The sequence below is a fragment of the Adiantum capillus-veneris genome, chromosome 5 (assembly GCF_014529385.1).
Source record: "Adiantum capillus-veneris isolate H3 chromosome 5, ASM1452938v2, whole genome shotgun sequence".
NCBI lineage: Eukaryota > Viridiplantae > Streptophyta > Polypodiopsida > Polypodiales > Pteridaceae > Adiantum > Adiantum capillus-veneris.
This window is the reverse complement of record NC_140935.1, coordinates 163152454-163224542: the sequence shown is the minus strand read 5'-3', so window position 1 is coordinate 163224542 and position 72089 is coordinate 163152454. Positions and strand designations below refer to the sequence as shown.

Sequence of the window (72089 nt, the reverse complement as noted above, 5' to 3'; positions counted from 1 at the left end):
TGTTGCTATTGATAGGATTTGGACCTTCATGGAACCTTTCTCTCGTTCACACTTCAAATCAAGCGCGACCATCAACACAACAGGTGTTTCTTGTCCATTAGCATTGCCCTTATCTTTTTGCATCCATGTTTTGTCTGCTTTGATTGTGATTGGTAGCATAATATTCAGCGCATTTGCTTACTATCAAACATTTAATTCAATGTAATGTTTTGTCATAATCACTTGTCTAGGTTTAAAAATCAAGCAGTCCGACTAAGCTAGTTTGACCAAGCTAGGTATTAGAAATCTTCTCTTAATACCATGGGGAATGCCTTCCTAATAAGCAATGGTTACTTAGGTTCTTAATCCGATTTAGGCAGCATTGTATGAAATGTACTAGGGCTTTCTAGTGGGCTTAACCCTATTGACCTTTAGCTTAAGTATTATAAAGAGAGTTTACTAATGTGATGAGCCTGGGGAGGGTAACAGTGTTATATGACCCCCCAAAGTTACAAAATTAAAATGTTGAAAATGAACAAACAAAAAATCAAAGTGCCACAATGTAAAATTTTAAGCTGGAGGAGAAATCCCTGCTTAAATTGGTACTTCACTCACATGTATCGCCTATGGTACTAGAGCCCTAGAGGTTCCCAGTGTGGGCGCTTTTCCTTGAAAAGCAAAAAACCCAAGGCATACAAAATAAGCACACACATCATAATTGAATCAATGTGAAAAGACCTTGGGGGGTCAAAGAAAAGGTAATCAGTCAGGCGATGATTTCATGAGAAATTCCTTTTATCGTAGCTTAACTACAAGGTTTTCTAGGTATAGCCTCTAGTCAGCCCTCGAACATGAATACTTGGCTCTCGCGATTAAACAACTTAATTGACCACAGATAATTAAGAAGCTTACCCATGGTATTAATATTCGATCTCTAGTGCCTTTCGACCGTCAAATTAGCGACCCCAGACTTGTTTAATTTTCTACCTTTACATCTGTTTATGCATTTGATTACATTGCAATTTAATGTTCATTGCTAACAAATTGTTTGAAATTCTTTTACCAATCAATTTGTCTACCTAAAACTGCATATGCTTTTTAAGAGAATGCCATTACTGTGCCAATGTTGTTTGATTTTGGAGTGACTGAAGAAGGCTACGAACATTCATCTCAAATGCTCTTCCACCTCGACGAACCAGCTTCAACTCAATAGCTTCCGAGGACGGAATCTACATCAGGAAGGGAAGCATGTTAACCCTCACGGCTCACGGACACCCTATGATCTATAAACGTTGTATTATTTAGAGTCAGGCACCGGGCTTGTCGGTCCAATAGGAAAAGGGTAAGAGTGATCGCCGATGCCAGGCGCACTCTAACTGGGACATTCAAGGGATTAGTTGGCTAAGCATGGGCGCCCAAGTGTGAATGGGGTGAGCTCATATAAAAGCCAACTAAACCTAATTTTTACTCATTCTCTCATTTGTGCAATAGAAGAGTGCTCTTGCTCCATCTCCATCTCCATCTTCTTCTTCTTCACCTCCTTGTGTGTGTGTGTGTGTGTGTGTGTGTGTGTGTGTGTGTGTGTGTGTGTGAGAGAGAGAGAGAGGGAGAGTGTGTGTGCGATCGAGCATTATGAAGGCACGACGGCGGCGAAGCGGTTGAGCGCGGCACGACTGCAGCTTCTTCTTCATCGCGGCGAGGAATCCACCACGAAGGCGAGCGTAGAGCGGTGAGTGACACACCCTTTGCTTTCTTGAGCTTGCTAGTTTAGGCTTGTTGTGTGCTTGGAGCCGTCTGCGGCTCGCACACGGTGTATTGGCAAGTCCCTTGCTTCGACAGTGCGGCAAGGAGCGCACAGCATCGGTGGCCAAAAACTGCTTCATAATGGAAGCTCTTAAAGCTTTCCATGTTCGTGGAGCTTCACCGTTGGCTCGTAGGCTAGACCACCATTGCCTGGCGGACTTTTGAAAGTGCATAGCTACATGGCGTAGCTTAGAGGACTCCGTGAAGCCCTCATCTCCAAACGCCGCATCGAATTGTTGGATAAAGGCCAAGACTTTGTCCGTAGCACCAAAGGTGCCACCATAGGTAAGGAAAGAGATGCTCTTCCCTCCCTCTTTGAACTTCTTCAGCTTGGATGACCTCTTCCATGCGGCATAGGATTTCCTATGGCCTCTTCTTTTTGATGGTTCAAAGGTTGCAGCATCACTTTCTTCAGAAGGTGAAGAATTTGAAGAAGGTGGAGAAGAGGGTGACCTCTTTCTCGCCTTTTTCTTGTCTTGATCTTCGTCGTCTTTACCATCACTTTCATAAGAGGAAGAGGATGAAGAAGATGGAGAAGAGGGTGTCCTCTTTCTCACCTTTTTCTTCTCTTGCTTTTTATCATCCCTCTTTGAATTATGGCGTGGAGAAGAGTGTGATGGTCTTCTCCGCTTTGGTGGTGATGGAGAGCGTTTAGCCCGCCGTCTTCGTGGAGCCATCTCCGCCGAGGTGGCGGGAGACTCACTTCTTTCTCGTTCCTTCGGTGGAGGCTCTTGAGTTCTCCTTTGGGAAGGAGATGCATCATCGAGAAGTAAATTCTTGAGCCCTTCGTACGTATTCTCTTCTTCTTCCCGAATCAGAGAGAGACCTCTTTTGGGAGTCTCACAAGGAGGCTTCCTAGGTGTTCTCTCGTCATGGTGATGAGCTTGGAGAATCCCGTGAGCACGGAGCTGCCGTTGCACTTCGCTTTGGAGAGATGGATTGCCCATGGCTTGTTGAAGCCTAGAAACAAGATAGTTAACAAGCGTCGGAGCATCATTAGTAGCTTGCTCATTAGCAAAATCAAAGTTATCAACATTAATTTCACTCTCTTTACTATTGTCAGCCATTCTAACAACTTTTAGGTGTACTTTGGCACTTCAAGCCCTAGTTGCTACTGATCCTCTTTACCCCTTTAGAAAAAGCACTCAAGCTACTGTACCCGCGGCTCGAATACCATTAATTGCAAGGAATAGAAGAGAGGGTCTTTCAACACCAAAACAGCACCGGCTCCTGTTAAGCTTCTAATAACTCAATAGTGGTTAAGCCGTAGGCAAGCCCCGTAGGACTCCACTATTAAGACCATAGCTCTCGACGGTGATGCCCCGTTAATTGCACAAAGGCAGGCGCACTGCAAGGCTGAAAAATCCCTATTCTACTTACTCACAGGCAATTAATAATACCAACCATTTATAGCTAGCTTGAGGACCTCCCTTCTTGAGCAAGAAAAGAGAAACCTTGTGCTCTGATACCAATGTAACATTTAATGGCCTAATAACTTGTGTGAGCGAAAATTAGCATGAACATAGTGGGCATTTCATTAGAATAGATTCCTAATGAGAATTACAAGAGTGCTTGGGTGGAGAGAGCAGCAAAAAGCATAACACCTAGTTAGATAGCATCAACGATACTTTCAAAAGAGAGAGAAATTAAGCTATTGACAACAGTTGAGGACCGGATTTGCATGGAGCCGGTCCCCCCTCCAAAAGGCTTTGTATTATGGTTTCTCCCATCAAGAGAGACATTGTACAATACAATTCTTTGTGTTCCTTCAAGACTAGCTAGCGCAATGAAGATGAAAGCTTCATGCACTAAGCAAAACACTTAGCAAACACAACTTTAATTATCCCCGTTCTCAGACCCAAGACCTCACACACCTTCGAAGATGGTGAGAGCTAGCAGGGTATGAGAGTAGATTGAGAGGAAGAAGGAGTATCTTACGAGAAAGATGTACATCTCCTCACATAATCACTCATGTTAGCATAGCTTAGCTTAGTATTTAGCATGGTAGAGGAGATGAGCATGCATTGAAGCTTGGCTCTTGGTTAGATTTGCATCCACATGCCAAGAGTGTGTCGATGTAGGCTTCTATCTCACAAGCTTGGAGTAGGTGATGAGCTCTCCATTAAAGCTTGGGAAGAGATAGTCTTCTCTTTCTTCACACATGAGATTGTGTGAGTGTGTGTGTGATAATGCCTTGCAAAAATCAACCCCCTCTCTCTCTTGGGCGAGCCCTCTTGCTATTTGCTCTTGCTTTTCCCCCATTGGACCTCCCCAAGTCAAGCCAATGGCTATTAAGCAGCATAAGTGATAGCCTTCTGACATGTGTCCCCCTTTCCCCTTTTGTGAGAGCTTAATCAATTAAAATCATTTGATTTAAATAAATTAAATCCCCATTGGACCTTTCCCCATTCTGACCAATAGGAATTAAGTAGCCCATTAGGCTGCTCAATTCCTATTGGACCCCTTCACAGGCTGTCCAATAATCATCCAGGAGACTTAATTTTCATTGGTTCTTTTTATTAAGTGTTTTAAAATTATTTAGGCTAAATTTACTCTAGCCTAATTCTCATCGTTCCACTTCAAGGGTCATCCAATAGGAATTGAGCACACTTTGGGAGCAACTCGCTTAGGCATCTGACATGTGTCCTTCATTCCCTTTGTGTAAAGGGGGCTTGTGTGTGTGTGTGTGTGGCTTTCTCTCTCATCCTCTACTTGCTAGGCTCGCCCCCTCCTATGTAGGGATATGCAAGACTTTTTTGGTCACACACAAAGCATCCAATTCCTTAAGGTTGACCTTTGGACATGACCTTTGAATTTTGGAACCTTAGCATTTTGGAAGTCTTAATGGGTTGAACCTTAGGGTCTTTTTAGCCCATTGTTTCACATGGATCTTTTGCATATGGCCCCCCCTTTGGATCCCTATTTTTCCTCCTTTGGATCCCTACTGTGGCCGGTCTGCTAGTTTAACCAATATTCTAGCTTTTTCTCCCCTGGCACTTCCCCATATTAAATGATCAGTTTAACATGAGAAAATCATTTAGGAGAATTAGATATTGATTATTATGACACCCTTATTCTTCATATACATGAGAATAAGAAGCACCTCACTCTCACTTGCTAGAGTTGCTTCACCCACACCGTTCTTGTGCTCTTCCCCTTCGTCGCACACCGTACCGCACACGCACGCACACACGGGCACTCATAGAAGAGGGTCAAGAGGGTGAAGGTAGTGGCAAGAGAATCCATGACACTGGAAACTATTGGTGCCTTAAAAGGTAAAGGCACCTCTCCACCCCCTTCTTCACTGAAAGGAGGGACCTCTCTATCCCTCTCCACAACCCCTTTGAAGTGCTACTAGAAGAAAAGCCCCTAGACTCTGAAGAGCCACCGGATTCTCCTGGGTTTGGTACTATGGTGAATGGACATGGATGTTGAGGAGTTTGTCCCCCTTTCCCAATGATGGATACTCTTACTATCCATTCTTGGAACGTGGAGGGATTGAAGACACAAAAGAAGAGTGCCCTCTTCTAGGATGAAGTTAAGAAGGAGAAAGCAATCATTTGTTGGGCCATCTAGGAGCACCACCTGGATGCTCGTAGCAAGAGAAAGCATGCTTTAGGAAAAAAGCTCGTATTCTATGGAGAAGTATGTGTGGTGTTCTACTTATTGTAGACAGAGAATTGGAGCCAAAGATGGTTCTCAACCACCCCTCCGATAGAGTCCTTGGAGCTAGAATCAGGTGGCAAGATCAGGCCCTCACCATAGTGAATGTGTATGGCCCTTGCGATGCAAAGGATAGAGCTAAATTCTGTATGCATCTCAGGGATACTCCTATAGAAGGGGAGTGGCTGATGGTTTGGGATTTCAATATGGTAGAGAAGAGCAAGGACAGAACAAGTTCCATAGGTACGTTGGCTGGCACTGAAAAATCTAAATGGCTGAGCTTGTGAGAAGTGGGCTATGGTTGATTTGTGGGAGGTGGGCCCCTGGAATAACATGCTGGGTTCACCTACACAAGTCTCCACTGTGCCCGCACCACCTCTAGGCTTGACAGATGTTATTCCTCTCACGAGGTTGACTCGATCTCGTTGAACATAGAGATGAAGGTGATCTCAACAAAAAGTCTATCGAATCACATGCCCTGGTACATTCGATTCAAGAAAGCTAAAGGGGAGGGACATACCCCGAAAGGGGTGAAAAAGATTCTTATAACAAGGACACACCTATTCAAAGACCTTCTTTTTTAGAAGCCCCACCAAGAAAGCATTGGGTTAGCTCAAGAAAGATGTGGATCTCAATAAACCTAATACTTGGGATCTATTCACTCGAAGCAAAAAGTGATCAAAAGCTTAGGCCCTTGGATTAAAAAAGCCAGTGAGGTGCACCTCAAGCATCTCACAATGGAGGTGGCTCGCCTAACCTCAAGAATGGTTGTTGGGCTAGCTACCAAGGATGAGCACAAGCAGTGGCTCAAAGCTAAATCTACATGGCTAATGAACAGCTTGAGGAAATAAAGAAGGCGAGACTGCTCTCCAGGGAGACCCTCCTACAACCAGAAGCCTCTAATGAGGCACATCTTCTTAGGGCTTTGAAAGTCAAGAAGAGTCGCGGCTGCATCCACTCACTCTATGATGAGAATGGGAATGCATAACAGAACCAAGATGAGATGGATGGTCTAATGCTAAACTATTTAAGCCAAATCATTGGCCAACCAAAGACCCAATCCGAGGAAGTGGATGAAGCTACAGCGACTTTGCTTGAGAGTGTCAAGAAGAAGGTTCCCCAATAGAAAGCCAACTGCCTGGAAGTGGCATTCTCCGAAGACAAATGTTCACTAGCATTGCAAACTCTTGGCAAGGAGAAGTCCCGCGGTTGGGATGGGCTCGTGGGATGATCTCGAGGTCCCAGTCACGCGGTTGGCCAACCAAGCCATTACTGAAGGGTCACTGGATACAAGTGTAAAGAGAGGGTTTATAAAACCCATCCCCAAACAGGTCTGCTGCTCTCAACTAAAGCATTGGTGCCCTATTACTATGATGTCAATAGCCTACAATATTATTGCCAAGGTGTGTTGGGGTATAAAGCCCAATGTGGTCGCCCAGGTAAGTGGGCGAGCCTCCAGGTATGTACACATATTCTTTGTAAAAACCTAATAAGAACTCACTATGCTCTACACATTACAGTAAAGCGAGTTCACCATATTGTCGTGCTCTTCTTCTCGCACTCTCTCTCGTGTCACACTTTCGCTCGTACTCCTTCAACTGGTATCAGAGCTCAGATCGAGGCTCGGGGCAGCACTGCAGGAGGCTAGAGTCACCAGCTCATATTGGAGTGAAATTCGACAGGCGAAGACACGGCCCCAAATCTCGTGGGCAAGCCCGAAGGGCTTGGTGTTGTCAGAATTTCATTCTGAGGTCATCTCGGCCACCGTTCGGCTTCGACAAAGTTCTGCACAGGCCATTTTCGACTACGTGGTCTCAACGTGTGCAGATCCGACTCTGCAAATTTGGGGTTTTCGGCCTACGACTGTAGGTGCTGAGGATATCGACACTCCTAGAGTGTTGATTTGTGGCTGTCTACACATCGAAGGACGGCTCATAGTTCTTGGAGGCGTGTCACATACAACACGGGCGCATCTACACACAGACTGTAGGCGACATCCACTAGTTCATCAAGTAGCTTGTGTTTGCTGCTTGATATTCCAGATTTCATCCTGACATTGCAGGTACTTCCACATGGGATGTATTGTCAGAGATGATGTATGTCTGTTGAGGGTTTGTTGGCTGTGAGTTACGCAGCAAACAACCGCCGTAGCGGTTACAGCATACAGTGGGAAATTTGTGGATGTATGACTTTGTGGGAAGTCTATGTACTGTCAGATTTACTGCAGCCTTTGTTGAGGGTCGAGTGAGGTTTTATTGAGCTGGGGGATTCTCGAATGTTGAGATCCTTTCGGTGATACAGGTCTTGGAGCGATCCCTCGAGCACCCTTAGATAGGCAGCTAGGATGTATTGACTGTGAGTTAGACAGTTGGGATTGCATCTTTGCTTTACTACCGTTGAGGCATTGTCGCAGTCTATGCTTACAGGACAGTGACAGGACAGTCAGAGACAGTACAGGTGCAGGACAGGTTTACCCATAGCTTACAATGTTAGAGAGACAGTGGTTTTTTGAGCTGTTTTTTGGTCTATTTTTAGTACACCAGAGCCATTTTACAAAGGAGACTCTGCCAAAATTTCTGCAGAATCTGAAGCTTTCTTGGTTCATTTGACAGGTTGATATTGGTTTAGAGGTCAGTTTACAGGGGAAACTCTGCCGAATTTTTCCCAGGAAAGTAAACTACTGTGAAGCGTAGCTATGGCTGGATCACAGGACACTGCTCTTTACAATATCAAGAAGCTGGATGGAACCAATTTCCCATTGTGGAAGAAGCAGATTTGGCACGTGTTGGTACAAAAGAAGCAGATAAAACCTATAAAGCTCAAGGGGATAAAACCAGAAGATATGGACGAAGATGAATGGAGCGAAATGGATGAATTGGCACTTTCTACCATTATGCTGACTTTGGCAGAAAGCGTTTACTTCAATGTAGCAGACGAGATGTCGGCTTATCAAGCATGGACAAAGCTGAGTGATCTTTATGAGAAGCAGAGTGCAGCTTCATAGGTATACTGGCTTAAGAAGCTTGTTGACTTGAAGATGAAAGAAGGGACACCTATGTCCAATCATCTGAATGAATTCAACACAATCTATAGTCAGTTGTCAGCTCAAGGTGTCAAGTTTGATGAACCTATTAGAGCTATGTTCCTGTTGATCACATTGCCGAAAAGTTGGGACACTTTTCGCACAGCTTTGAGTAATTATGCACCTCCATATGGTTTGAACATAGCAGGTGTAGAAGGAAGTCTGCTTACTAAAGAAACCAATAGAAAGACAATGGACAAAGGCAAAGGAACAACCTTAGTTGTCAGGGGAAGGACCAAAGAAAAGTACAAAGGTGGAAAGAGGAATCAGTCTCGTAGCAAGTCCCGCAGTGCTAAAGGCAAGAGTGACATAGAATGCTACCATTGTGGCAAGAAGGGTCACATGAAAAGAGACTGCAGAGAATGGAAAGCAGAAAAAGGCAAAGAGAAAGCTGAAGACCATGGTGAGAAGAACAAGTCCTCAGTGAAGATTCAAGAAATAAATGTGACAAACACTGTTGCAGAAGATGACAGTCTAGTGTCAGGAGACATCTACTTCTTGAAGAATACAATGGACTCAGCTCTTCTTACAGCATCTGATGGAAATGCACTGAGCGACTGGATTATAGACTCAGGGGCATCACTTCATGTGTCTCCAAACAAGGAGTGGTTTACCTCTTATGTGACCACTAAAGATCATGTTCGGCTAGGCAATGGGCAGACATGTGAGATCTTAGGTGTTGGAGATGTTCAATTGAAGTTTCAGAATGGCTCTTCTTTCACACTGAAGAATGTGAGACATGTTCCCGCAATTACAAAGAGCTTGATCAGCACAGGTTTACTTGATGATGCTGGCTACGTCACCACTTTTGGACAGAACATGTGGAAGATATCCAAGGGTTCTATGACAGTAGCACATGGAGTAAAGTCTGGAGGACTTTACATGATTTATGTATCAAATGTCTCTAAAAATGTAATCAATGTAACCGAGCAGCCGAACGTTTCTTTGTGGCATAGCCCGTTAGGACATATGTCCAAGAAGGGAATGGAAATCTTGTCTCGTTCTGGTTATTTGCCTGGCTTTTCATTTAATGATTTTGAATTCTGTGAACATTGTATGTATGGTAAGCAAACACAGCAGCCACATAAGCATAGAAGCAGTAGAAGAGATACACAATTGGCACTTGTTCATAGTGATTTGTGTGGACCTATGCCTAACCTATCTCTAGGGGGAGCTTCTTACTTTATGACATTTATAGATGATTACTCGAGGAAAGTATGGGTTTACTTTCTCAAGCACAAGGATGAAGCGTTTAGTGTTTTCAAAACGTTTGTGACACTTGTGGAGAATCAGAGTGGCAAGAAGCTTAAATGCTTATGCACTGACAATGGTGGAGAGTATGTTTCAAAGGCCTTTCAGGACTTTTGTGAGTCAAAAGGTATAAAACGTGAACTTACTGCTCCTTACAATCCTCCTCAAAATGGTGTTGCTGAGAGGATGAATAGGACCATACAAGAGAAGGTCAGAAGTATGTTGTCTAATGCACAGCTGCCAAATGGGTTTTGGGCTGAAGCTGTATCAACAGGTGTTCATCTTGTAAATAGATCTCCTAGCAAGGTTTTGCAGAAGGATTCAGTGCCAGAGATGGTATGGTCAGGCAAAATGCCCTCATACAAGCATCTCAGAGTCTTTGGCTGTGAGGCATATACTCACGTTCCAAAGGAATTTAGGAACAAACTTGAGCCAAAGAGTAGAAAGTGCATCTTTCTAGGCTATGGTAATTCTGGTGAGATGGGGTACAGACTTTGGGATCCCGAATCCAGAAAGGTTATCCGCAGCAATGATGTTCACTTTAATGAATCCAAATATCATTCTAAACCAGAGAGGGTTGAGAAGATTAGAAGAGTTGTCTTCCAAGAAGATGGACCTGCACGTGCAAGAAAAAATGTCAGGGCTCAAGAGGAGCAAGGACAGGATAGAGTGGAACCACAGGTTGTGGCTGAGCCTGAGCCACCTATTGTGCGTAGATCTGGACGTATCACGCGACCTCCTGATAGGTTTGTTCCATCTATGAATTATGTCATGTTGACTGATTGCAATGAGCCTTCATGTTACAAGGAAGCAGTGCAAATGAAGGACTCCGGGAATTGGCAATTGGCCATGCAGTCAGAGATGATAGCTCTTCATAAAAACAAGACATGGAAGCTAGTTAAATTACCACAGGGAAAAAAGGCTCTACCATGTAAATGGGTTTACAGGTATAAGATCACCGCTCATAATAGTCAGCCAAAGTACAAAGCAAGGCTTGTTGCCAAGGGCTTTAAGCAAGAACAAGGCATTGACTTTGATGAAGTCTTCTCTCCGGTGGTCAAGATGACTACATTGAGATGCTTTCTTGCATTGGTTGCCATATTAGATTTGGTGTTGCACCAAATGGATGTCAAGACAGCGTTCTTGCATGATGATTTAGATGTGGAAATTTACATGCAGCAGCCAGAAGGGTTTGTTGAGAAAGGCAAGGAAGATTGGGTATGCCAGTTGTTAAAGAGTCTTTATGGCTTAAAACAATCACCGAGGGCATGGTACCATAAATTCCACAAGTTTATGCTTTCTCAAGGCTACAAACGTAGTGAGTTCGATCACTGTCTATATACAAAGAAGGCTAAGGATGGTAGTTGGCTGATCCTTATTTTGTATGTGGATGACATGTTGATTGCTGGCAAGCACTTGGAAGAAATTTCAGCTTTGAAGTCAAAGATGGCAAAATCGTTTGACATGAAAGACATGGGTGAGGCAAGTCATATACTTGGTATGCGCATTGAGAGAGACAAATCAAAGAATTTGATTTGGTTATCTCCAACAGAGTATATTGACAAGGTTTTGCAACGTTTCAATATGGAGAAGGGAAAGGCACTGAGTGTTCCAAGGCACTGAGTGTTCCATTGCCACCATATGTGAAACTTAGCAAACAAGATTGTCCTGTGTCTGAGGAAGAACATGCTGAAATGGATAAGATTCCATATGCGTCTGCAGTGGGTAGTTTGATGTATGCAATGATTGCTACTCGCCCAGACATTGCATTTGCAGTGGGAGTAGTAAGTCGATACATGTCAAACCCAGGCAAGAAACATTGGGAGACAGTGAAAGGAATATTGAGATACCTGAAAGCTACAAAGAGTATGCGTATATGCTATGGGAGTCAGGAGCTATGTGTAAAGGGTTTTACAGACTCAGATTATGCAGGTGACTTAGACAACCGAAGGTCTACGTCAGGGTATGTCTTTACATTGGCTGGTGGAGCAGTATCATGGCGTTCTAGATTACAAGATTGTGTTACTCAGTCTACTACAGAGGCTGAATATGTTGCAGCATCAGAGGCATGCAAAGAATCAATTTGGCTTAATCGACTAGTAACAGATTTGGGAATCAAAGAAGAGATGCCTGTGTTATATTGTGATAGTCAAAGTGCTATACAATTGGCTCGCAATCCAGTTTATCACTCAAAGACAAAGCATGTGGATGTGAAGTATCATTTCATCAGGGAAATGCTCGAGGATAAGCAACTTCAGCTTGTCAAAGTTTACACCACAGAAAATCCTGCTGATCTACTTACAAAAGGACTTCCCTCAGAGAGCTTTGCGCATTTTCGCAAGCAGTTAGGTGTAGGGTAGTACATCACTTCTCTACATCTCTTGTATATTAGCTTGTATAGTAGCTTCTCTCACACTTAAAGTACCACATTGGACTTTAAGTGGGAGGTTGTTGGGGTATAAAGCCCAATGTGGTCGCCCAGGTAAGTGGGCGAGCCTCCAGGTATGTACACATATTCTTTTGTAAAAACCTAATAAGAACTCACTATGCTCTACACATTACAGTAGAGCGAGTTCACCATATCGTCGTGCTCTTCTTCTCGCACTCTCTCTCGCATCGCACTTCCGCTCGTACTCCTTCAAGGTGGTCTCCCTCATACTAGTCCCCCTACTAAACAGGATCATCTCTCCCCATCAGCATGAGTTCATTAAAGGAAGATTCATTTATGACAACATCTTGGCAATAATGGTGGGCATCAATTACGCAACCTCCACCAAGCAAGAGTGAATTCTGCTATAGCTTGATCTTGGCAAAGATTATGACAGAATAACATGGTCATATATAGAAGACGTCATGGAAGCTATGGGCTTTGGGCCTCGCCTATGTCGCCTCATTCGCACTCTGGGCGCTAGCAGCCAGCTAGAGCTCCTGTTGAATGAAAGAATTGTGGACTCCTTCAAGGTCAAAAGGACTGTTAAGCAGGGATGCCCCATGGCCCCCTTGCTTTTCACCATTGGATCACATCCTCTCATCACGATGCTTGAAGCCAATGTTGCGTGAGGGAGATACAAGGCTTGACTTTACCGGGCAATGACCAGCTCCTAGCAATATTGTTCGCAGATGACTCGCTCCTCTTCTTAAAGGTGTGCCCTATTGAAAAACGACTCCTTTGGTTGGACAAGGGAGATTGTGTCATAATAATCAATATCTAATTCTCTTAAATGATTTTCTCATATTAAACTGATCATTTAATGTGGGGAAGTGCCAAAGGAGAAAAAGCTAGAATATTGGTTAAGCTAGCAGACCGGCCACAGTAGGGATCCAAAGGAGGGAAAATAGGGATCCAAAGGGGGGGCCATCTGCAAAAGAGCCATGTGAAACAATGGGCCAAAAAGACCTTAAGGTTCAGCCCATTAAGACTTCCAAAATGCTAAGGTTCCAAAATTCAAAGGTTGTGTCCAAAGGTCAACCCTAGGAAAAATTGGATGCTTTGTGTGTGCCCTAAAAGTCTTTGCACATCCCTACATGGGAGGGGGCGAGCCCCAAAGCTAGGGGATGAGAGAGAAAGCCACACACACACACACAGGCTCCCTTTACACAAAGGGAATGAGGGACACATGTCAGCTCCCTAGGCCAGATGCCCACAAGGTGTGCCCAGTTCCTATTGGAAGACCCTTGAAGTGGACCAATGAGAATTAAGCTAGAGTAAATCTAGTTTAATTAATTTAAAAACATTTAATAAAAGAAACCAATGAGAATTAAGTCTCATAGAAGATTATTGGGCAGTCTCCCAAGGGGTCCAATGAGCATTCAGGAGCCCCATGGCTTGCCTGATTCCTATTGGCCAGGAGGCAAAGGGGTCCAATGAGAGTTTAGTTTAATTATTTAATTACCTAAAGCTCTCACAAAAGGGGAAAGGGGGACACATGTCAGAAGGCTATCACTTATGCTGCTTAATTCCTATTGGCTTGACCTGGGGAGGTCCAATGAGGCAAAAGCCAGACTTAATTAGCAGCTAGGGCTCGCCCAAGAGAGAGGGGGGGCTGATTTTTGCTTGGCATTGACACACACACTCTCACACTTGACCATGTGTGAAGGGAAAATACTCTATCTCCTCCCAAGCTTTAATGGAGAGCTCATCACCTACTCCAAGCTTGTGAGATAGAAGCCTACATCAACACTCTCTTGGCATGTGGATGCAAATCCAACCAAGAGCCAAGCTTCAATGCATGCTCATCTTCTCTACCAAGCTAATTACTAAGCTAAGCTATGCTAATATGAGTGATTATGTGAGGAGATGTACATCTTTCTCGTAAGATACTTCTTTTTCTTCTCAATCTACTCTCATACCCTGCTAGCTCTCACCATCTTCGAAGGTGTGTCAGGTCTTGGGTCTGAGAACGGGGATAATTCAAGTTGTGTTTGATTAAGTGTTTTGCTTGGTGTATGAAGCTTCCATCTTCATTGCACTAGCTAGTCTTGAAGGAACACAAAGAATTGTATTGTACAATGTCTCTCTTGATGGGAGAAACCATAATACAAAGCCTTTTGGAGGGGGGACCGGCTCCATGCAAATCCGGTCCTCAACTGTTGTCAATAGCTTAATTTCTCTCTCTTTTGAAAGTATTGTCGATGCTATCTAACTAGGTGTTATGCTTTTTGTTGCTCTCTCTTCACCCAAGCACTCTTGTAATTCTCATTAGGAATCTATTCTAATGAAATGCCCACTATGTTCATGCTAATTTCCGCTACACATAAGATTATACGTCATTAAATGTTACATTGGTATCAGAGCTCAAGGTTTCTCTTTTCTTGCTCAAGAAGGGAGGTCCTCAAGCTAGCTACAAATGGTTGGTATTATTAATTGCCTGTGAGTAAGTAGAATAGGGATTTTTCAGCCTTGCAGTGCGCCTGCCTTTGTGCAGTTAACGGGGCATCACCGTCGAGAGCTATGGTCTTAATAGTGGAGTCCTACGGGGCTTGCCTACGGCTTAACCACTATTGAGCTATTAGAAGCTTGATAGGAGCCGGTGCTGTTTTGGTGTCGAAAGACCCTCTCTTCTATTCCTTGCAATTAATGGTATTCGAGCCGCGGGTACAGTAGCTTGAGTGCTTTTTCTAAAGGGGTAAAGAGGAGTAGCAACTAGGGCTTGAAGTGCCAAAGTACACCTAAAAAGTTTATACCTAAAAGTTGTTAGAATGGCTGACAATAGTAAAGAGAGTGAAATTAATGTTGATAACTTTGATTTTGCTCATGAGCAAGCTACTAATGATGCTTCAATGCTTGTTAACTATCTAGTTTCCAGGCTTCAACAAGCCATGGGCAATCCATCTCTCCAAAGTGAAGTGCAACGGCAGCTCCGTGCTCACGGGATTCTCCAAGCTCATCACCATGACGAGAGAACACCTAGGAAGCCTCCTTGTGAGACTACCAAAAGAGGTCTCTCTCCGATTCGGGAAGAAGAAGAGAATCCATATGAAGGGCTCAAGAACTTACTTCTTGATGATGCATCTCCTTCCCAAAGGAGAACTCAAGAGCCTCCACCGAAGGAACGAGAAAGAAGCGAGTCTCCCGTCACCTCGGCGGAGATGGCTCCACGAAGACGGCGGGCTAAACGCTCTCCATCACCACCAAAGCGGAGAAGACCATTACACTCTTCTCCACGCCATAATTCAAAGAGGGATGATAAAAAGCAAGAGAAGAAAAAGGCGAGAAAGAGGACACCCTCTTCTCCATCTTCTTCATCCTCTTCCTCTTATGAAAGCTATGGTGAAGACGACAAAGATCAAGACAAGAAAAAGGCGAGAAAGAGGTCACCCTCTTCTCCACCTTCTTCAAATTCTTCATCTTCTGAAGCAAGTGATGGTGCAACTTTTGAACCATCAAAAAGAAGAGGCCATAGGAAATCCTATGCCGCATGGAAGAGGTCGTCCAAGCTGAAGAAATTCAAAGAGGGAGGGAAGAGCATCTCTTTCCTTACCTATGATGGCACCTTTGGTGCTACAGACAAAGTTTTGGCCTTTATCAAGCAATTCGATGCGGCGTTTGGAGATGAGGGCTTCACGGAGTCCTCTAAGCTACGCCATGTAGCTATGCACTTTCAAAAGTCCGCCAGACAATGGTGGTCTAGTCTACGAGCCAACGGTGAAGCTCCACGAACATGGAAGGCTTTAAGAGCTTCCATTATGAAGCAGTTTTTGGCCACCGATGCCAAAGACAAAGTACTCACCGAATGGCGAAGCTTAAAGCTCTCTCCCAATGAATCCATCCACAAATATGTAGACAAGTTTTGGGACCTACAACTCAAAGCCACTGTCTTCAAAAAGTTGGATTTTGGAGAGCAAAAGCAACAATTTTGTGCGGGCTTAACCAAAGAAATGGCGGAGTATGTCAACTCCCAAAGGCCACGTACCATATCGGCGGTAATACACCATACTATGGTGGCCTCGCGAATCAATTTCCAAACGGGGGGTAAAAGAAATAATAAGCCCCCGGAAAACAAGGGTTCCAATGAGCCTAAGGGGAAGGACAATGTCCAAAAGTCTCCTAAGGGCAATTCCAACAAAGCTAAAGAGAAGGGAGTTTACAAAGGAAAGAATAAACTCTCTCCTGAAGAGCTTGAGCGTTATCGTAAAGATAACCGGTGTTTCAAGTGCGGCGAACAAGGGCATGCATACCGCGCTTGTCCCCAAAAGAACAACCGCCAAGATCCTCCTAGAGCTTCTTTGGTTGAAATCCAAGAGGAGGAGATTCACCAAACTCACCACAAAGGATCTTCTCTATGCCATGCTTGGGGAAAGGTAAGAGAACATGATGCTTTTATTCTCTTTGACCCTGGTTCTACTCACAATTTCATATCTATGGAGTTAGCCACCAAGCTAGGCATACAATCCTACGAGATGGGAGATATCCTACCCGCAGACAGTGCCTTCAAGGGGCAAGAAGCTTCAGTCACTCCCTTAATCGGGAAATTGAGGCTTCATGTCCAAGGCTATGTGGACAAAGAGGACTTCTTTATCTCTCCTCTCAAGCATGAGGATGTAATCCTAGGGGCACCATGGTTTGACCGCCTGGCTGCCGATGTTAAATTTCCTGAAAGGAGAATCTCCTTTAAGTTCAGGGAAAAGGACATGTATATAGATGCTAAGGAGATGGGTAACACCATCCCCATTGTACATACACCAGCTTTCAACAAGTCAATAAAGAGCTCTATTTCCGTGTACATGATTTTTGTTAAAGCTTCTCAAAATGAACCTAATGCTTTAACAAAAGAAAATAAAAGCAACCAAAAGGAATTAGAGTTATCTAATTTTCTCAAGGGGTTTCAAGATGTTTTTATTGACGACATCCCTTGTGAGCTACCTCCTAAACGAGGTAAAGACGACCATGCAATTGAACTTCTTCCAGGAAGTTCACCGCCTAACAAACCTCCTTATAGAGTTTCTCAAGCTCAACAAGAGGACATTATGCAGCAAGTGCATGAGTTAGTTGAGAAGGGCATGGTTAGGCCTAGCTCATCTCCATTTTGCTCACCTGTGCTATTAGTGCAAAAGAAAGACGGCACATATCGTATGTGTGTCGACTATAGAGCACTAAATAGGATCACTATCAAGAATAGGTTTCCCGTTCCAAGGGTAGAAGACCTATTTGATAAGCTACAAGGATCGACCTACTTCAGTAGGATTGACCTAAAAAGTGGCTATCATCAAATAAGGATAGTTGATCAAGACATTGTAAAGACCGCATTTCGTACTACGTTTGGTCTTGACGAATACATTGTCATGCCTTTTGGCTTGACCAATGCACCAGCCACATTCAACCGCTTGATGGAGAAGCTGTTCAGGCCTCATCGAACCTTCACTGGAGTGTTCTTTGATGATATTATCATCTACTCTAATTCATTGGAGGAACACAAGCAACACCTCCAGGTAATATTCCAAGTTTTAAGAGAGAATAAACTTTATGTTAATCGAAAGAAAAGTGAATTTTTCTTGCAAGAGATTCAATATTTAGGTCACATTATCTCTCAAGATGGAATCCAAATGGATCCATCCAAGTTAGAGGTAATAAAAGGATGGCCTAAACCAAGGAATCTTCATGAACTAAGAAGCTTTATAGGTATGTGTGCATACTATAGACGCTTCATAGAAAAGTTCTCACGAATTGTAGGACCATTACATGACCTAACAAAGAAAAATATTAGGTATATGTGGTCTGCTAAGGAGAACAATGCTTTCGAAAAGCTTAAAGAAAAGCTTATCTCTCAACCTGTGCTTACACTACTGGATCTCTCAAAACCATTTGAGGTCCAATGTGATGCTTGTGGTGATTGCCTTGGGGCTGTTCTGCTCCAAGAAGGGCACGCCATAGGCTATGAGAGTCGAAGGCTCGACCCTGTTGAGCAAGCTCTAGGCATATACGAAAAAGAACTCCTTGCAGTTCTACATGCCTTAGACTCATGGAAGCACTATTTATTGGGGACTCCTTTCATTCTGCGAACGGATCACCAAAGTCTTAAGTACTTCATGACGCAGACCAAGCTCTCCGACAAACAAATGAGGTGGGCCAATTTTCTTTCGCAATTTCATTTTCATATTGCTCACATTGCTGGCAAGCATAATCAAGTAGCCGATGCACTCTCAAGACGACCGAGAGTGAATGCGGTTTCCATAGCAACTCACAATGATCTATCTTCAATGATAGATGAGTATGCTATTGATCCCGATTTTAGAGATGTGATTTCAGCCCTTGCATTAGGGAAGAAAGAAGAACCATTTACTTTACAAGATGGTTATCTTCTCTATGGCAATAGACTATGCGTTACTAACTCACTACGTGAGAAAGTAATGTATGAATCTCATGCTCCCCCATATGCGGGGCATAGAGGGATTCAGTCTACCCTAAAGGGAATTTGTTACCATATACATGTGGTAGTGATGTGTGTGAACACACTAGGACCGCCGGGGCATTTTTTCCCTCTTTAGGAGGTTTTTTCCCCCGTGCATTGTATATACGCCCATCACTCTAGGGCTATCTATCTTTCCATTGCACACTAAGTAACATACTCTCTATTGTGTGCCTTGAGCTTCCTTCATCTTCTCCAAGCTGTGTGTGTTTCTCTGCAACCCTAATTCCAACAATTGGTATCAGAGCAGGTCACGTCCTCCCGGGCTTAGTCGCCAGCTGCTCCAGCACACGCCTGCTCACTTTCTCCGATTTCAGTGAGCTTTGGCAAGCGTTCGCAGGTCGACAAATATTTTGGGAACGCTCGAAGAGCTTGGTCTGCTCAGAATTTTGATTTGGGCTCATTTCGGCCTCCGTTTCCACTACGGGCAGTACTGCACAGCTTATTTCGTCATTTTGTGCAGATTTTCTGTCAGTGCCGTTTTCTGCATAACAGGTGCCTTATAGTCTTCTACGGTTTGTGCTATATAGCACAAGTTGTTCCCGCTCCATTTCTCCTATTTTCGGGCAGTTTTCACATCAGGTGTAGCATTTACCATGGCTGACAACAACAACACAGATGTGTTCAAGATGTTTGTTGCTGAGGACAGGTTGGATGGGGACAACTACCCTATGTGGGCTTATATGATGCAACACGTTCTTGTGTCAAAAGGTGTCTGGAACATTGTGCAGGGCATTGATGTACGTCCTGGTTCTGAAGATGTAGGCGATATTGAGGATGTTGCAGGTCTTGCTGCAAGGATTGCAGCTGTTAGAGTTGTTTTGCCTACAGCAGAACAAGCTCGTTGGGATGTTAAGGATGCGCAGGCTCATGCATTGATTGCGTTGTCTGTGAAGCGCACCATTATTCCTCACATCCGTTCAGCAAAATCTGCAAAACAGGCTTGGGATATTCTAGCAGGTCTTTATGCAAGCCGCAATGAGGCTAAAATTGCTTTGCTGCGTAAAGAGCTAGAGTCGAAGATTATGCATGAGGAAGATGATATGGACACTTTCCTTGCTAGTGTCAAGGATATCAATGAGCAACTCATTTCTGCAGGTGAAGTCATTTCTGACAGTTCCCTTGTGCAGACTGTTCTTGATGCCTTACCAGATTCCTACCAGACTTTTGCTAGTACTTGGAGACTGATGACCCAAGGAAATCCTGAAGTTGTCAAGTTTGATGCATTATGCACATTGCTGTTGCAAGAGTCACTTTCTAGAAAAAACAGGACTAGGCAGCGTGCAGTTGAACAGGCTTTTATTGCTTCTCAAAGAAAGGGTGGTAACAGTAATGCAGCCACTTCTTATGGTTCTGCTGCGAGTGGCAAAAATTCTGTTCCTAATGCTTCTGCTGGCAGCACTTCGTCTGGCAATTCTGGTGATAAGGGCAAAAAGAAGATGCGTTGCCATTATTGTAAAGCCAATGATCACTTGATCAAGTCGTGTCCTAAGTTGAAGGCCAAAGAGGCTAAGAAGAAAGAGGGTGGTTCCACTACAAATGCAGCCATTGTTGAGTCTTCTGTGAAAGGAGATTGTGATGCTGATGTTGATGCAGAATGGGCTTTTAGCGCAGAGTGCACTTACAATCCTGCTGTCCATGATGCATGCTTGTCAGTTGCTGCAGATTCACATGTGTGGTATTTCGACAGTGGTGCTACAAAGCACATTACCTCACATCGTGAATTGTTTACCTCTCTCGAGTCTGTCCCTCATGGGAATTCAGTCACTTGTGCCAACAACGCCTCTTATCCAGTTCAGGGAGTTGGAAAGATTGTGCTCACTGCTGCTAATGGCAGTTCCTTCACACTTGTTGATGCACTTTATGTACCTGGGATCAAGAAGAATCTATTGTCTGTATCCGCACTTGCTAGACTTGGACTTGTAGTCAAATTTGTGGATGACAGATGTACAGTTCATGATCTCAGTTTTGGTGATGAAATTGTTGCATCTGGGCTTTTGTGCCGTGGGCTGTATAAGCTCACTTTGTATGACAAGTGTGGACAAAATTTTGCAAATGCTGTTGCAGATTCAAGGGCTATTTCAGATGCAAAACTTTGGCATGCACGTTTTGGTCATCTGAATTTTGCCAGTTTGCTGCGTTTGCAGAAATCTGATATGGTTGCTTCTTTGCCGGCTCTTGAAGCACCTATCAAACATGTTTGTGAAGGCTGTATTCTGGGTAAAATGCAGCGTTCTAAGTTTCCAAAGGATGGTTCAGTTAGGGCCACATGCAGGTTGCAGCTTGTGCATAGTGATGTTTGTGGGCCCATGCAAACTCCGTCCTTGGGCAATTACCTGTACTTCGTGACTTTCATTGATGATTACTCCAGGCATGCATGGGTATTTCCGCTTAAAGCAAAGTCCGAAGTTTTTATGTGCTTCAAACAATTTTTGGCTATTTTTGACAATTTTTAAGTACATAAGTGGCACACATGATGGCCTCAAGCCAAAAAGAATGCGGCAAAGCTTGACTTTTGACCATACATCGTGCCATTTCCGTTAGTGACCTGTTTTTCCTCTCAGCAACACCATTTTGCTGAGGTGTATAAGGCATTGTACATTGGTGTTTTACCCCACGACTAGCCAGAAATGCATTAAATTCATGAGACATATACTCCCCCCCTCGATCGGAACGGAGGGTGCCCATAGTACGAAAGCTTTGCAGTCTATTACTCCATATGAAGCATGGCATGATAGAAAACCTTCTATTGAGCACATGCGTGTTTTTGGCTGTTTGGCATATGCTTTGGTGCCACAAGTGCAGTGCAGAAAATTGGATGATAAGGCTGTCAAATGTATTTTTGTTGGTTATAGTGCTGAAAGCAAAGGTTACAAGTTGTATCATCCGCAAACAAAACGTATTTTGGTTTCACGGGATGTAGTGTTTGTGGAAGATTCTGTTCAACCCTTGCTGTCATGTACTAGAGACAGTAATGTAAGCTCACAGAACATTTATGACACTTTGTTGCCTCTTTTCAGTGGTGGAAATACGAATGTAAGTTCCAATGAGGCAAATGTACAGCCTATGGGGGTTTCTGAAAATGTTTTAGAACAACCTATTACTGATGCAGATGTACATGATGTACTTGATGAGGAAAGGGCTGAAAATGAGCAGGCTAGAGGTATGCCAAAATGGCTGGTGCACACTTTGCGTGACAGTAAATTGGATGCACCTTTATCTAGTCGTACTCGTTCAGGCTCTCGCCATGCATCTTATGCATCAGATTGTTATGCTTTGGCTGTGTCTAGTTTACATGATGTTGAGGAGCCTCTGTCTTTTGATGAAGCACAGAATTCAGAAAATTGGATTGCTGCCATGAAATCAGAATATGATGCACTTATAGAGAATGACACATGGACTTTATGTGATTTGCCTCCTGGCAAAAAGGCCATTGGTACGAAGTGGGTTTACAAGTTGAAACGCAAACCGGATGGTGAGATCGATCGCCATAAGGCTCGACTTGTTGCAAAGGGTTATGCACAACAAAAAGGCATAGATTATGAAGAGACTTTTGCTCCCACTTGTCGTATGACTACTGTGCGTTTTCTATGTGCATTGGCAGCTCATTTTGGTTGGGATGTACATCAATCAGACATTGTTACTGCTTTCTTGAATGGTGACATATTTGAGGAAGTTTATGTAACGCAGCCTCGCGGTTTTGTCATAAAAGGACAAGAGGACAAAGTGTGCAAATGTAAGAAGGCTTTGTATGGGTTGAAGCAATCTCCTCGTGCTTGGTATGAGAAAGCTGACACTCATTTGGTTAAACGAGGCTTTCGTAACAGTCCAACAGAAAGCACATTGTATGTAAAGCGTGAGGATGATGTATTTCTCATTGTGGTTCTTTATGTTGATGATTTGCTGATCATTGGACCAAATGAGAGACATATTGCTGAATTTAAGGCTGATTTGAATGCTACTTTCAAGATGAAAGATTTGGGGCTGTTGCATCATTACTTGGGTATACAGTTTAAGCAGTGTGATGGTGGTATTGCCTTGTGTCAGAAAAGTTACATAGAGACATTGCTATGTAAGTTTGGACTTGAGGATTGCAAACCTATTGCCACTCCCATGGAAACAGGTTTGAAGTTGAGTCTACATGATGCTGGCGATCCTGCTGATGTCACTCTTTACCAAACTGCTGTTGGCTGCCTCATTTATGTATGCAACACGAGGCCAGATATTCAGTTTGCAGTCTCGCAGGTCAGCAGATTTATGCATAGCCCAGGGTCTAAGCATTGGCAGGCTGTAAAGAGGATTTTCCGCTACCTTAGTGGCACTTTACATCTTGGCTTGTTTTATCCCAAGGGGGGATCATTGCCGCCAGACTTACATGCTTTTTCGGACTCAGATTGGGCTGGTTGTTTTGACACGCGAGTGTCCACAAGTGGTTTTTGTTTCATGCTTGGCAGTTCATGTATATCATGGTTGAGCAAGAAGCAACCTACTGTGGCCACTTCGAGTTGTGAGGCTGAGTACAGGGCAGTCTTCACAGCTACGGTTGAGTGTGTATGGCTCAGACGCCTTATGGCTGACTTGGGTGTTGGACAGGACACTGCCAACACTATCTACACTGACAGTCAGAGCGCATTGGCAGTTGCGAGGAACCCAGTTTTTCATGCTCGCACAAAGCACATTGAGGTGCATTACCACTATGTCAGGGAGAGGCTCTCAGCAGGAGAGATCAACTTGGCTTATGTGCCAACACAGGACAACCTTGCAGATCTTTTCACAAAGGCATTGTCTCGTGAGAAGCTTGAAGCTTTCCGCAAAGCTTTGGGCTTAGTCCCCTTTGTGGACTGATCCTGTCCTCAGGGCATGGCACTTCCCTTTACTCATGTGCCAGCTCTCGTTCACCGCATCACTCCAGGGGGGATTTGTTACCATATACATGTGGTAGTGATGTGTGTGAACACACTAGGACCGCCGGGGCATTTTTTCCCTCTTTAGGAGGTTTTTTCCCCCGTGCATTGTATATACGCCCATCACTCTAGGGCTATCTATCTTTCCATTGCACACTAAGTAACATACTCTCTATTGTGTGCCTTGAGCTTCCTTCGTCTTCTCCAAGCTGTGTGTGTTTCTCTGCAACCCTAATTCCAACAGAATTGAAACATATTTCTATTGGCCTACCATGAAAGTGAACATACACGAGTATGTTTCCAAATGTGTGGTATGTCAAAAGACAAAATTTGATAGAGGGAAGCAACTTGGATTGCTTCAACCATTGCCAATCCCTAATTCACCTTGGGAGAGCATATCCATGGATTTTATCTTTGGATTGCCTAAGTCTATCCATGGGAATACGGGAATATGGACGATAGTAGACAGGTTCAGTAAACAAGCTCATTTTATACCTGTCAAAAAGACTATCAAAGCCCATCAAATGGCAACCCTCTTCATTTCACAAATTTTCAAGTACCATGGCTTGCCAATGTCCATAGTGTCGGATAGAGACCCTAGAATGACCAGTAATTTCTGGAAGGGTCTCTTTGAGAATTTAGGAACAAGGCTAAACTTCTCTTCGGCCTATCATCCACAAACTGATGGCCAAAGTGAAATAGCTAACCTAACCATTCTTGATCTACTAAAAGCCTATGTAACGGAAGTAGATCAAAGATCCCAATGGGAGAAGTACTTACCCTTAGTAGAGTATGCTTACAATAACACTGTACATACTTCCACAGGAAAAGCACCTTTCGAGGTAATTGAGGGAAGATCAAAAAGTCCCTTGCTACTTAAGGTACATGGGAAGATCTTCGCTGCAGATGAGTATAGCCGAGACCTACAAGAATCTTTCCAAAAGATTAAGGATGCTATCTCTATCTCACAGCAAAGGCAAAAGGCTGCTGCTGACAAGCACAGAAGAGCCCAAGCCTTTAAAGAAAACGATTGGGTCTTGTTAAAGTTTCCCAAGGCTCGATTAAGGCACACGACGGGCAAGAATCCTACGGGCCACCAAAAGTACTATGCTAAACTAGCAAAAAGGTATTATGGTCCCTTCCAGATTCTTAGGCCAATCAATGAGATGGCCTATCAACTTAAGTTGCCCAATCATTGGCTCATACACAATGCTTTTCATGTGAGCCTATTAAAGCCTTACAAAGGAGAGCCACCTCAAGAACCAACTATTGAAGACCCACCGGAGATCGAGGACCACGAGGAGGTGCTGCAGCCCGAGTCCATTCTCCGACATGAAGACAAGGTATTAAGAGGCGGTAAGACTATCCGACGATATCTTATTAAGTTTAAGAATTATCCTTTTGAAGATGCTAGATGGATGCAAGGCATACAATTAAAGGATAACCTAAACCTTGTCAATGCTTACAATGCTTCCCAAGAGTAAGCAAATGTACAAAATGTTAAAAATGAACAAAATTTTTGTCTTATAAGACTCTCTTTTTCTTTATTTGTGCACAAAAATGAAGTAGTATGCATGCTTAGATCAAGTTTGCGGAGACGACGTCTCCCAAACACCAAGTAGAGCTTGTCACTCTACTATGGAAGACTGATAGGACTAATGTGCAGACATGCTTGCGGCAGCCTCAGGCTCTCAAGCGCCAAATGGACTAGTCATCCATTATGGAATGATGTCGTAGGGTAACATAGGGATCCTCTACCCGCTAAGAAAAGGACTCATGCATATGCTTTATCTTCTCTACACCATAGTCGAGGACGACTATGATTTCAAGAGAGAGGTAATGTCATAATAATCAATATCTAATTCTCCTAAATGATTTTCTCATATTAAACTGATCATTTAATGTGGGGAAGTGCCAAAGGAGAAAAAGCTAGAATATTGGTTAAGCTAGCAGACCGGCCACAGTAGGGATCCAAAGGAGGGAAAATAGGGATCCAAAGGGGGGGCCATCTGCAAAAGAGCCATGTGAAACAATGGGCCAAAAAGACCTTAAGGTTCAACCCATTAAGACTTCCAAAATGCTAAGGTTCCAAAATTCAAAGGTTGTGTCCAAAGGTCAACCCTAGGAAAAATTGGATGCTTTGTGTGTGCCCTAAAAGTCTTTGCACATCCCTACATGGGAGGGGGCGAGCCCCAAAGCTAGGGGATGAGAGAGAAAGCCACACACACACACACAGGCTCCCTTTACACAAAGGGAATGAGGGACACATGTTAGCTCCCTAGGCCAGATGCCCACAAGGTGTGCCCAGTTCCTATTGGAAGACCCTTGAAGTGGACCAATGAGAATTAAGCTAGAGTAAATCTAGTTTAATTAATTTAAAAACATTTAATAAAAGAAACCAATGAGAATTAAGTCTCCTAGAAGATTATTGGGCAGTCTCCCAAGGGGTCCAATGAGCATTCAGGAGCCCCATGGCTTGCCTGATTCCTATTGGCCAGGAGGCAAAGGGGTCCAATGAGAGTTTAGTTTAATTATTTAATTACCTAAAGCTCTCACAAAAGGGGAAAGGGGGACACATGTCAGAAGGCTATCACTTATGCTGCTTAATTCCTATTGGCTTGACCTGGGGAGGTCCAATGAGGCAAAAGCCAGACTTAATTAGCAGCTAGGGCTCGCCCAAGAGAGAGGGGGGGCTGATTTTTGCTTGGCATTGACACACACACTCTCACACTTGACCATGTGTGAAGGGAAAATACTCTATCTCCTCCCAAGCTTTAATGGAGAGCTCATCACCTACTCCAAGCTTGTGAGATAGAAGACCACATCAACACTCTCTTGGCATGTGGATGCAAATCCAACCAAGAGCCAAGCTTCAATGCATGCTCATCTTCTCTACCAAGCTAATTACTAAGCTAAGCTATGCTAATATGAGTGATTATGTGAGGAGATGTACATCTTTCTCGTAAGATACTTCTTTTTCTTCTCAATCTACTCTCATACCCTGCTAGCTCTCACCATCTTCGAAGGTGTGTGAGGTCTTGGGTCTGAGAACGGGGATAATTCAAGTTGTGTTTGATTAAGTGTTTTGCTTGGTGTATGAAGCTTCCATCTTCATTGCACTAGCTAGTCTTGAAGGAACACAAAGAATCGTATTGTACAATGTCTCTCTTGATGGGAGAAACCATAATACAAAGCCTTTTGGAGGGGGGACCGGCTCCATGCAAATCCGGTCCTCAACTGTTGTCAATAGCTTAATTTCTCTCTCTTTTGAAAGTATTGTCGATGCTATCTAACTAGGTGTTATGCTTTTTGTTGCTCTCTCTTCACCCAAGCACTCTTGTAATTCTCATTAGGAATCTATTCTAATGAAATGCCCACTATGTTCATGCTAATTTCCGCTACACATAAGATTATAGGCCATTAAATGTTACAGATTGTCTCAAAAGGGAATATCTTCAAGCACCTCGGAGCCCCTTGGGGGGTGGATGTAACTCACAAACAAAGATTTCATTGGGTCCTTGAAAAAGTCAGGACAAAAATGAGAAGGTGGGAGTATGCTCTTCTCCCATTCCCTAGCCTGATTAAAGTTATAAATTCATTTATGCTCCCTTATATTGCCTTCACCAACCCACTTCTTAAGATGGCTAAGTGTCACTAGAAAGAATTCTTAAAACCACTAAGAATATTTTTATGAAAAAACAACACGAAAACCTCCAGATCATGGCAGTGGACCAAATGGGAGTCATTTGCTTGATCAGTAGACCAAGGAGGTCTTGACCTAGTTGCCAAATTTATGATCTCCCTGGCTAAATAGGACCAAGCTTGGGCTATCATGACCAAGGATATGTTAGATGCAACTAAACTTGGTTCGAAAGGTGGGAAGTGGAAAGGGGTAGAGGTTCACAACAAACTTTTAGCCCAACGTGTAGCCTAAGTCTAGGTGGCATCTCAAGGGAATTGGTGAGAAAGTGCAAAAACGTAACTAATGTATTGGAGTGGGGGGGAAGAAACCAGGTACTTCAATAACTCCATCTTGCAATGGTCCCCGTGGCTCGCTAAAGTTTTAGGACCACCACAAGGCCCCTATTGGATACAAACTGCCAGGTTAGTGAATAATAAGGGTCTGAATCGGCTTGTTCACTTCTAGGATGGTAACAGTAAGAGCTGGAAAACCATTGACTTACTGGCAACCCATTATCAACTAAATGGCTATGAGATATTGTTAGTCACACATGGATAAAAGAGCTGGACAAGGTTGTAATGCCAATCTGTGAATCCGGGTCCAAGTGGAACGCCTAGAGATGGCCCGAAAGTAGTCTTTTCTGGAAACCCCATTCTAAAGGCATCTATCATTCATTAATGCTCGAGAATAATTGGTCTAGCCCCCTCAACAAAATATGGAAGAGACAATGGCTAGAAGAACGGTGGGAGGAAGTCACGAAGAACATCTGGAAGCCAAAGTGGCCGCAATTTATGAATATATTTTTGTGGAAGGTGATGTGGAGTACTTTACCAAAAGGTGTAAAGATTCAGGAAAGAGGAATTGGGTACGATCGTTGCTTGGGGTGCATGATAGCTAGCGAAGATCTGGCCCACGGTTTCATGGGGTGCTAGGCGATCGGAGGCGTGGCATGGAAAATATGCAAGTGGATCCAAAGGACATGGTAGATCAGGTTCTTCAAGATTGATATGTTCCATGGTGGCAAGAAGATGGGAAGCCTTGCTCTTCTTATCAGCACTCAAACTGTCAGGTACTTCTTCTTTCACCATATATGGCAGCAGGCGAGGAACTGTCGTATGTTTGAGGGAGACCTTGATGTAGCAAGCTTCTCAAAGATTATACAAGAGAGCAGAGTGATGATCTATACGCTCGGAAGCAAGCAAGACTCAGAAGAGTGGTCTAGGGCTACCCATGCCATGTTGCCAACATGCAAGAAGTAAAAGCCTAGAAGTATAGTTCATCGGTTATGATTAGCCTTCGTGAGAGACGGTAGACATCCATTTTGTAATCTTTAGCACCTAAAGGCTCGGGCTGAGCTTGAGGCTGTTTTGTAAATTTTATGATGTGCTTAATACAATCCACTCACAAATTGTGAGTTTTGAAAAAAAAAAACATTAAGAAGAGACTCACATATTCAAAAAAAGATTAGGGAGAAAATTTGTTTATTCTTCTCCCCTCTCCCCATCGGCCAACACCTACAATTCCCCTTTATGATCCCCTCTCTCATGCCACACTCTGCTCTTGCTCGGACCAGCATCGCCAAGCACACAACTTTCTCAAACAACCATGCCTCATGAATTCTCTGATCCATGTCAACATCTTATATAAGGCCAAAGGCGAAGGCATATGTGATTGCATCTAGAAAGAGGCCTTCTCTTTGCATCAAGTAAAAGTAGAGTGAATCGATGACGGATTGGCATGCACCTACAACGTGCGCGCGCACACACACACACAGAGTCTCCATTCAACCTACAACAAATGTGGCCCACAACTCAGGGAAGAGAAAGAGAGATACTGGGATGTGAAACAAGAGGGGAGAGAAGAGAATATGCCGAGATTCTCTTTTTTTTTAGCATTAGCCAAAGGGGTGAGGCCTTAGTGATGCCTTCCCTTTTAGCTAATAGCAAGTACAGGTGAGGGTGCAGCTAGTGGTAGGACTGAGTCCTCGGGGGGTTCACCTCTTAGACATGTAAGTTACCACGTGAGTTCAAATGAATGGGTTTTTTAATTACTAGAATTTATTTTTAACACGATCATATTAACAAAAGGGGTATAGTACACCATGGGTGAAGGTTGTTCAATTTTTGTTGCTTGCCAAGTGTCCCAAGGAGTCCTAAAAGTCTTGTGAGTGAAAGAAATCATGGTCTTTTAGATGCTATTTTCTAAGATTGCATTCACCTTTTTGGATTAAAAAGTGTATTCATAAGAGTTTGATTCCATGATGTAAAATATTGGTAAAGAGTCCTTTGATTTAAGGACTTCATAAATATTTATTTCATTAAAATTTTTGATTATTTTTTATGTTTATTAAATTTGTCTTTTTTGATGAAAAAATTAATAAAGTAATTTTTTGTTTTAATTTTTTATTTACTTTCTTCTTATTTTATTTTGCTTCAAAATGTAGATGTGCAATGTGCACCTTTCATATTATTTTAGTGGAGCCCTTTGTAATATACAAACCATTTGTGATTATATATGTATAATAGATAATATAATTTTATATTAAAACACAATAAAAATTTAATGTGATTGTATTTTTTTTTTTTGAGAGTACAAGAACTTGGAAACACATGCACACACTCTATTTACAACGGCCTCACAGATAGGGAGAGAGGCATCCCATCACATGTACACACCCGCATATGAGAACAGTCCCTAAGGACTTGGAACTTGTCTTCAGGTTGCCAAGGGGGTATTGAACCCAAGACCTTAGGCACATAGACCTTGATTGTAAATTCTTTGCCTCCTCACCTTGTTTTGAAAACGTTTCCATATCATTTTGGCGGGCCGCGGCTTTTCTCCCTATGGCGGGCAGTAGAGAGAAAGGAAAACGCATTGGCAGCATCGACTGCTTCCTCGACTATATCGCTTCCTCCCGTGTTCAGAAACCTTCGTAGGTGAGTTTAATTATTTCTTTGTCTGACAACTCAATTGTTTCCTTACCCTCCTTTGCTGTTTTCGGTGGTGTTAGCGCCTTCTTTCTTTGATTCGATATGATGTGCAGCAGTCAAGAATTTGGAGCTATCTTGGCAGACGAGGCACAACTCTCTGTTTCATCTCCTTCTACCCGAAAGCTTCACGTTGCTGGAAGTTTCTTCCATGGCTATCTCACCTATCCACATTCCAATGTAAGTGAAGCTCCGAATCAGAGTCTAGATAGGGTCGAGAATGCAGATTGCTATGGCTTATATGTGGATTCATCCCCATACGGCCGCTCACCCCCGACCGCCACACATGCCTACAATAGGTGGTGGAATAACTCATCAGCATTATCTTTTGGACCCTTTGCATTCAGCCCATCAGTGGATAGCTATGGTTGGCGGTCACCTACAGCCTCCCGCTTCATCACTGCAAGGGATTATTATCATGAAGCAAATCAAGAAGATGATGTTTCTACGGATCCCAAGCTGGATGCCTACAAGTCATCCACGCACCCAGACAACTATCCTAGGGAGAATTCATACTCTGCAAGTACCCCTCTCAAGAACAAAGTCAGCTTCAAGGGTTATGTGAGTAGATACCTGAATGCCTATGGTTCACCGGCCTGTGCAAGCGAAAGGAGCCCAGCATCATCATGTGAACTGCATAACTATCCAGCTTCAAATTCTATCGAAAGTTATGTCAATGATGGTGACTATCCTCGATCGTCGCTTGGTAGTTTGCCTGGCACAGTGAGGTTTATGGAGTCCATACTAGAACACCCAAGCAAAGAAAGGCTACTGGATGATCATGAGTCTCTTGATGCTTTTTTGGGTTATGATGGAATGACATCTACACATATTCCTCACCTCCAAGACACTCAGACTGACAAGATGCAAGAGGATGAGCATAATCAAGCCCTTCATTCTAACCATATAACTAACAAGACAATGATTACTTTTGAGACATCTAATAGTCTTGATCATGCAAACTTTGAACATAAGCCAGGAACGAAGGAGACCCTGTTCGGGCGTGAAGAAAATTTGGGCACGACACAAAAGAGCTTTGTGAGCATTTTCACTCTGTTCAAGTACGCAGACAAATGGGATAGGGTAATAATGGCCCTGGGTACTGTTGGTGCTGTAATTAATGGTGCCTCTCTTCCCATCTTCTCCTTGCTTTTTGGGGAGATGGTGGAAAGATGGGGTGCAAATCAAAGCGTCCCCGAGTCACAGGAGGTTCTCTCCCTAACACACGATTAAACCATATGTGTGCATAGATGCAATTGCTAAATAGACGTGCTTCAAATTTCAAAATCTCACTGTTCAAAACGTTTCCCATAGCACATTGGATGACATGTCATTAGTATGAGTGCCTGAACCTGTAATACATATTTGGATTGCTCATTGTGCACACAAGCGGCCTCATATCTTTTATAGCATCTTGTGGCAAATAGGCACGATACCTTTATTCAAGTGGGATCCAGTTTTAAGAAGTTTATTGTATGTATGTAGTTGTCCATGTATTAGTTATTGTTTAATCACACATTTTATCATCATACGTTTTGTGGTGTCGAAAGCAGGTATGCATGTGGATGGGGATCTTGGCTGTTGTCACTTTGTTAAGCTCTTACATTGGTGAGTGCAGGATTACCGATTTTCTTAGCATTAATACAATTAAGGATTACTTTGTGGGAGCAAATAAGACACACACATTGCTTGCAATTGAACTACCCCATGGCTTTACGATGTCACTGTATATTGCAAATGCAGAGGTTTCTGCCTGGGCTTTTGCAGCAGAGAGGCAAGCTTTGAGGATCAAGACATCCTTTCTGAGATCAGTCCTGAGACAAAACGTGGATTTCCATGCAGAGACAGGGCAGGACTGGTGGTATAGAACCTCAGCCAATGTTGACTGCATCCGGGATCTTGTTGGCCACAAGGTTGGTCAGACTGAAAGTATCAACCTCTTTATTGTTTTTGTGATTGAATTTAGAGCACATGAGTCAGAAATTAAGGTGCAAACCTAAGAATCAAGATATTGAAGCAGTCGTGATTTTATAGACCAAACTAGATTGCTCTCTTGCATTCTTCCTAGACCCATGATTATGAACAAAGATGATTGTACTTATTTCGATACTTCTCAATGGACATCACCATTATTGTGTGGCAAAGCGTAAGCGATCGTTTATGATTATTTATCAGTGTGCAAAGTGAAAGCACGTTTGAATTTAGAAAGCACGGTTTTTACCACCTTCCTTATGCTAAGTGAGTCCTGAGGGGTATATTAAAGAAGTACATGGCTGACATGTCTTGTATTCTAGACAGCTGGTTTTCTCCATCATTGTACGACCTTCCTTGTTGGATATATTGTGGGCTTCACAAAGTCATGGCAGATCTCTCTCATAGTGCTGTTCAGCAGTCTCTTCCTGATTGCCATCGGAGTCTTCCAACGGGACGCTTTAGCTAAACTTGGAGCAGAGGAAGAGGTAATGTCCCTCTGTAATTATGGCTTTCGTTGAAAATTTGGAACCTTATGTAAGCACTGCGCACACCTGCAGGAGTTGTCCTCAGGTTGCTCTGAACGGTCAGGAGGAATTGCATTGGTGTCTACATCCACCTTACCTTCTTCCTTCACTAGGGATTGGCCCATCTTGCAACTCCTTTGCATGCTCACTCAAACCCATTGCATGCTTATCCAACACCTTGGCAGCAAGACCCTTTGCATGCTTTCCCAAGACCCCTACATGCTCACCCTCTGCATGCCATGGTACTAAGAGACTAAACTTGGGGTGTATGATTGACTACTTTAAGATACTTTTTAGTGTCATCTCTCTACTTTGTCCTGATGACCTTACAATGACTAGTTGCATGGTAGGTTGGGGCAATTTCAAAAGTTCTTATGAGTTCAGCGAGCAAACATGCTTATTTTTTCTGATGATTTGGAGGGCTTGTTCACTTATATGTCTTTTACTTAGTATTGTTTTGAATTTAAAAAACCTATCTTGTCAACATGTTGTGTATCTTGCTACAGGAAACTTACGCTGAGGCTAACACATTTGTGCATCAAACACTGACTTATATAAGAACTGTGCTTGCTTATGGTGCCGAGGAGCGAATGAGCATGAAATACAAGGGCTTACTGAACAAATGTACACCTGTAGCAACCAAGGTGGGATTTGTTAAAGGTGCAGGCATGGCAATCTTGTATTTGTTGAGCTGTCTTCTATGGGCCTTGATTATCTGGTATGGCTCTGCCCTTGTTGCTGGTAACAAGATCAAGGGCGGGAGTGCTGTGGCTTGCTTCTTGGCTACTCTCATTGGTGGAAGGCAAGCTTCCTCTGCACTTACTTATACCTTTTATGCATCTTCTTATCTTTTCGAGAGTCTTTTATGCATCATGCCACCTTTGGTTTGCAGATGTGCTGGCTAATAAATGATTTGTAACTTTCTATTATGTAACCTCTTTCTGATTGATTGTATCTTGTGGTTGTATGGGTGTTTTTCGCCATGATATCAGTGTTTCTGTAGGGGATTTTCCATATTTCTTGTATATTGACCTATGGGCGAATTTTCTGTAATGCTAAGGGTAAAATCCCCACTTTTTTTTGGGAGAGAAATGAAATAATATATTAACGTCTTCAAAAGGCCAAAATGACCTATGAGACCAAGCTGTTACAACAGTGAATCTAATACCATGTCTGGAATAAAAAACAACTGAAACAAAAAATACAACTACTACAAGCTTGGACTGTATGGATGTGCCAGCTAATACAAAAGGTGCCCAATACAATGTGTAGTACAATGAGAGAAGTGGGGGGGGGGGGGGGGGGGGGGGAGATATGGTAGAGATCCATCCTCATCTGCACTCAGGACATCGAAAAAGTATGGCTCGAATCCTTTGCTGTAGTCTCCATCGATACTGTGTAGCTCCTCTTCTCAATCGCGGTCGTCTAGATCTCCCTAGCTCCAGTGCTCGGTCTATGAGAATGCTAGTAGTGGAAGTATGAGTGCGGGTAGAGCTCTGCAATGATGGCTGCTCCTCTGGGTGTCCAATATCTAGTGTAAAGAAATCTCTAATCTGTCTCTCTCCAGCTCTCCTCAGTAAAGTGTCTCTATGCCTGTGTAACTCAAGTAGATACAGTCCAAGACATCTCTGATCCTCATAACTCATGACTCTAGATAGAGGCCCAAAACCCTCTCTGAAGAGACAATGAAAACGGCCTCGTATCTCATAGTACACTGTGCAATGACATATGTAATGTAACTCTGTCTCTGGCTCTAGATGACATCAGCGGCATATCATGCTATCTGCTGGTATCCCTTCGAATCTGCCAGTCTCAATCTCGAGCTGATGTGAGGATGTGCGTATCTGGCCAATGGCACAATGCAAACCATGAGAAAGATGTGTCCATATAGCTAGGTTGAATCACAAACCCATCCCATGTGCGGTGGAGAAGATGCTCTCTATAGAAAGCCATCTTCGTGCCCAACTCCTGTACTGGCTCTATCCATGTCCTCCTCGTGTCCAGCTAGATCAGATCCTGACGAATGAGTCTAGTAATCTCCACCTGCGTCAGAGACATCAAGGGTGCCTGTAGAGAGTACTGAAAGGAGGCAGCCTGTCCATGCTGAAGCCATGTGTCTGAAACCATGATGTCATCTGTGCATACCAGCATGATGTATCCCCCTATAGAGCTAACTGGCTAGAGGCCTCTTAACTTTTAAGGCCAACCTGGCATATCTATCTCTGGTAGTATCCCATAGGCTGTGTACAAAGGAGACTGGTCTGGTAAGCACCTCAATCTCCATAGGGGGGGCAGCTAACTCCGCTCGAATGATATCATGCGGTACGGAGGCCTTGGCTCTAATCAGCCCAGAGATCATAGATATCAAGGGCCTCTCCATACATCTCCAACCATCCTGGCCTATAGAAAATACACATGGACGCGGCCAAAATTGAGACTTTGCGATTGGCCTGACCTAAAGAATGTTCATGAAGTTCGAAGCTTTTTGGGCTTGTGCTCTTAATAGATGGATGGTAATAAGGAAAAAGGTGCAAGTGGTGGTGGGGATGGTGACGTGGTAAAGTAGTAGGAACTGCAGAAGTTGAAGGAAGATAGAGAGAAGGGTTTTCATTAGCCCTAGTGTCAAAGAAGACTGTGGAGAAGGATCCATAATAGTAGAAACTGGGGGAAGAAATTTTTTTGGGTCAGGAACTGAATAGAAGGACATATGAGAGGGCAAAGGTACCATAGTTGTTGATGGAAGAGAGGAAATAGTAGAAGTCGTAGTAACTGGAGGTTGAGATTGATAGATAGGTAGCGACTGAGGTAGAGTACATCTCAAAATCTCATAAAGATACTGAAGCTCTTCGCCTTCTACTTAAGGTGCATACTATTCTGAAGTGACAGTCGTCTGCAATTCTCAAACAAGCTCCACCAAATATTCTCAATCTAATGCAATTGTCATGGGGAGCTTTTGAAACAAGGGGATCCTTTGAAATCGGAGGATTCTGTGAGGTAGAGTATACTGAGAAACATGAGGATCCTGTAAAATTTCATTAGTCGCCTTTGCCAAAGCTGGAGGTGCAATTGAATTTATCTCCACCGGATCGGATTGCCCTCCTGTGAGAACAGGATGACGATTGGGCTTTGATACCATTGTATTCATCCACATAATGGATGACTCACGACATACTTAAATCTGCGATTGAAAGACTTGAAAAAATTGAAAAGATCACACTTGTACTTATCAAATGACATTAAGCGAGTTCTTCTCAAAGAGTATAGGCCCTCAAATCAAGGCCCTTGGCGATATCTCCTGTGAGATCATGCACTCCTAGAAACTGGCTTTACAACTGAGGCGTAGCCTCTCTTATCCTAAAAAAGAAAACATAAAAATAGTAGTTCTCCCAAAGCAATAGAAGTCAACTCTGTCTAATAACTGGCATCCCAAAAAGCTGGTAAAAAATCTGCCTGCCACGTCAGCAAGCAGCCACGTTGTCAATCCCAAAATTTGCGCCGGTAAAAGCGGTGGAATTCACGGGTTGTTCCAATTTGCTTTTGGTCCTTTGTGTCCAGAAGTTGGCTGCCCTTGCTTTTCTCTCATGCCATGTCATCAAGTTGTCACAGAGAAATTGGAGTTGGTGGCTATCTAGGCACCTATAGAGTAGAGCCTGTGCATAGCCATGCCATCTTGTGGGTCCTCAACGGTGTGGGTGGAAGTCGGCGCCATGCCATGGCTGAATCGTGGCTTATGAATAGGTGTTACAGCATTAGCTCGTGGAGAGAGAGAGCATGCAATGGCCTATATTCTGATAAAATTTGGTCTAGAGAGAGAAAATTTGCTGGTTTTATAGAGCAAAAATCTGCTCAAAATCTTGTGTCACAAATTGCTGACGTGTCAACCCAGTGAAGAACAGAGCTGACTTGCAGATCCTGGCCGAGGGGCCTTAACCCTAGAAGAAGCAGAAGAAGAAGAAGAAGTAGCGGAAGAAGTCTTTACCAATATATGGGACCCCGTCCGGTGGGTGTAAAGCTGGCACACATACACTCAAACTCCCCCTAGTAGGTTACAACTTGAAATTTTTGGACATTTTGTAGTAGGTGTCTCTTCTTGAGCTTATAACCTTGGAGGCCCAGTGTGATTGCTATGTCTTGGGACGACCGTCACCACTATAGGAACACTGTGTGTCGAGGTGTGTTTCGACTATTCGAGAGCTTATGGACCATGCTTCAGTCGGCTACAACCTTGTGGAAGAAATCTAACCCTAATTTTGGTGCAGGTTTCAAGATGGAAAGCTAGACGTCTTTTCAAGCTCGACGGATGTCGAGAATGCTTTTTCACTTTGAATTAGCAGTTTTCTGAATTCTGTTTGACGAACTTGGTTGGTGATCCTGTTTTGGAATTTGTTTGAAATGGATGGTATCTGTTTTGAACCGGTCTTGGTGCCGATTTGAATTGTTTGACTCTGGTTTTAATACTGGTTTCAATGATTGGTGATTTACTCCCGGGTGGAGTAGTGAGAAATGATGTTTGAGAATGCTTGCACATACTCATGGCCCGGAACCCTTGTGGTTATTTGTGGGCGGGGGTATTGAATGTTTGAAAAGTGATGTTTTTACTCATGGCCCGGACCCTTGTGGTTATTTGCGGAGGGAGTATTAACTTTTAAGAAGTCTGAGCAGTGGTTACTCTCAGCACCTCCAAACGGCGCAGGTTGCAGTCTGGGGGGCGTTTGGTTGTAAACGGCCTCTATATCTCATGGCTCAGACCTTTTTAGGTTATTTGCAGGAGGAGTGATGAGAGAGTCGTTGAACAACTCATGGCTCGGACCAAGATGGTTATTTAGGAGGGGAGTGTTCATTGACGGCTTTATGTTTCTATGTCTTATAACATGCATATGTGAACATTTGTGTTGCATTGTGATGTGCCAACCTTTGAATACTCCTTATTGGATGAGATTTTTCTAATAAACCAACGGCATAGGATATCAAGAGCTCCAATTTGGAATGAGACCCCTTATTGGATGAGATTTTTTTGGGGAGCCAACAACCCGAGATATCAAGAGCTCCAATATGGAATGAGAAAACTGATTGTTCTTCGGAATGTTCCTCGGAATGTCCCTCGGAATGAACCACGGAAATTTTTGAGCTAACTTGAGTTGTTTTGTAGATATACAATAATTGCGGACGATTTTTTTTTCAAGAAGGGGGGATGTCACAAACTGTTGACGTGTCAAGCCATTGAAGAATAGAGCTGACTTGCAGATCCTGACCGAGGGGCCTAAACCCTAGAAGAAGCAAAAGCAGAAGCAATAGAAGAAGAAGAAGCAACGAAAGAAGTCTTTACTAACTTATGGGACCCCGTCTGATCGGGGCCCAAGTCACTAGAAGTCATAGTCACCACCCGAAACAAAAACGGCAGAAACAAAAATGGAAAAACCAGTGTTTTTGAGTTTCGCCCCAGGCAAAAACGACACTTTTTTTTTCAATTTGTAAACAATGTATTTCATAAAACAAGTAGCCTAGGAGGGGCCATAGGTGTATTCAGAATTGAAAAATGACAAGTCTTAATTCAAAAGTTTCAAACTTAATGCTTAAAAAAGAATCCCTCATGATTTTGCCCCAAATTGAACCTTCTAAAAGTTGCAAGCCGAAACGCCGTCTCGGCTGGTCCAAAACGGGAGAGAAACTCTGTTTCTGTCCCCCCCCCCCCCCGCGAAACGCTGTTTCGTGTGATTATGCTAGAAGTAAAGCTGGCACACATACACTCAAACTCCCCTAGGTTAAAAGATGATGATGTGGCAACTATACGGACGTCCCACAATTTGCACTGGCATGCTGATGTAGCATTGTACGGACGCCCACAATTTGTGTTGACATGCTGATGTGGTAGTTGTATGGATTTTCGCAAAACAAGTTGGAAGCTTTTGGTGCTAGTGATTTTGGGACCAGATGCTTTTGAGCTTGAACCCTTTTCATGTAAATACTTTTCATAGGCCAAGAGCCTTCAAATATGAGCTAAGGGCTCATTCTCTGGCACGCTTCCGCGTAAAGGTGCAGAGGATGGAGTACCGGCGTTGTACCTTGTTCAAGCAATATAAAGAAATACCGAAAGGGGTGCCAATGTTTGGGGTCAGTGCTCTCTTGGGGTGGAACTCCGCCATTCCCTCTTTTAGTTTAGTTGTTATTTGAAGTGCTTAAAGTTGTTCAATTTGTTCTTTTCCGTTGGCATGTGGTGCCCGTCCCCGTGATATCTAGAGAGAGAAAAATTGCAGATTTTAAAGAGAGAATCTAGTAATAGTCCTGACTGTTAGTGCCTTTTTTTAAGAGAGCAAACTGTTTTAGAGAGAAAAATGAAATGAATTGAAATGTTATATTAACGTCTTCAAAAGGCCAAAACGACCTATGAGACCAATCTGTTACAAAATAGTGAATCTAATACCATGTCTGGGTATAAAAGAACTAGAACAAAGATACTACTACTAGAATCCATCCTCATCTGCACTGGAGGTTGAGAGAGTATGGCTCGAATCCTTTGCTGTAGTCTTCGTTGATGCTGTGTAGCCCCTCTTCTCAATCGTGGCCGTTTGGATCTCCGCAGCTCCAGTGCTCGGTCGATGAGAGTGCCGGTAGTGGTCGAATGAGTGTGGGCCGAGCTCTCCAGTGATGGCTGCTCCTCTGGCTGTCCCATATCTAGTGAAAAGAAATCTGTAATGTCTCTGGGACTGTCTCTCTCTATCTCTCCCCAGTAAAGTGTCTCTATATCTGTATAACTCAAGTAGATATAGCCCAGGACATCTTTGATCCTCATAACTTATGACCCTAGAGAAAGGACCGAAACCCTCTTTGAATAAGTAGTGGAAACGGCCCCGTATCTCATAGTACACTTTGCAATGACATGTAATGTAGCTATGTCTCTGGCTCTAGCTGGCATAACCGGCATATCCTGCTGTTTGCTGGTATCCCTTTGAATCTACCAGACTACCAGTTTCAATCTCAAGCTGATGTGAGGATGTGCGTATCTGACCAATGGCACACTACAATCCATGAGACATATGCGTGTCCATGTAGCTGGGTTGAATCACAAACCCATCTCCTATGAGGTGGAGAAGATGCTCCTATAGAAATCCGTCTTCGTGCCCAACTTTTGTGGTGGCTCTATCCATCTCCTCCTGGTATCCAGTTGGATTAGGTTCTGACGAATGAGTCTAGTAATCTCCACTCGTGTACGAGACATCGAGGGTGCCTGAAGAGAGTACTGGAAAGGGGGCAGCCTGTCCATGGTGAAGCCATGCGTCTGAAACCATGATGTCATCTGTGCATACCAGCATGAAGTGTCCCCCTGAAGAGCTAACTGTCTAGAAGACTCAAGGGCGAGTCTAGCATATCTGTCTCTAATAGTATCCCACAAGTTTTGCACAAAGGAGATTGATCTGGTAAGCGCCTCAATCTCCATAGGAGGGGCAACTAGCTCTGCTCAAATGATAACGTGGGGTACGGAGACCTTGGCTCTGATGAGTCGAGAGATCATAGATACCAAGGGCCTTTCCATACGTCTCCAATCATCTTGGCCTACGGAAGGTACCCATATTTGTACCCCCAACATAGCTGAGGCTACGAAAGTATCAAAGAGCCATAACTTTGTCCAATGTTCCTGGAACTGAACCTGCGAACACATCCTCTTTAAGCTTCCCAAGGCCGCAAAAGCTCTAGTCAGTCTAGTCGCTGCTGCTCTCCCCAAAGAAAACCTTGGCCCAGTGAAGACAACCCCAAAGTAAGTGTATGCATCTTTATACTCTACCATCTCTTGACCATATGTGAAAGTCGGTGTTGATCTCCTGATCCACTATGGTGTGGTGTTAAACACCATAACCTTGGTTTTACCAAGGTTTACAAACAATCCACTATCCTCTACAAAACTTTTTAATGCATCCAACTGTCGTTGCATACCCTCTGGTGAGTGAGAGATCAACACAATATCATCAGCATAGAACAACAATGGGATCCACGTCCCTGCCAGCTGGGCACCTCTATCACCCTCTTTGTCAATGTAATCAGACACCTCATCAACATACATACCAAATAGAGTAGGAGACAATGGGCAACCCTGTTTCACCACAATGGTGGAGTGAACTAAATCAACATACATACCTCTATCACCCTCTCTGTCAATGTAATCAGACACCTCATCAACATACATACCAAATAGAGTAGGAGACAATGGGCAACCCTGTTTCACCCCAATGGTGGAGTGAACTAAATCATATATCCCCTTCGGAGTGCGTACATGTCCCCTCTTGAAATTGGCGTGGCTCTTTGCTCGTACACCCTCACCCTCTGCCCAATTACTCAACTGCTGCTCAAGAATGGATGCATACAACCGTGCCAATGTGTGTCCAACCATAATAGTGCGGTAATTCCCAGGCTCTGTAGGATCACCTGCTTTGAAGATAGGCACAATAGTATACAACCTCCAAGTCTTAGGTAACCCCTTACACATAGCACGATTGAACAACACTGCAAGAACCTCTACCAACATATCTCTAGCATGTATAAAGTGCTCTGCTACTAAACCATCATGATCATATGCCCTGCTGGTCCTCATCCTGTCAATGGCTCTCTTTACCATCTTAGTGGTAAAGAAGGTGTTGGTAGGTGGGCATGGCTCTGTAGGATCTAGAAGGGGGTCCGTCCAAGAACCATATATACCGATGACGCATACTGGCCCCACACATCAAGAGAAGTATAGAGAAAGGTGACTGTCCTTTGGATGCAACATATATTGACGTACTGGGGGGGGGGGGGGGGGGGGGGGGGGGGGAGTAACATATGGCACTGTATAGAAATCGGTCTGTGTCAGCTCTTAGCCTCACCCACATGTATCTAGCATGATCATCTCTCCGTACAATATGTAGTATTGGTTGTAACTCCTCCCTAAATAGCACTGCTACTCCTCTTGAACCTCTACTCCCATGCTCAGATCTCGCGACTGTCCTGTGGGCCGTCTCCCATCTGTATCCCACCACATGTGGCATAAGCTGTCCAGGGACCCGATGAGTCTCTGAGAAGAAAACAATGTCCCTGTCTCTGAAATTGTCCTCAAAGGCACCAACGTCCACTCATAGATCCATTACAATTCCAAGTAGCCATCTTCAATATGGTCCCATAGGTCTCACATTGTTATGTAGAGCGCTGCTCTATAATCACCACCCGACCATCTCTGTAAAAGGCAATCTTTCTTTTCTCCCTTGCCGCCGTAATCTCTGGCATTACCTCTCTCATATGCGCAAGCTGTGTGTCACAAGACGGGCACCACGTGCCAATAGAAAAGAACAGACTGAACAAACTTTTAGCACTTTAATAACAACTGAACTGAAAGAGAGAGACGACACGCGACACGGAGTGGTGGAATTCCACCCTAGAGAGTATTGGCTCCAAACCTTGGCGCCCCTTTAGGTATTTCTTTATATTCCATCAACACAGTACAAGCCGGTACTCGAGACTTTGCACCTTCTCTTGGAAGCATGCCAGAGAATGAGCCCTAACCTCATATTAAAGGCACTTGGCCTAAAAAGCAATTACAGTGAAATCCTTCAAACTCAAAAGCATCTGGTCCAAAAGCAAAGCCAAAAAGCTGCCAGCGCAATTTACGGAAATCTGTACAGCCTGCCACGTCATCATGCCAGCGCAATTTTCAATAATCTCAGTTTTTGCGTGTGTGCGGGTCTTGCTTTATTTTAATCCTTTATGTCACTTGGGGCTCCATCGAACGGGGTCCCCATAAGTTGGTAGGACTTCTTCTTTTGTTACTTGTTCTTCTTAGGGTTTAGGCCCCTCGGTCTACATCTGCAAGTTGGCTCCATTCTTTAGGCTTTGACACGTCAGCAGTTTGTTACACTGTGAGATAGTGAGATCATCATTGAGGAAAATACTTGTCTTCTTGAGAGTAGGCCTCTTTCTCAAGAATTCCTTCTTCTCTTCCAAGGCAGCGTAGTATGAGAGCTCTCCCTTTTGAAAATTCTCCCGGGCCATCACTCTTCTTGCCCACTCTCCATGCCTTTGTGTGTGAAGGCTTGTCCACCCCCATCATGGATGTGAGGCACCTCTTTATCCAAATTGTTTGTCCTTGAGGCTGGTTACCCTCACATGTAGAGCCCGCATCCTCCTCCTTTGTTCTTCTTTGAGGGTCATGCTAATAAGAGTGGGTGTACAAGGAGATTCCTTACCTTTCCTTTCTTGGCAACCTCAATTCATTTTTCGGCCTCCTCTAGTTTCTTTTGTGTTGCGGAGATGACCGCGCCTCATGACTTCTTCTCCTCATCTTCCTTGATAATCCGTATTTCTTCTCTCATGGTATTCAATCCTTCCATCATGGATGGTTGAATTTGCCTTCTTCGAGCAGCCCACTTTTTGCTTGTAGATTTTGGATGATGGAATCTTGGATTGCCACTTTCTCCTCGAGCGAAGCGATCCTCCTACGCATGCCATCTCTTTCTTCGGTCCATCTTTGAAGAATAGTGCTCCTCTCCTTCCTCCACTCTTCCACTTCGTTTCTCCATTCTCTCATTTCCTTCTCTATTGTTGACACCCTCTTCCCTGTCCGCATAAAAGAGGCTTTGTTGGCGGCCGGAGAGGGAGCGTCTTCTTACACGTGGGGGAAGCCATTGGCACTTCTCCAAATGCTTCCCATGTGAGAGAGAGAGAGAGAGAGAGAGAGAGAGAGAGAGAGAGAGAGAGAGAGAGAGAGAGAGAGAGAGAGAGAGAGAGAGAGAGAGAAATGAAATGAAATGAATTGAAATGTTATATTAATGTCTTCAAAAGGCCATAGTGACCTATGAGACCCGAAAGTTACAAAGTGGTGGATGTGATACAAAGTCAGAGTAACAAAATAACCTAACAACAGTACAAAACAAAGATATATACTATGGGATCCTAAATTGGTCGATGTGAGCCAAGCAAAAAACTAAGCAAAAAATGGGCGGCTTGTTGGGATAGTTGAATCACAAGAGATCTAGCATCGGTCGTTGGCGAATCTCATCAATTTCCTCCATGGTTAGTAGTCTGATCGGGTGTCGTGCATGCTTGGCCAGCGTGCTCCGAATTTTCTGTCATAGCCTCCGTCGATGTTGTGTAGTTCTTTGCAGTCGTGGGCGCGTGGATTTCCCCAATTCAATCGCTCGGTCAATCAGTGTGCCTCTGGTGTGAGACTAGGGGGAGCTTTGTTGTGGGAGTGGCTCTTGCGGCTGTCTCGTGTTTGCTCTGAAGAAGTCTATGATCCGTCTTTGAGACTGGCCCTCGCCATTCATTAGGCTATCTCTGTGTCTGCGCAACTCGAGCAAGAACAAACCCAAACATCTCTGATCTTCGTATCCCATGACTCTTGAGAGTGGTCCAAAACCCTCTTTGAACAAGCAATGGAAGCGGCCTCGTATCTCGTAGTAGACGGGGCAGTGGCATGTATAATGTAGCTCTGTCTCAGGTTCCATGTTACCAAGGGGCATGTCCTGTCCTTTGCGTACTCCGCTGTATCTCCCAGTCTCAATGCGCAACTGGTGAGAAGATTTGCGTAATTGGCCAATAGCACATCGTATCCCATGAGACAAGTGGGTATCTATGTATCTGGGTCTCGTCACAAAACCATCTTCCGTAAGCTGGAGAAGGTGGTCTCTGTAGAAAGCCATTTTCGTGCCCAATTCCTGTGCTGGTTGTATCCATGTCCTCCTGGTGTCTAGCTGGGTGAGGTCTTGGTGGATGAGCTTGGTGATCTCTGACTGTGTAAGAGTGAGAGATGGTGCATCCAATGAGTAAAGGAATGGTGGCAGCCTGTCTATGCTGAACCCATGTGCCTGAAACCATGATGTCATCTCCCCATACCAGCATGTTGTATCTCCTTGTATCGCTAACTGTCGAGAGGATTCAAGTGCTATGTGAGCATATCTGTCTCTAGGAAGTTCCTATGTGCGGTTTATGAAGGAGACTGATCTGGTGAGTGCCTCCACCACTAGTGGGGGGGCCGCTAGCTCTGCTTAGATAATGGCCCGTGGTACTGATGCCTTGGCTCTGATGAGCCGCGAGATCATAGAGACGAGAGGTTTTTCCATGTTCCCCCATCCGTCTGTGCGACCCGGCCTCCCGTGGTGATCCAATGAAGGTCTCTATATCTCGGTTCCATAGAGCAATGCTGAAGCCACCAAGGTGTCAAAGAGCCAGAGCTTCGTCCGGGGCTCCTGAAATTGAACCTGTGAACACATCCTCTCCAATCTACCCAATGGTGCGTGGGCTCTAGTAAGTCTGGTCTCTGCTGCTCTTCTGAGTGAGAATGCAGGTCCGCTAAAAACCACTCCAAGGTAAGTGTAAGCGTCTTTGTACTCCACAGTCTCCTGGCCGTATGTGAATGTAGGTGTTGACCTCCTGATCCACTGTGGGGTGGTATTAAACACCATAACCTTGGTTTTACCCAGGTTGACAGACAAACCACTTTCGTGGGCAAACGTATGCAAAGCATCCAATTGACGTTGCATTCCCTCTGGGGATTCGGAGATCAACACTATGTCATCAGCATATAACAAAAGTGGAATCCATGTCCTTGCCAACTGTGCACCTTTATCCCCATCGCTGTCAATGTAGTCAGAAACCTCATCCACATACATACCGAAAAGAGTAGGAGAGAGCGGGCAGCCCCGCTTCACCCCAATAGTGGAGTGGACCGGTGTAGAAAGTCTCTCCGGGGTGCGTACATGCCCTACTACTGATCTGTACAATGCCATGATCCCCCAAATGAGCTCTGTGGGTACTCCCATTTCGTGTAATCTGCGCATCAGTCTAGCTCTGGGTACTGTGTCGAAAGCTTTGCGGAAGTCCACAAAGCTACAATAGATCCGTCTCCCATGAGATCTGCCTTCCTCGATGATGGCCCTGAGTGTCAGGATATGGTCAAGAGTAGAGAAGCCTCTCCTGAATCCTGCCTGCCCAGTTGCACGTATTCCTTCCCGCTCTGCCCATCTACTCAGCTGTTGCTCAAGAATGGATGCATACAACCGTGCCAGTGTGTGCCCAATCATAATAGTGCGATAATTCCCAGGCTCCATGGGGTCTCCTGACTTGAAGATAGGTACGATCGTAGATAGGCTCCAAGTGTCCGGTAGGCCCTCACACATGGCACGGTTAAACATAACTGCTAGAAGCTCTGCTAGTAGGTCTTTGGCATGCATGAAATGCTCAGCGACTAGGCCATCATGATCATATGCTCTCCCAGTCTTCATCCTGTCAATAGCTTTCTTCACCATCTCAGCAGTGAAAAAAACACATGCGTGTGGGCATGGATCGGGGGGGTTGGGGAGGGGCGGCTGTCCAGGTACTGTGTACAAAGATGATGCGTATTGACCCCAGGTCTCTGTGGAGAAAATAGCAAGGGGGGGGGGGGGGGGGGGGACTGCTCATGAAAGAGCCGTCACACCTCACGTGAGTCCTGACTTAAGAATAGCTGATATAGATCTTGCTCGAGTCGAGCCAAAAAAGCCCTCTTCTTCCGCCGCACCAGGCGTCGGAAGTCAATCTGTGACTGTCTGTGAGTGACATCCCCCAACAACACCTCCCTCTGAAGTCTGGCTCATACTGGCGGCACTCCTCATCGTACCAGCTGTTCTGAGGCATGCTCCCTGATCGGCGGCTCTGCTCAGGCTGGGTGTGTGGGTATGCTTTTGCTGCTGCCTCATGTAATGTCTGTGTCAGTATAGTAGTTAGCTCCTCCAGAGGTCGCCTCGGGTCCTCAGTGCATAGGCGTCTGTAGATCCCGTCCATGTATACAGAATCCGTCTCCCGTGTGAATGTGTAGCGAGTAGGGGTTGCTACCCGTGGCCTGTGTGCTACACTGAACTGGAAGGAGATGGTCATCGACACCAGAGCATGATCCACTGCCACCCCGACTGGTCTAGGCCCAACTGTGAGATCCTGGATACTAGAGATGAGATTCGGCTATGCCATGACATAGTCCACTGTGCTGGCTCCATGTCTGTGTGGAAAGCATGTAAAACCTCCCGCAGCAGGAAATCTCTGTAGGCCGTTCAAGATGGCCAATCCATGTGCAATGCCCATGTCTATCAGGTGTCGCCCATACTCAGTATATTCCACATCGTGTGATAGTCTGGAAAGGCCCGTCTCTACAACATATAGCTCCCTTAGCATCTCCTCTGAAGTATCATAAAACACTGCCTAGTGATGGGCAGTCCTAGCATTGAAGTCCCCAGGATGATAATGTCACCATCCCTAGAGAACTCCCATATGTCATCATCCAAAATAGAGAAAGGGGACTGTCCTCTGGGTGATGCATAAACTGATGTACTCGGGGGAAAGTAGCAAATAGCTAGATAGAGGTATCTGCCTGTCTCTGCTTTCAATCTCAATCTCACCCACATGTACCTACCCTGCTCGTCCCTGCGGGCTATATGTATCAGTGGTTGCAGATTCTCTCTAAATAACACTGCGACTCCCCCCGAGCCCTGCCCTCTGTGCTCTGAGCGTGTCTCCTGTCTGTAGGCTGTCTCCCACCTGTATCCACTGATGTGAGGCATGGATTGCCTAGGGGCTTGGTGTGTCTCAGAGTAAAAGATGATGTCTCTTCCAGTAAAGCTATCCTCAAAAGCACCCACATCAAGACGCATAGATCCATTACAGTTCTAGGCAGCCACTTTGAGTGTGGTCCCATAAGTCTCGCACCGTCATGTGGAGCGTCGCTCTAGTATTACCACTTTTCCATCTCGGTAAAAAGCGATCTTGCCTTTTCCCCTTGCCGCTCTAATCTCCGGCATTACTTCTTGCATATGAGCGATCTGCGAGAGGGTGAGATCATCCCCGAGAAAGATGCCAGTCTCTTTAAGAGTTGGTCTTTTCTTCAAGAAGGACTTTTTCGCTTCCATGGAGGGAAAACGGAGGATGAGTGCTCTTTCTTTTGAGATTTCTCCACCGCTTCCATTTTTCTTTATGTTGCCCACTCTCCATGCCCTTGTGTGCGTCGGCTCATGAATCCCCATCAAGGCTGTGAGTTCTTTTACTTCTTCGTCCACATTGCCTTTGTCTTTAAGACCGCAAATTCTCACATGTAAAGCGCGCACCCGTCTCCTCTGCTCCTCCTCTAGTGTTTGATTAATGATGTTGTTTGGTGTGGACGTGGGCGTTATCTCCTTGCCTTTTCCTTTCTTGGCCACCTTGATCCATTTCTCGGCTTCATCCGCCTTTTGTTGAGTTTTGGTAAGAACATCCACCCAAGAAGTCGTCATTTCTTTGTGTTGCTCTTCTCCCTCTTTGATGGCCCGTACTTGCTCCTTGATCGTGTTGATTTCTTCGATTACTGAGGGTTGCAGTTCGCCCTCTTCCAGTGTGTTTCTTGATCGTGCTTCGGCGAGATCTTTCTTGAGTGACGCGATCTCTTCCTCTCGGGCCGTCACTCGGTCTTCCAACGTACTTATCTTGCTCTCTTGGATCAGCACGCGTCCTTCGAGCATGTTTATTGTGCCCAAGAGATTGCGGTTCATCTTGGTAATGATCTCCGTCATTTCCTCTTTGCACTTTTGAATGGCATCCTCTAGGGGGTCGGCTTTATCGTTCAGCTTCCTCATGCTTGATCGTCGTCCGCAAGGGAGTTACTAGATGTACGTGTGCACCCACACTAGCAGCGGGCGCGGCAGCTGGGCGAGTGGGGGAGCCGTTCGCAAGGGAGTCACTAGAAGTACGTGTGCATCCACACTAACGGCGGGCGCGGCAACTGGGCGAGTGGGGGAGCGTGAGGCGGTATGGCTAGGGAGGGACAGCGATAGTTACAGACGGGAGAGAGAGGGGGGGAGGGGGAGTACAGTATGGTAGAGAGAATGGGAGCGGGGGGGTACAGTATGGTAAAAAAAATAATAAAAAAATATATTTAAAATGACTTCCTACGCGTAGAAGAGTGGGGGGGGGGGGGGGGGGGGGGGGGGCGAAGGGGGGGCTGGGCAGCACAGGGGGAGAGAGCGGGAGCGGGAGCACAGCAGGGCGCGAGGAGAGCGGGAGCAGAACAGAGCAAGCGCGGGGGTGCAGCGCGCGAGCAGGCGTGGGGGGGGGGGGGGGGTAAGGACAGCAAGCAGCGGGCGAGCGCAGGGGTGCAGAGCAGGCAGCGCGAGGGTGCACACAGAGAGAGAGAGAGAGAGAGAGAGAGAGAGAGAGAGAGAGAGAGAGAGAGAGAGAGAGAGAGAGAGAGAGAGAGAGAGAGAGAGAGAGTCTAAAACAGCCAAAAAATACATGAAACCCTACAAAACAGCAAGAACGCTTGTGAAACCTTAAAAAACAGCATTACACAGATTTGAAACCGTTAAAACAGTGGCAAAACGCTGAAAAATAGCAAATCCTAAAAAACAGTCAAAAACCTTAGAAACAACAAGAAAACAATGACGAAACCTTAAAAACAGCCAAAAACCAATTTCGAAACCCCAAAAACAGCAAAGAAGAAACAACAAAACCCTAAAAACAGTGAGAGACTCATGAGAGAGAACAATAAAATCAGTTTTATAGAGAGAAAACCAGCACATTCTAGAAATGAAATGAAATGTTATATTAAACATCTTCAAAAGGCCAAAACGTCCTTTGAGACCAAACCGACATAATCTTGGTGGATCTAATGCAACATTTGGGTACAAAATAAAATGAAGTAAAATAAAAGCTAAAATGAACATCACTGTCTGAGGACGCCTAGAGGGAAGGGAGAGTCTAGAGAAAAGAAAGTCAGTGTGCGACTAGGGGGATGACTTGAAGATTGGCATGGACCACCTTTTCAGGGCAAGTAGAGCTTGTGGTTGGCCAGACAAATGTGCGTGCATGTGTGGTCTACTGTCTAGCTGTTGGAACCCTAACCCTCTATGCCTGTCTCGCAGAATATTGTTGCTATTAAGAGCCTGAATAGTGGTCCTTGGCTGTAGCTCCTTGAACATATGGAAGAGGTCTTTGTTAATCCTTTCTGCTTTGCTGATCCATGTAGACACCAAAGCATAGTCATCATTTGGCAATTGCTGTATAGGGCATTGTATAGAGCTCAAAACTGGATGTAAACCTCCTTTCTCTCTGCAAATGAGATCACCGTGCAGTAGCTGTTTTGTTTTAGCCTCCCTTACAGTTTGTAAGTTAAACCGTTTCTGACCAATTGTAAATGAATGAGAAAATACCCTTTGAGATAGGGCTTGCACAGTGAGTTGCTAGCCCCATGAATTTTCTTGATGATGGGAAAGGTTTCAACCACAACCTGAGCATTTCATGCTAACTGGAAGCTTCAGAGGAGTCGTCCTCTTGGCTTGTCACACTATACTGTGAATGTTATGTTCTCTTCTGTGGATCATTCTTGGGCACATGTGTGTTTATGCTGCTCTCTTTGTTGTGCATTATAATAAGAAAGTTTGACACAGTTTTGGCCACTTTTTTGAATGTTGCAGGTGTCTTGTTTTAGCTTTGCAATACTGGAGAAGTTTCACTGACAGTTTTGCAGCTGCTTTTAGAGTCTCCCAAGAACTGGGCATAGTTCCTTCAAGTTATATTCACGATTTGGGTGGGATTGTCCTTGGAAACATGAGCGGAAAAATTGAGTTTAAAGATGTGACCTTTTCATATCCAGCAAGACCAACATTGACCGTACTTTGTGGATTGCAACTCACTGTAGAATCTGGATCTACTATTGCGTTTGTTGGACCAAATGGAGGGGGGAAATCTTCCATCTTTTCCCTAATGCAAAGATTTTATGAGCCACAGAAAGGTAAATAACAAAGTCTTTGTTTAAATAGGACAACTTTTCATAAGGGCTTGCTTTGTTTAAATAGGACAACTTTTCATAAGGGCGTTTGGTATATTGTAGGCACAATACACATAGATGGTGTGAATATCCAGGACCTTAAACTCGGATGGCTTCGTCAGCAAATTGGTGTGATTGAACAGCATTCGGTATTATTTCCAACGAGTGTGAGAGAAAATATTTTGTTTGGGAGGCAAGATGCCACTTCGGAAGAAGTTGAAGCTGCAGCTAAACTAGCTAATGCTCATCAGTTCATCACATCACTGCAGCATGGCTATGACACAGAGGTCTCTCTCTCTCTCTCTCTCTCTCTCTCTCTCTCTCTCTTTTGCAGGCGCTCATGCATGAGGAGGATGTCTTAAGACTGTTTTGTAGTACACAAGCAAATTCCAAGGCCGGTAGGCATTACACAATCGGAACTGACAGTGAAACCCCTGAAATATAACAACACACCAAAGCGGGAAAGATACCAATGATACAGAGTTACCAACGATGGATAATTCACAAAAGGCTGGGACAAGGGAGTGAAGGACGACTGTAGAAGAGAGTTGAAGCAAAAAGGCCTGTCAGACTTCGACGAGGATGCCGAACATATCTCTGGCATGTATGGAGTGCTCGTCCATCATGATCATAAGCCCTCCTGGTCCTCATCCTGTCATGGACATCTTTACCATCTCAGTGGTAAAGAAGGTACTCATAGACGGGCATGGCTCAGGAGGATCTAGAAGGGGTGTCTATCCAGGGACCATATATAAGGATGTTGAATACTGACCCCATATATCGGGAGAAGTAATCACTGGAGGAGGGGAGTGCTCATGAAAGAAACGCCATGTCTCTCCTGAGTCTCTAGTCAAGAACAATTGGTATAAGTCTCGCTCCGTGTGAGCTAGGAATGCTCACTTCTTCCGTTGCACAAGGCGCCAGAAGGCTATCCGAGACTGTCTGTGATTGATGACCCCTAGGAGAAGATCCCCCTGAAGGTGTGCCCTTGTCTCTCTATGTTAGGGTGTGGGTTTTGTAGCACCTAATGTGTGTGAAGCCTTCTTACATGTGGATGTCTAGTCAACTATATGACATGTGATAGACCATGTAATAAATCTTAATGTGCAACCTACTTGGCAATCCCTGTGACATCATCATCTGTGTGTGCAAATATGCCTAGCTCAAGGCTATAAATTGAGCTTGTGTATACACTCAAAATCAAACCTAATAATCAATTGTGTTTTGTGCCAAGCTTATGCTACTTTGCATTAAGTAATTAGTGCGTAATTAGTTTCTCTAATTACTTTACTTATGTGCTCACCACGAATGCTTCACTAATTTATCCACCCTAACCTTTCAATTGGTATCAGAGCTACTACAACAATCAGTATCTCCTAATTTCCATCGATCTATATTTTAATAATCACACTAATCGTTGCTTGATTACCAAGGATTGCGCATGTCTTTGGACTCGATTCCTTGAGCCACTACCTTTCTTGGCCAATTGACAATGATTAGTATGTGTGTAATTGTTGTATTTGTGCCCATCAATCATCACACAATCATAATAGTCCCTCTAGTGCTCATTTGCTTTTGTAGTTTGCGTGTGCGTGTAGTGCTTCTTGAGATCTTTCGATAGAGCTATTGGACATTGCGATTGTTTGTGATTTGATCCTCAAATTGCATGCTTAAAAGTCCTTTTTTCCAGCTTTCAGTAAATCCTCTAATCTCTAAGATTGTGCTCAATTGTGAAAGCGTGCCAATGCCACTAAGTCTTCCACCTCGTTAAGTCACCCACGTGGCCCCATCAAGTCAACCTGCTGGCATACGCGTATCTATCCTGTCCTGCCTGTGCTCAACCCTTGGAGTCAAGACGAGCTTTTTCTAGTGCCACCTCTACACAGGCGCTCCCTTGTCGACGAGCTTTTCACGCACATTATCAAACTAGAAAATGAACAGACACTAGGCATCCTACTCACATCCCTAGATGACAATTACGTACACTTCCTAGATTCTTGCACCACTACAGCTGATGCTTGGAACATCCTAGAGAATTTTTTTGGAGCCAAAGCCAAACACTCAAAACTCTCTCTAAAAATGGATCTCTATAGCCTAAGCATGGAATCCAATGAAGATATAGCCTCACTAGTGAACCGGCTCAAAAGCATTTGCATACAGCTCACGTACATCTAGTGCATTGTAGATGAGATGATTAAGTGGCAGTGCTTCTCAAAGCACTTCCAGATGTTGTCTATGGACAAATTGTGACTGTATTCAAAGAGAAGGACCCAATATCCTCTCTTGAGGATGTCATAAACTCTTTGTAAGCTTTTGAGAAGAAGATAAAATGCAACATTAAAAGGACCCAATATCCTCTCTTGAGGATGTCATAAACTCTTTGTAAGCTTTTGATAAGAAGATAAAAGGCAACATTAATAATGGAGGAGCATATGCGGTCACCAACTAGCGCTACAACAAAAACAAAAGCAATTTGAATTGCACACAATGTGGACGCACCAATCATTTGTCAAAGGATTGTAATGAAGTGAACGCTTGCAAGAATTGTGGCAAGAACAATCACTCATCCAAGTATTGCAGATATAAAGATAACAACACCAAGGACAAACCAAATGCAACTACAAAGACAAAGAAACAAATCAAATTAATGTTGTTGATGAAGATTCTGACATCGAAGATGAATTTCTTGGTCTAATTTACTCTGACATATTGTGAGCACTTTACCCATTTATTCCTCAACCCCTTGTGTTGTACGAGAGGATTGTTGATCTTATTTGTGTGTTAGGGAAGATCGTTGTGTTCCTTTTCCCTACTTGTGTTTAAGGGGAGGAATGTGTCTTGTGTACCTTCCCCCAGTGTGTTTTGAGGGGAGGTAATGTGACTGCTTTAGTGCATACAAAATCCACACAGGGAGGGTTGTTAGGGTGCGTGTTTTGTAGCACCTAATGTGTGTGAAGCGCTCTTACATGTGGATGCCTAGTCAACTTTATGACATGTTATAGACCATGTGATAAATCCTAACGTGTAACCTATTTGGCAATCCTTGTCACATCATCATCTGTGTGTGCAAATATGCCTAGCTCAAGGCTATAAATTGAGCTTGTGTATACACTCAAAATCCAACCTAATAATCAAGTGTGTTTTGTGCCAAGCTTATGCTACTTTGCATTAAGTAATTATTGCGTAATTAGTTTCTCTAATTACTTTACTTATGTGCTCACCATTTTATCCACCCTAACCTTTCACTCTACACTCCTCGTCATACTTGCTGTTCTGAGGCATGCTCCTAGAACGGCGTCTCTAATGAGGTTGAGTGTGTGGGTATGCCTCTGCTGCATCATGCAAAGTCTCAGTCAATAAAGTGGTGATCTCCTCCACCAAAGAGTCCTAGCGTGCTGGTTGCTGTACATAGACGATTATAGATCTCTTCTGTATAAGCAGAGTCAGCCTCTGGTGTAAATGTATAGCGAGTATGTGTCCTCCCTCCTGACACCTAGGCTGTACTATATTGAAAGGAGACAAAGTGTAGAGAGAGCATGATCCACTGCTACATCCACTGGTTTGGGTCCTATTGTGAAATCCTGAATGTAGGAGATGAAGCTACGACATAGTTCACTGTGCTAGCCCCATGTCTGTGTAAAAAGCATGTGAAACCGGCCGCTCTAGGAAAACGTTGTACGCCATTAAGTATGGCAAGACCATGTGTAGTTGCCATCTTTGGGAGATGTCTTCCATACTCTGTGTGCTCTCTGTCCTGTAGATGTTTGTAAAGCCCTCTGAAGTGTCATAGAAGGCTGTTTGAGCATTGCTCGTCCGGGCATTGAAGTCCCGTAGGATGATGATGTCACCATCTTTGGAAAACTCCCATATGTCATCATCTAGGACAAAGAAGGTGACTGCTCTCTCGGCACAACATAGACTGATGTATTGGGGGGAAAATAGCATATAGCAATGTAGAGACATCTGCTAGTCTCAGGCCTCAATCTTACCCACATATTTCGAGCATGAGCATCTTTGCATACAATGTGCACTAGGGAAGAGACATTATTTTCTACTCGGAGACGCATCAGACTCCTGGTGGCATATTGATTAGAGTGACGGGATACCTTTGGGAGACTACTTGTAGACAGGATGTGAGATCAACGCAAAGAGGACGTGGGTCAAGAGCGGTGGCAATCCTATCTAGGGAGGAGCTTCAGCCCCTCATTTGTATTGTTCGGAGAGATGAGCAAGCCAAATATATGTGGGTCGAAGTGAGAGTGGAGACGAGAAGGACACTCTACATTGCAATATGCTATTTTGCCTCCAACACATCTCATTATGCATCCCCCAAGGGGCAGTCACCCTACATGATATTGGATGAGGACCTATGGGAGTTCTCTAAGGATGGAGATGCCATCCTTCTGGGAGACTTATAATGCAAGGATGGGCCACTCTCAGACAATACCTTGTTTAGAGAGCTGGATGTCAATGATATGGGATTGGCCAAGTGTTCGCAAGATGAGGAGCACACTAGAGATAGGGATATTTGATAGACATGGGGATTGCACATGGACTGGCCATCTTGAATGGCCTCCAGAGATGTCCAGTATCGAGTGGGTTCACTTGTTTTCCTCATAGACATGGCAATGGATTATGTTTTGGCTCAGCCCAATTTTATACCCTCTATTCAGGACTTTACAGTCGGGCCCAGGCCTATCGGGGTAGCAAAAGATCATGCTCTTCTCACGTTTATTGTCTCATTCGAGTTCAGCACAGCTTGTTTGACTGGCACAGACATCTATGCATACCTGATACACTTTAACTTCAGAGACTGATTCTGTCTACATGGATGGTATATACAGATGCTTAGGCACAGAGGATCCGGGGAGACCTTTGGAGGAGCTCACTTACATAGTGATAGAGACACTGCAGGATGCAGCAATAGAGACATACCCACACACTGAGCTTGGGCAGCGACGACGTTCTGGGAGCATACCTCAAAATGGCTGGTATGATGAGGAGTGCAGAGAGACGAGAGCCCGACTTCAGAGGGAGGTATTGCTAGGAGTCATCACTCACAGGCAGTCACGGATTGCTTGTTGACGTTTGGCGCGATGGAAGAAGAGGGCGTTTCTAGCTCGATTAGAGCAGGATTTCTACCGGCTGTTTTGAGCCAGGATTCAGGCGAGGCATGGCGATTCTTCTATGGTCACTCAACCCCACCAGTCATCACTTCTACGAAGGTATGGGGTCAATATGTGTCATCTCTCTACATAGTCTCGGGGTAGCCACCTCTACCGGATCTGTCAGAGCCATGCCCACACACATGTGCTTTCTTTAACGCCGAGATGGTAAACAAGGCCATTGATAGGATGAGGACCAAGAGAGCATATGATCACGATGGCCTAGTAGCAGAGAGCATTTTATACAGGCCAAAGATCTGCTTGCAAAGATTCTAGCATTGATGTTCAACCGTGCCATGTGCGAGGGCCTACCTAATACTTGGAGTTTGTCTACTATCGTACCTATCTTCAAGTCGAGGGACCCTTTGGAGTCTGGGAATTACCGCACTATCATGATTGGACACACATTGGCACGGTTGTACGCATCCATCCTTGAGCAACGGTTGAGTAGATGGGCAGAGAGAGGGGGTGTACGGGCAGCAGAACAACCGGGTTTTAGGAGAGGTTTCTCTACTCTTGATCATATTCTGACACTCATAGCCATTATTGAGGAGGGGAGATCACATGGGAGACGGCTCTATTGTTGCTTTGTGGATTTCCGCAAAGCTTTGATACAGTGCCCAAAGCTAGATTGATGCGCAAACTGCAGGAGATGGGGGTACCCACAGAGTTGATTTGGGGGATCATGGCTCTATACAGGTCAGTGGTGGGGCATGTACGCACTCTAGAGGGGATTCCTGATTTGGTTCACTCCACTATCCGTGTGAAACAAGGTTGCCAGTTGTCTCCTACACTATTTGGTATGTATGTGGATGAGGTTTCTGACTACATTGAGAGAGATGGTGATAGAAGAGCACAATTGGCAGGGACATGGATCCCACTATTGTCATATGCTGATTATATTGTGTTGATGAGGGAATACAACATCACTTGGATGTTTTGTACACATTGCTCATGATAGTGGATGGTCTGTCAACCTGGGGAAAACCAAGGTTATGGTGTTAAACACCACACCACACCACAGTGGGTCAGGAGGTCAGCACCCACATTTATATATGGCTAGGAGATGGTGGAGTATACAGATGCATACACCTATCTTGGGGTAGCTTTTAGTGGACCGGTGTTTTCTTTGAGGAGAGCAGCAGAGATTAGATTGATGAGAGCTTATGCAACCTTGGGAGGATTGGAGAGGATGTGTTCGCAGGTTTAGTTTCAGGAACCTCGAACAAAGCTCTGGTTTTTTGACACTCTAGTGGCTTCAACTCTGCTTTACGGAGTTCAGATTTGGGGACCCTCAGTGGACCATCATGGAAGATCTAGTAGCATTGATGGATGGAGATGTATGGAGAGGCCTTTAGTCTCCATGATCTCTCGGATGATTTGAACTAAGGCCTCAGTGCCACATGAGATTATTCGAGCTGAGCTAGCTGCTCCCCCCCCTCTCGTGGTAGAGGCACTTACTAGATCAGTATCCTTCATGCACAGTTTATGGGACCTTCCTAGAGACAGATATGCTCGGCTAGCCCTTGAGTCATCCCGAAAGTTAGCGCTACAGGGGGATACATCATGTTGGTATGGGCAGATGACATCATGGCTTCACCATGGATAGAATGCCTTCGTTCAAGTACTCCTTGGATGCACCCTCCCTATCTCTCACACGAGCAGAGATCACTAGACTCTTACGTCAAGATTTGATTCAGCTAGATACCAGGAGCACATGGATACAACCGACACAGGAGTTGGGCACGAAGATGGCTTTTTATAGAGAGCATCTTCTCCAACTAACAGAGGATGATTATGTGATCAGAGCAGCCTATATGGACACTCATTTATCCCATGGGATGCGATGTGCTATTGGTCAGATGCGCACATCATCGCATCAGTTAGAGATCGAGACTGGCAGATTCAGGAGGGTACTATAGCAGAGGCCAAGATTTGCCAGTTGTGCCACATAAAGCCAGAGATAGAGTTACATCACATTTGTCATTGTCCGGTATACTATGAGATACGAGGCCGCTTTCATTGTCTATTCAGAGAGGGCTTTGGACCGTTGGATAGAGTCATGAGATATCAGTATGAGAGATGCTTCGGGTTGTTTTTGCTAGAGCTATGCAAACACAGGGAGAGTCTTGAGGAGTGCCAGACATTCATAGAGGGAGATCACTGACTTCTTTAGAGGAGGGATTCGGCAATCAGACGAGCAAGCTTCACTGCAGACCTTAGAGCTGGCATATACAAGAGGTACATTTGCCCACGTCTACGAGGGTGACCACGTCATCAATGGAGGCTCCATCAGAGGATCATGACTTTTCTGGCACGACATGGAAGGCATCCACTACGCCTATTTACAGAGGCGGACATTGACGATGCTCTTCAGCGACGACGGATGCAATACTTTCTCGGGCAGCGACCGATGTTGGGCATCCTCGGGCATTGATGATGATGCATTTCATTTCTCTCTCTCTCTCTCTCTCTCTCTCTCTCTCTCTCTTTCTTCATTTCTCTCATCATGTTTGGTCACACTCTGGCTAGGCTATATGCATCAATTCTTGAGCATGAGCTGAGTGGATGGGCAGAGAGGGAGGGCATATGGGCAGCAGGACAGGCAGGGTTCAGGAGAGGTTTCTCCACTCTTGACCAGATTTTGACACTCAGAGCCATTATTGAGGAGGGTAGACACCATGGCAGGAGGATATATTGTAGCTTTGTGGATTTCCGCAAAGCCTTTGATACAGTGCCACGAGCCAGACTCATACGCAGATTGCAGGACATGGGGGTGCCCACAGAGTTGATTTGGGGGATCTTAGCTTTATACAGGACAATGGTAGGACATGTACGCACTACTCAGGGCATGTCCGACATGGTTCACTCCACCATTGGGGTGAAGCAAGGTTGTCCCCTATCTCCGACTCTCTTTGGGATATATGTAGATGAGTTTTCAGATTATGTACATACAGAGGGTGATAGAGGTGCCCAACTTGCAGGGACATGGATTCCGTTGCTATTATATGTTGATGATATTGTGTTGATCTCCGATTCTCGGATGCAACGTCATTTGGATGCATTGCATGGATTTGCACGGGACAGTGGATTGTCTGTGAACCTTGGTAAGACCAAGGTAATGGTGTTTAACACCACGGCGCAGTGGGTAAGGAGGTCTGCCCCCACTTTTACATATGGTTGAGAGACTGTGGAGTATGCATATACATACACTTATCTTGGGGCGGTTTTTAGTGGTCCGGTATTTTCCCTGAGGCGTGCAATAGATACGCGATTGACCAGAGCCTATGCAGCATTGGGGAGACTTGAGAGGATATGTTCGCAGGTTCAGTTTTAGGAACCTCGGACAAAGCTTTGGCTCTTTGACACTCTGGTCACTTCGGCCATGCTATACGGAGTGGAGATATGGGGCCCCTCAGTTGATCACCATAGCAGAGCTTGCAGTACTGATGGATGGAGATGTATGGAGAAGCCCTTGGTGTCTATGATTTCGCGGATGATTAGGGCCAAGGCCTTAGTACCACATGACATTGTTAGGGCGGAGCTCGCTACTCCTCCATTGGTAGTGGAGGCACTCACTTGATCAGTTTTATTTAGCATTTGGGCTCTCCCCAGAGACAGATATGCTCGATTAGCACTAGAATCTTCGCGACAGCTGGCATTGCAGGGAGATAGATCATGTTGGTATGCAGAGATGGCATCTTGGTTTCAGTTACATGGCTTTAGTATGGATCGGCCACCCCCATTTCAGTACTTTGGATGCACCCTCCATCTCCCTCACTAGGGCAGAGATTACTAGGCTCATCAAACAGGACTTGATTCAGCTGGATACGAAGAGGACATGGATACAACCTACACATGAGCTAGGTACGAAGATGACTTTCTATAGAGAGCATCTTCTCCAACTCACGGAGGATGGTTTTATGTTCAGACCAGGATACATGGACACTCATCTATCCCACGGGATCCAATGTGCTATTGGTCAGATACGCACATCCTCACATCAGCTAGAGATCGTGACAAGTAGATTTAGAGGAGTACCCGCTGAGTCCAGGATTTGTTAGGTGTGCCAGATAGAGCCAAAGACAGAGCTACATTACATATGTCACTGCCCAGTATACTATGAGATACGAGGCCGCTTTCACTGTCTATTCAGAGAGGGTTTTGGGCCACTTTCTAGAGTCATGAGTCACAGACAGAGGAGTCCGAGCAGCCCCAACAACATAACAACACCAGAGGCACCAGAGGGATACTGCTTAATCGGGTGATAGAGTTGGGACGGTCCCGTCGGCCACGGATGAGGGGGCCCAATATGTCACTGCCCAGTATTACATATGTCACTGCCCAATATACTATGAGATACGAGGCCGCTGTCACTGTCTATTCAGAGAGGGTTTTGGGCCACTTTCTAGAGTCATGAGTCACAGACAGAGGAGTCCGAGCTGCCCCAACAACATAACAACACCAGAGGCACCAGAGGCATACTGCTTGATCGGGCGATAGAGTTGGGACGGTCCCATCGCCCACGGATGAGGGGGCCCTCTCGACATCGACGTAGATTGCGACAGAGGATCCATACCATAGGGGCGCGACATAGGAACCGTCCCGACAGAGTGTCTACGTAGCTTGGAGGACATTGAATCTCTATAGCCTTTTGGATACTGATGTATATGTATACGATGCCTCGACTGTCAGAGAGCTCCATTGTATCAGCTCACCCCTTTGTATTCCATGTGTATCAGATTTCACCCAACCCCTGCCCACTATTTCCTTTTTCAGCTCTTTGTACTTTTTGTACCCAGACCTGGTATTAGATTCACCACTTGTAACTTTTTGGTCTCATAGGTCATTTTGGCCTTTTGAAGACGTTAATATTTCATTTCATTTCATTTCTCTCTCTCTCTACAAAGCATAGAGAGCATCTTCTTCAGCTCACAGAGGATGGATATGTGATCAGACCTGCCTATATGGACACTCATTTATCCCATGGGATACAATGTGCTATTGGTCAGATGCGCACATCATCGCATCAATTGGAGATTGAGATTGGCAAATTTAGGAGAATACCAAGAGAGGCAAGGATTTGCTACTTGTGTCACATAGAGCTAGAGACAAAGTTGCATCACATTTGTCATTGTCCGGTATACTATGAGATACGAGGCTGCTTTCAGTGTCTATTCAGAGAGGGCTTTGGACCATTGGCTAGAGTCATGAGATATGAGGATCAGAGATGCCTCGAGTTGTTTTTGCTAGAGTTGCGCAGACATAGGGAGAGTCGCTTGAGGAGATCAAACAATGGGAGACATTCACAGAGGGAGATCACTGACTTCTTTAGAGTAGAGACTAGGCAATTAGATGAGCAAGCTTCACAAAAGACCTCAGAGCCCACCTATACCAGAGGTATATCAATTGACAGAGCCATTGAGCTTGGGAGAGCTAGAAGCCCACATCTATGAGGGCCACCACAACATTGATGGAGGCTCCACCAGAGGATCAAGACTATTCTATCACGACATGGGAGCCGTCTAGTATGACTATTTACAGAGGCGGACATTGACAATGCTCTTCAACGACCGATGCAATACATTCTTGGACAGCGTCTGTGGGCATCCTCGGACATTGATGATATGATGATGATGGTCACTTTAGTTTTTACTTTACTTCATTTTATTTTGTACCAAGGATTGTATTAGATTTACCAAGATTGTATCAGTTTGGTCTCATAGGTCATTTTGGCCTTTTGAAGACGTTGTTGGGAAACAAGCAAACTAGAACACCTCTATAGCGATGTCACCCAAGAGCGTTGAAAGAGAACTACAAGACACCAAAAGCTTTGCAAAATCCCTTTGAAACACCACAAGTCCAGTAAGAGTAGTCTCCTTGGGAATTTACTGGCCGTCGCCCATCCAAGAGGCTATGTCACATAGGAGCAAAACCTTGCCAAAGCATGGATTTACAGCACACGCCGACCAATGCATATGAAGACAAGGGCCTCCCCTTTCACCATTGAACATCACAAACTCACAACTTCAACATCAATTCCACAATTCATACATACATGCCTTCCAAATCTGTCTGCACACAATTTGCCACTAGGCTGCCATTGCCATAACCCTGCAGAGACTAGTCATAACATGAAGAGCACAACTCCAATTGGGGCACTTTAAAGCTTGAGAGAAAGCTTGAAAAACGAATGGCGAGAAAGCTGAAGATGACCAAATTTGAATCTACACGCTGCTACATGCAAAATTGATGTGAACAGGGAGCTGTCCCAGTACGACTATGCATAGAGTAGGCAAGGCGAGGGCGAAAACTGCAATAGAAACCATCAAGGAGACACAACGAGCTCAAACTTGCAATTTTCTGGAGTTTGGCTGAACTTTTTAAAGTTTGTACATGAGTTTAAGTTATATACAAGTCTCACTTCAAAAAACTCACTCACGAGTACTTACAGTAGCCCGACAGCTGTCACTAGACTAGCGACTTGCAGTGCATGTACATGTGCTTGCTAAAGCAAGCTAAAAACCCCACAAAAAGAAAGCCCACACACACTTTTGACATTGGGCGTCATGTCTGTATGTACAAATTTACAAAAAACGGGGTGTCAGAAATGCACCCAACATAGTTTGCCACACCCCAGCCTGCTAGATCATTCATGATCAACAGCACAAAAGAGATCCTGTAAACCACATGAGGAAGTCTGCACTTCATTGCATCCTTAGCCACATGATCAGCAAATTCTTCAAAAGAAGGCTCATCCTCAATCACAGTCATCAACCTTGTAATATACTTCTTCAACCTGTAGCCATTCACATGGGCTTTATGTGGGGTACCATCCAAGTCAGCAAGCTGATATGTGCCATTTGAAAACTTGTTTAAGACCAAGAAAGGACCTTGCCACTTGATTTGAAATTTCTTTTGAAAAGTGCTATTAAGATTACTATTGTAATGAAGCACCATGTCACCCTTCTTGATGTCCTTGTCCTTCACCTTCTCATTTGCCTTTGCTTGATTCTTCTTCAAGACCTGCTCATAATGCTCAAAAGCCAACAACCTATCCAACTGTACACATTGCAAATATAGAAGCCTTTCCTTGAATGCGTCATTGGGCCCTTCTTCAAGCTTTATCATCATCTTCAAAGCTAGTCTCTCCACCTCAATAGGAAGTAAAGCTTCTTTGCCAAAAACTAGATGGAAGGGAGAGAAACCAGTCTCTGATTTGATGGCAGTCCTGTAAGCCCATAGAGCACAAGGTAGCTCTAAATCCCAAGTCTTCACATTGTTTCTTGTCATCTTTGTAATCATCCTTATGAGCTCTCCATTAAACCTTTCATTCATGCCATTGCATTGGGGATATGTAAACCTACGATGCACATGAAGCTTCTCACATAGATAATCCACCAGCTCTTCCATGAAACCTGGACCCTTGTCAGAAAGTAACTTCAATGGCATGCCAAATTTGCAGCAAAAATCTTCATATATAAATAAAGAAACATCTTTGCTCGTGATGTGCTTAACAGCTTCGGCCTCGGCCCACCTGGATAAATAGTCAACAGCAGTAAGTATGTAACATTTGCCTCTAGCTGTCATAGGTAGAGGACCTATTGCATCAATACCCGACTTCTCAAACACATCATAAGCCACAATGGTGCCTCTAATTTCTAATTTGAGAACCCTATTTGCCATGCTTTGACACTCTTTTCAAGACTTGCACCAATGATGAACATCACGTTGAATGCTTGGCCACACATAACCCTCTTGCAAGACTTTATGCAAAGTGATCTTTGAAGCAAAGTGACCACCACAAGAACCCTCATGATTCTCCTCTAAAATTTTGTAAATTTCCTCTTTCCAAGGCACTTTTCTCATCACCAGATCAGCCCCCTTCATATACAAGGCATCACCTAGTAGCACATACCTTTTGGCACGACGTAGGAAGGCATACCTTTTTGACTTCTCCAACTCTGATGGAAGCATACCTGCTTGTAGAAACTCTTTCTCTCTCTCTAAAGATTCCCTTCCCAAATAAAGAGGAGAATCAGCCCTTATCACATACAATTGCCCAATTGAAGCTTGCGCTGCGTCATGTGCTTCTTCATTTTGAGACCTCTCCACATGCCTTAAACTTCAAGCTTCAAAATGCTTAAGCAAATTCTTCACTTGAAAACACATATTTTTCAGCCTTGGATTCTTACTTTTCCACACCTCAAGTACTTGCTTAACCACCAAAAGAGCATTATCTTTTACCCTCACACGATTGAGGTGTAAGAGGGTAAGAGATCTTTCTCCAAAGTAGCATACTCAGTTTCATTGTTGCTTTGTGCTGTAAGCTTCAAACTCCTTTTAGTTACCAACGCACCTTGAGGATCATAAATTATAACACCTCCTGAAGCTTCACCATGCACTTTCTTGTAAGAGCCATCAAAAAACAATAGATAGGCATTGTCTATGTCAGGAGCTTCCATGTGTTGCTTCTTCACTGCATCCTCCTTAAGAAGAAGAGGGATTTCCTTATAAGTAAGCAAATCAGCCAATGTAGCCCTTGTACTCTCCTCAATAAGAAAAGAGAATTGGAATTCCTGTAGCTCCACAATCCACTTCATGAGCCTCTTTGACAAAGTAGGACTATTCACCAATTGAGGTAGAAGAGTGTAGCTAGTGAGGAATGTGAATGGTTTAGGGAGAAGGTAGTGCCGAAACCTTCTACATGCATAAATCACACTCACCATGATGAGCTCCACCTCGGTATAGCCTCTTTCCACCTCTAGCTTCATTCTACTAGCACAATAGATAGGCTTCATGTAGTGGGAATTGTTACCTCGTTGAAAAAGCATAGCTCCAATAGCATCCTCACCTACCGATGGATTCACATAAAACTCCTTATCCCAATTAGGAGCTTGCATAGCAGGAAGAGAACCAAGAACCTCTTTGATACCTTGAAAAACCTCTTCACATTCATTTGTCCATTGTAGAGGATCCAACCTTGCTACTTGTTGTAGAGGATAAAGAAGTTGAGAGGACAAAGGAATGAACCTTGCCATATACTTCACCTTTTGAATGAAAGTAGCAAGTTGCTTTGTATCTTTAGGTGATGGGAGGAGCACCAAAGCCTTCACTTTGTCAGGATTTGCTTCAATTCCATTCTCTGAGATCATATGCCTCAAAAACTTTACTCTTGGTTGAGCAAGATGACACTTCTTTGGGTTGAGTTGACCTCCACTTTCATCATATTGCTTCAATGCCATCCCAAGCTTTACACAATGATCCTTTCTAGAGCTATAAACACAAAAGTCATCAATAAGATCCTTCACAAACTTGCCAAGAAATTGACGCGCTTTTGATACCACGCACAACCATTCATAAGACCAAAAGGAAGCACACAATAACAAAAGCATCCCCATGGTGTGATAAATGTGGTCTTCTTTCGATCTTCTAAAGCCAAGGTGAGCTGAAAATATCCAGAGAATCCATCACATACACTATACCTCTCATGCCGTGCAATAGAATCAAGTATGTTATCTATGAAAGGAAGGGGATATGGATCCCTCTTCATGGCTGCGTTTAGAGGCTTAAAATTAACACATATCCTCCACTTTCCATTCTTCTTCGGTGTAACAACAATAGGACTCACCCATTCTGCAGTACTCACAAGACATATGAAACCTGCTTCAAGAAGCTTGTCTACCTCTTCCTTTAAAGCATTAAGTTGTACCTGTCCCATTCTTCTTAGCTTTTGGCGTACGGACTGAGCTCCTTCCTTGATTGGAATGTAAATTTCCTCTCCCTTAAAGCCTCTAATTTCCTCATAAGAAGTGATGAATAAATGGGGAAATTGTTGTATCATATGTAGGTACTCACCCTTCTCATGACTAGTCAAGTCGGGAGACAACATACCTTGTATCAACTCCTGTTTGACATTAGGTTGAACTCTGGGTTGCATCAGCTCTTCAATTTGCTCATAAGGACCAGAGATATCCTCATTCTCCATAAGGCCAAAAAATCTTTGTTTCTCATCATACTCTCCTTCAAGGAACAAGGAGGAAACATCTATATCACTATCGTTGCTATCTTCCACTTCATTGCTATCATCCCCATTGTCTTCTTCTTCACTTGAGTACTCTTCTTCATCACTTTTCTCATCAAAATCAGCATCCAAAGATTGCTTGCTAGCCATGTCAAACCTCTTCTTATCACCCCTTCTATTGTAGAGAGTGATGGTACCATGTCCCCAATCCTGTACAGCTTTGGTTGCCTGTAACCATGATCTTCCAAGGATGAGAGGGAAAGCACCAATACCTGCGGGCATAACATGGCAATTGACCAGCACTTTAACATCAAATACATCCACCTCCAAGTCCTTTATAACTCCCAAGCACCTCACCCTTGATTGGTTGGCAAGCTTTATGCGAAAACCTGAATTCTTCACCATATTGAGTCCCAACTTTGATACACAAGCTTGAGTAATAACACATACCTGTGCACCTCCATCAATATGAGCCTTTCCAATGCACTTCCTCTTATGCCATGCATCCATAGTAGAGCATATATCAGGTAGCTCATTCAAAGATAGGACTCTCATTGACCCCCTTGCAGGCTCCTTCTTCATGGGGTTGACTACATGCTTCCATTGCCTCTTTAACTTGGGACACATCTCCATAAGTTGCCCAAAGGTAACATCAGTCTTTTTACCCGCCAAATCAACCCTTAAACTATAATTTGGTTGCCCTTCTCCCAAAGGAAAGTCGGATATTGAAATGTTTTCTTGATTTTCTTTTCTTCTTCTCTTTACCTGTACCTGTTTTAAGCTGTTTCCCTCTTTTATGGTTGGGACTTGCATCACCCATATCATGATCTCTCGTAACCCTCTTACCTATAGGCATGACAATAGCTCCCGAATCATCCTCTTTCTTCTCCAAACGGATTATGCTTACCACTTTTGTTTTGCCCTTCTCTTCAGCTGTCAAACCGCTTGGCCTTGCTTTCCCTTTAATCTCAATACCATAATCTTGAGCTCGAGAAGGAATTTGTGGAGGAAGAGGACACATGTCACCACCCATTCTCTTTGGCTTGTCACATTGAGGGCTTTTATGACCCCATTCACCACAATTGTAACACTGAAACATATCCCCTCTTCCAGCCATGCCTCTTCCTCTACCACCTGTAAACCCCTCATTGCTTCCATATCCACGTCCATATCCATAGCTTTGACCTCTTCCACCTCCCATCATATACACACTAAGATTCTTCATAAGACCTACAAGCTCTTGCATCTCCTTGCGAAAAGCATTCACATCATGAGAAGCTTGTTGATCATAACCTGGCTCCCTAATGAGGACCCTTGGTTGCTCTACTGCTTTCACTTCAACCTTTGGCTCGACATGATTCCAAGTTGATAAAGACGCTCTGCTTTCCACTCTTTATTCTTTGCAATTTCAACTGCCTCCTCAAAGGTCCTTGGCTACTTAAGCTCTATCTTCAAGCGTAGGTTACTTCTCAAGCTTGCAAGAAACCTGTCCTTCTTCAACATGGCTGGAGGAATTTCAACCCCCAAAGATGTACACCACTTTGTTCATAATGCATTGAATGCCTTCAAAAAGTCTTCTATGGTCTGGCCTTCACCCTGTACCAAGCCTTGAATAGACTGCCATACCTTTTGTGGGTCTTCCACCTGTTGAAAGTGTGTAAGAAGAGCATGGCTTACCATTTCATAAGTCAACTTGAGGAGGTTGGGTTGATTGTAGCTCCTTTTCGTAGCCTTCCAACCATTCCCTAGCATCTCCCTTCAAACAGAAGTAGAAGATTCGTAGCACCAACGTTGGGTTTTGCTTGCAAGAAGACAAGCAAACTCCATCCTCTCAATGAAACCTTTGGAACTTTCATTTGATTTTCCACTAAACTCCGGAAAATTAAACGCCATGTCTTCCAAAACTTGTAAACTGAAGGTAACTTGAAGCGATTCCTCGGTGACGGGCACCAAAACATTGTTGGGAAACAAGCAAACTAGAACACCTCTATAGCGATGTCACTCAAGAGCGTTGAAAGAGAACTACAAGACACCAAAAGCTTTGCAAAATCCCTTTGAAACACCACAAGTCCAGCAAGAGTAGTCCCCTTCGGAATTTACTGGCCGTCGCTCACCCAAGAGGTTATGTCACATAGGAGCAAAACCCTGCCAAAGCATGGATTTACAGCACACGCCGACCGGTGCATATGAAGACAAGGGTCTCCCCTTTCACCATTGAACATCACAAACCCACAACTTCAATATTAATTCCACAATTCATACATACATGCCCTCCAAATCTGTATGCACACAATTTGCCACTAGGCTGCCATTGCCATAACCCTGCAGAGAACTAGTCATAACCTGAAGAGCACAACTCCAATTGGGGCACTTTAAAGCTTGAAAAATGACTGGTGAGAAAGCTGAAGATGACCAAATTTGAATCTACACGCCGCTACATGCAAAATTGATGCAAACAGGGAGCTGTCCCGGTACGACTACGCATAGAGTAGGCAAGGCGGGGGGCAAAAACTGCAACAGAAACCATCAAGGAGGCACGACGAGCTCAAACTTGCAATTTTCTGGAGTTTGGTTGAACGTTTTTAAGTTTGTACACGAGTTTAAGTTATATACAAGTCTCACTTCAAAAAACTCACTCACGGGCACTTACAGTAGTCCGACAACTGTCACTAGACTAGCGACTTGCAGTGCATGTACATGTGCTTGCTCTAAAAACCCCACAAAAAGAAATCCCGCACACACTTTTGACATCGGGCGTCATGTCCGTATGTACAAATTTACAAAAAACGGGGTGTCAGAAATGCGCCCAACAATGTTTCATGTAACATTTCATTTCATTTCATTTCTCTCTCATCCTGAAGAATGGACATGTTTTCCCTACCATCTTCAATATTTTTGACTTCCTGCTGCCTCATGTTTGGAGCTTTGTTGAGACTATGCAGGTGGGTGAACTGGAAATGATACATGCAAATGGGCTTAAGCGAATGATTGTCATAGCTAGAGAGCTTTTGAAGAGACCCAAGATTTTGCTGCTGGAGGATGCAACTGCTGGTTTGGACAGCAACATGGCAAGCAAGGTCGAGGCAGCCTTGGACAAGATGATCATTGGTCGTACAACCATGTTAATTGTTAACCGTATCTCCACCATAAGGCAAGGTACTCTTATAGCTGTTGTGCAAGAGGGGAAGATAGTTGAGAGGGGTACTCATGAGATGCTTCTCTCCAACCCCAATGGAGTTTATACCTCTCTGTTCTCTGCAGAGAACCATATCAAAGCTCCCACTTTGTCATTGCCAGTCGATCCCAATCCACCTCTGGCAGCCACTCCTTTATCTTTTTTTAGCCCTATGCTCTCTCAGAATTCACCCTACTTTTCTGCCGAGACAACCCCAGCACATTTCCAAACCCCGGCGCATTTCCAAAGCGCACACAACAGTGCTCCACCTCTGTCACCGAAAATACATGCTCTCCCAATCGAGGACTTGAGGGGCCATGTAAGCATTTCTAGAATTATTAATCTGTGCAAACCAGATATTGTTCTTCTCATCTTGGGGCTCCTTGGTGCTGCTCATGCTGGTGTGACTCTACCAGCCTATGCATATGTGATTGGAATTGCAATCAGACACTATTTTGATGAAAATATCATGAAGATGAGGAAAGAAGTCAAGGAAGCCAGCTTAATTGTAGTGTTAGTTGGCCTGTCTTGCTTTGTAGCAATGGTATTCCAGCATGGATTTTGTAACTGGGCTGGTATCAAGTTGACCAGGGTTTTAAGGCAAAAGACTTTTGAGGCTATTTTGAGAAAGCAACTTTACTGGTTTGATAGAGGAGGTAACACAAGTGACTCTTTGGCACGCCAGATTTTTGTTCACTCTGCTCGGGTGCGATGGATGCTAGGTGATAGATATTCTGTGTTTTTCATGGGAATAGCTTCAGTTGGGGCTGCCTTGCTCATCTGCTTCACAGTAAATTGGCGACTTGCATTGCTGGCAACTGGTCTTACGCCTCTTCTTCTTAGTTCAAACTATATGGTGGCCGTACTTCTTTCCCTCATTGCAAGGATAAGGCCTTCCGACGTGGAACTTCATGTCGCCAAATCAAACAGAATAGCTGCGGATGCTGTGACCAATGTTAAAACAGTGGCTCTGCTTGGTGCCGAGGAGAAAATCATCCAATTGTTCACATTAGAATCTGTACTCTCAGCAAAGCATTCTGTTAAAAGAACCCAGTTTGCTGGTCTTTCACTGGGCATTGGTGAGGCTTTTGTATTTGGGTCCTATGCTATCTTGTTTTATTACGGGTCCCTTCTAATTGGCCACCAGAAGGCCAACTTTGCACAAGTAGTGACTGTATCTGTTGTGCTGATTTTGTGTTTCTTTACGGTGGGTAGCTTCTCTACACTTTTGCCACCTTATAGTGAGGCTTTGGCAGCTGCCAGTTCTGTTTTCTATCTTATAGACCATGACTCAAAGAGAAAGAACCAACCAGAACATCAACTGGAGAAAGTGAGTGGTGAGATCCGTTTTCACAGGGTTGCATTCTCATACCCGGCTCGGCCCGAGACGCAAATTCTGGAAGGTTTCAATCTGATGGTTAAGACAGGAACCAAAGTGGCTCTTGTGGGTGGCAGGGGGAGTGGAAAATCGACAGTGCTCTCCCTAGTGCTACGATTTTATGATCCTGTGAGTGGGCAGATTTTCCTGGATGGCGTCAACATCAAGGATCTGGATCTCAAATGGATGAGAAACCAGATGGCATTGATAACAGAGGAACCCGTATTGTTTGCGTGCTCAATTTGGGAGAATATTGCTTATGGCAAGCAGAATGCTACAATGGTAGAGATAGAAGAGGCAGCACGAGCAGCGAATGCACATGAATTCATCACCAGTTTGCAGGATGGCTACGCAACTCAGGTCAGGAATCATGGTATTTCTTCATTTCATTGAGTGAGCATGAAGTTCTTACTGATGTTATGGTTATTTTCAAACAGCTAGGGGACAAAGGATTGAGAATGTCTAGTGGGCACATGCAGAGCATTGTGCTAGCCAGAGCAATAATCAAAGACCCTAAGGTGGTTCTTTTGGACGAGGCAAAGAATGTGCTTGACAAGCAGCTGGCAAGGAAATTGCAGGAAGCTCTTGAAACGATGACTTCCAAACGCTCCACAATTTTGGTGTCGTCGGATATTCATACAATCCAACATGCAAAGCGCATTGCTGTCCTTGATGGAGGCAGAGTGGTAGAGCTAGGAACTCATGAGAAACTCATGAGCTACAAGGAGGGGTTCTACCACAGCATGGTAAAAGCTCAAAGGCAGGAGCCCTGACCATGGTGGATGAACCGATCCTACAGCTCCACAAAACCGTGATATATGATCTTGAAGTATCGTTTTCTGCACATGGTGAGCTCTCTGCAGTGTCTAACAAGTGGCTCCTTGTAATGAGCTAGGAGGAATGCTTCACAGTTTTTTAGGCAGTGGGATCAAGCTGTGCTATTTTTGGTGAAATGATAGCCAAAGAATTTTCTAGCATGAATATGGGTCTCTGGTTTCTATTTTGTAGGACATCATGACCCACCCTTGAATTACTGGAACTAGACTTGGCAACTTCAAGAAACAACCTTGAAATATAGGTCCAATGTCATACAAATAAGAAAATTGTAGTCGGCAGCATCATAACAGACCCTACTTCTACTGCTCCTTAAGGGACCAATTATTTCTTTAAGACATTTTCATAGCATATTTACGGACATTTGAATGTTTGCCCATCAGCTTTATCCATAAACGATTACTCTGCCAGGCACATCTGATATGATACATTGCTGATGCAATTCCATCAAATTGCATTCGAGAGCTAAAAGGCTTTCTTTTGGAAAAAAATAAGTGGGAGGAAGATTGAGTAGAGTGCCATTTGAACAAATTCTATTTATTTATTTAACTCTAGGTTTGTCCAGCTAATTTTTGCAACTATTAAATGATTCATTGTTTTCCAATCAAGCCCGCATGAACTTTCTAGACATACATGTTTAATCTGAGTTTCTATCTGCATAGTCTGCATAGTCTTAGAGATGGAGTGGAAAATGTTGTTAGATTTTATGCATGGTCTTAGAGATGGAGTTGGTATCCAAAAGGTATCATGATCTGAAGTGAGTATGTTGGCAGATTTTTTTCCCAATTGCATTCCATTTAAGGGAGCACATCTCGCACAATAATATGATTGTCATAAGAAGCTTTTATCGCGCTCTCTTGCTGAGATGTTCCAAATGGAGATGGTTCTCAGTTACATGAAAACAGCAGAAATTTGGGGATTATTACATGACCAAAAACCACAGAAGTTAAGAGAAGAGTCTTTTCCCAGTCATACA

General features: G+C 44.2%; 1 protein-coding gene across 1 annotated transcript; it reads left to right on the top strand.

Annotated features, from left to right (window-relative positions):
* The first annotated feature begins 30302 nt into the window (after window positions 1–30302).
* On the top strand, window positions 30303–71682 carry LOC147458473 (ABC transporter B family member 10-like). The gene is made up of 9 exons (XM_086513100.1): window positions 30303–31466; window positions 31811–31865; window positions 32001–32170; window positions 32552–32716; window positions 33262–33557; window positions 50185–50501; window positions 50601–50824; window positions 68669–70639; window positions 70717–71682. The coding sequence occupies exons 1-9, from the start codon at window positions 30303–30305 to the stop codon at window positions 71050–71052; spliced, it is 4698 nt and encodes a 1565-aa protein (XP_086369226.1). The 3' UTR covers window positions 71053–71682.
* The last annotated feature ends 407 nt before the right edge of the window (window positions 71683–72089 follow it).

Excerpts from the sequence above, each read along its gene's own strand:
- LOC147458473 (XM_086513100.1), top strand. The coding sequence starts at position 30,303 with ATGATGTGCAGCAGTCAAGAATTTGGAGCTATCTTGGCAGACGAGGCA. Across the intron at positions 32,171-32,551 it reads GGGATCTTGTTGGCCACAAG|ACAGCTGGTTTTCTCCATCA; the intron begins GTTGGTCAGACT and ends CTTGTATTCTAG. Across the intron at positions 33,558-50,184 it reads GCTACTCTCATTGGTGGAAG|GTGTCTTGTTTTAGCTTTGC; the intron begins GCAAGCTTCCTC and ends TGAATGTTGCAG.